The sequence below is a fragment of the Apteryx mantelli genome, chromosome 7 (genome assembly GCF_036417845.1).
Source record: "Apteryx mantelli isolate bAptMan1 chromosome 7, bAptMan1.hap1, whole genome shotgun sequence".
Classification (NCBI taxonomy): Eukaryota; Metazoa; Chordata; class Aves; order Apterygiformes; family Apterygidae; genus Apteryx; species Apteryx mantelli.
In genome coordinates this window covers 38,042,478-38,114,566 of record NC_089984.1, presented here as the reverse complement: position 1 = coordinate 38,114,566, position 72,089 = coordinate 38,042,478, and the positions used below count along the sequence as shown (strand labels likewise).

The 72,089-nt window shown below is 40.0% G+C and overlaps 1 protein-coding gene across 1 annotated transcript; it reads left to right on the top strand.

Moving 5' to 3' along the window:
• The first annotated feature begins 34,339 nt into the window (after nt 1–34,339).
• On the top strand, nt 34,340–52,968 carry PRLHR (prolactin releasing hormone receptor). Its single transcript, XM_013948682.2, has 2 exons — nt 34,340–34,486; nt 51,907–52,968. The coding sequence occupies exons 1-2, from the start codon at nt 34,340–34,342 to the stop codon at nt 52,966–52,968; spliced, it is 1,209 nt and encodes a 402-aa protein (XP_013804136.2).
• Nucleotides 52,969–72,089: the final 19,121 nt, after the last annotated feature.

Sequence of the window (72,089 nt, the reverse complement as noted above, 5' to 3'; positions counted from 1 at the left end):
ACCAGTGCACACCTTGGCTCTTGGGAGGAGAGGATTTATTCTCCTGTTTTTAAAAGGGATCCCTCAATAGAGGGATCTCAAGGTGACAAAAGAGGAAATGGTGGACTCTGGGAGAGGAGAGGAAGGAAAGTCATCATGTTTAATAGCAGTCTGCATTGTGTTTTCCTCTGAGGCATCTAGTATAAACTACAAGGGGAAAACAGATGGGCAATGACTCCGCCTCTGCCAGTTTCTCTCCCTCCTATCACCTAAGTTTGGCAGAGTGCCCAGACCATTCCAGTGAACTCTTGAGTAACTGCAAATCGTACACACAAATGAACTACCTGACAAACTTAGGGAGGAAACCAAGCACAAAGCAAAGGCCTAGACTTTTCATGAGCTTGCGCCTTGTATTTTAGAAGATAACCTACTCTGTTGTCCTCAAGATGAAAACATCAGTTTGAACCAAAAGAATGTCATACTTCAGCAATCAAAGAGCAGCCTAATAACAATATCAGATATTTGTGTACATGTCTGGCAAGGCCTGCCAAGAGAAAATAGAGGTCCCCCCCAAGATGTCAAATCCAAGTAGTGGCACTGCTGCTTTTCATGTGTGAGAGGATACATTTTCAAGGAGGGAGAACATTAGGTGCTGAGCTGTTCCCTGATTCTGAAATGACTGGCTGAATTCACAAGGTCTGAGAGAACATCTCGCTTAAAAGTTAAACACCTTACACAGATGTATGCCTGGATTCAATGTAAGCATTGAAAAAAACTAGCCTTATTTTAAAACAAACAAATAAAAACAAGCTAAAGCCTTTGACAATAAGGAATTTTTCAGTGTCTGAGTTTCGGGGAAAGTAGCAAGACAAACCTGCTATTTCTATAAATCCCACAAGGAGAGAAAATTGTGCAGGTTTATTCTTTTGTTCTGTGTCTCATTTTAGTCTCTCATTCTTTCTGTGTTTTCTGTAAAATGCACACTCGGGTGAAAAAACAACATCTGACCTGGTGTACCCCTTAAGCCACCTGAAAAGCGTCCATGGGGCTATCTGGACAGATCTTGCTCAGGGGCCATGTGGACTGAGGCTGCTAAATGCAGTTCGGTTGCTTGTCTACACTGTGTGCTCTCTTGTCTTGCTCACATATGCAAACTGAGAGATTTTGTATGCAAATACCTAGTATTTGTATGCAAATATCATTTGGTCCCACAGCCATGATAAGTCTGTGCAAATGAGATGTGCAATTGTACATAAATAGTTACCAAGGTTTTCCTTATAATGTGCAGGTGGACAATCTGAGACTGCCCCAGCACAGTGCTCATTTGTGGGTGTCGTCCCAGTGCCCATGTTGGGAGCGTCTGATGGTGGCACTGAGCTGTGGAGAGCTCAAGGGGGAATAGCTCCTCCCTGGGGCCCTGTGTTGTGGATGGGTAGTTGGGAGGGGGTGAACGGCTCTCCTCGTTCCTGCAGGGGCTCTTGGACAATCTCTCTCAATTGGTGTGAGCAGAGGAACCAGGCACCATGGGCATCCTCTCCTGCAAGAGAAAGGACCCAACAGCTTGGAGTGAGCTCCTCCTTTTGCCTGTAGCTGAAGGAACAATGTTCTGCTGCCTCTTCCTCCTGTGTCTTTTTATCTATTCGAAACAGACACCTCCTCCTTTCCTTGACTTGCAGAAGTGGCAGCATGGCATTGCATTGCCTTATGTGGCTAAAACCAACAGGCCACTTTTTTTTTGTTTAATTTGTACTTTTGTTCCCTGTCTTTCGGGTGGCTTTTGCAGGGAAGAGTGCAAGGCCTTTTCCTCTTGGCAGTGAGTACAGAGGCAAACTCAGTCTGACCCTTGCTGAAGCCTGAAGCTGCAGTTTCCTAAAAGGGAATGAACCACAGAAGAGGGAGTTTATGCAGTTCACTTGTGCCTGTGAGCTTATCCTTGTGGAATCAGAAAGAAACACAGCTTTGTGATAACAACAGCTCCTTGGTGCACAGAGTAAATCTTCCGCACACAGTATTTGCTTTAGCATTAGGTAGTTTCAGCTTTCCTCTCTTCAAAGGAGGAAGCCAGATGAATAACCTGAGGATGATAAATGGCCCACACTTTTTACATTCTGGCTATGACTGGCTTTTGTTTGGGAGGTAGAGAAGGCTTGTGATTTGGAAATAGCCAGGCATCTGAATGTTAGTAGAGAATGCTGATGAATAGCATAGCTTTCCAGATATTGTTTTGTTTCTAATTCTACATGGCTTTTGGATGGCACAGACAACTAGGGATCTTGTCTGAACTGGATTTATAAGGAATCTTGCCTCATGAAACAAGCTGAAAATCTCCAAACCCCAAACCAATGCAAATTCAGTGCAGAGTTTGCTTTAATATTTATATTAAGTCAATGCTATTTGTAAATGACCTTCTCTGACCTTGGGTTGTTGCAAGGACAAAATACATTTTTGCCAGGCATTTGGGTATGGAATCAATTTTCACAACAGCAGGAAACTAGCCAGGGCTTGTCTAGCTGCTGGAATCTCGCTTCACAGGGGAACAGAAGGGTGGGTATTTCTGGTCATCAGGCCTGAAGTGAGACGCAAACTAGTCCTTAGCTTGCTGTACAGCTGCATTTAGTTTGAGACCTGTATTTTGTCTTATTCTGGGCTGATGAGATGGTTGGGGAGGACAAGTTCATTTCCCCAAGGGGCCTCAGCTCTGCCTCTCTCCATTCTGGACTAAAAAGGCAATAAATTTCAGTACTAATCCATTTAGGCTGAGAATTTGTAAAGTACAGTCCTATTCCATGAGAGCTGTGCAGTGTATATTTCCCATACGTATTTGAAAAATCATTCCAATTGCATTCATTTATTTTTATGTGCACTTGTTGTTACATAAAGTATTGACAGCCAACAGTGTACCACTGCTAGACTATCTCTGTAGCAACCCTACAGGGCAGTAAGCTTTAATAGTCTGATTAATGGCTAGAAAAGACTCCACTGACTTCTTTTGGCTACAAAGAGCAGGAGTAGAGAAAAGCCTTTCTGTTCAGGAGGACAGATTGTGGCAGAGTTGGGGGTAGAGCCCGGGGGCACTTGTCTCTTTCTGCTGCCTTCAGTGCCCTCACTTCAGCTGCAAGGCAAGTCCCAGGTGATGTTCAGCCTAACCTGAGATAACGTTATTGGAAGAGAAAGAGGTGTCGCATTTTGGTAGATGTCTATAGCCATACTCATCTATTCCATTCAGTATGGATGATATTCAAGCAATGTCTTTTGCTAACTGGTGTAGGAAACTCTTTGAAAGTTGTTTTAACTAGATCTGGTTGAAGGGTTTTCAACAGATTGAATCGATCCAAAAAAATGGGTGAGAGCTGTGAATTTAGAGAAAGTTTAATGAATTGTTTCAGTCAAGAGAGAAAAATCATCAATTGCTTATTTGGAAGCACTGATTTTTTTTTTTTTTTAATTAGAAAGCTTGACTTTTTTTTCAAACAGTTTCCCTTATTTAAAATTTGACCCAATAACAAATGTTAATAACAGGATTTAAATGACCTTTTGAGACAAACAATTTTGTAGGCTGGCCCCAAGCAGAATGTTCTTGTTTGCTTGTCTCAGTGAAAACTTGAAAGAAAAGCCTCTAGTTTGATTCATTTGGAAACAAATAATTCTCCAAAGTTCATCTCAAAACCTGAAAAATGCATTATTTATCTAGTTTTAGTCATTATTTGGAAAACAACATTATTTTACTCTTGGCTAAAGCAAATTTATCAGAAGTGCGATTAAAAAAAGCAAGTGTTTTTTTACAACTAACCTTAAGTAACTTTTACATTTCAGACTAATATATAGTGATGTTTTGGTAATGACATGTAGTTTTGTCTGAGGTTACCTTACTGCATGCATTAACATTGGATCTATGTATTTTTTAGACTTGAATGCTAATTGATGAATTTGCCAACATCTTTCAATGACCTTTATGACTTGAAACTTTCCAGAACTTAATTAAAGATGAGATTGAATCAAAGTGAATTTTTAAAAAGTCTGGTTTATTATTCCCTATTAAAATTCTCCTGAATTACTCAGCTGTCGGAGATGGAATGGAATTTATCATTAAGTTATTCACTTAGATAATTAAATGAACCTTCAGCTTCATTTGAAATGAAGGGAAAAAAGGCAGTGGAGTGCTACATGTGACACATTCATTTCTTGGCAGACTTGTTGGGATTATTTAAATGTCCACCCATAGTTTGAGAAGGGGCCATTAAGTTGCTGCTTTTAATATTTTAGCTCTGTAATAGAGTCTGAAAATATGAAATCTTCCAGCAGTGTTCAGTTCAACTCTTATTTGTGTTGGGCTTGAATGGGTAGCCTTTATTGGCTTCAACTGAAATATCTATGGGTAAATTCTTCAATTAACAGGAGTATGGAATACAAGATCTAGCCCCTAATCCATTACGTATTCCAAGTATACACTAAAACATTCTTTCCTGCTCTCACCATAACATTGCAAACTAATTTCAGAAAAATGAAAGAATGGCTGGAAAGAACAGTGCTGTGTGATACAGAGTTTCATATGTGGGTACCTGCCTTGCTATGCACCAAAGAAGTTTTTGACAGGGTTATGTATTCAGATTTTCTGTTGCTGTGCTTCATAATAACTATGTTAGAGGAGGCCTTTCTATAGAGTGGATATGATCAACATTTGGCTGTTATGATGTGTGGTTGGGTGAAGGCCTATGCTATTCATAACTACTTTCACAACCCCTGCTAGATTATTATTAAGTATACTGAAATGTGAGGAAAGCCTAATTATAGTAAGTACTGACTAATGGGAGAAATATAGAAATGTGCAATGCTAAGCCTGGACCTAAGGTTATTTTTGTCTATTAGTGATTTAGCAAATTCTATAAGAAGAGGATGGAGATGGAATAACAAGGTAAGTGTTTGAGGGACCATAATGATGAAAGCATTTGTTAAAAACCCAAACATGCAACACTCTGTGCTTCCTAATCCAGTGAGCCTACTTGACTTGGTTTGTGTAGACACCAAGGGGAAGCATAATCCAGTAAGGGAAAATGATGACAACAAGGTTGAAGCAGGCCAAAGGCCACCAATGGAAAATCCCATGTAAGTTTTGAGCAGTGCATTGGTTCAGCAGAATACTTTCTGAGAAGCTAGATTTGAGCTTTATTTTTAAAAGGAAACATAATGCAATGCTAGCCCTACAACAAAGTAATATTTGAACTTGGAGCTAAGTCTCAATTTGCTCTCTGTTTTCCCCCCTTTTCTGCAGGAGGAAAGTAACTTCTTACTGGCCTGTTCTGGGAACTGACTACTTTCCTATGTGATCAGCTCCACTGGTTGATGTTTCCTGGTAAAGGGCAGGGCAGTGTTTTCTTCATTATTGGCCTTTATCCCTCTGTCCCAGAGAAGATGCAGCAGCCTGCAGAGATTGCTGGCCCCTTTGAACCATGACACAGACTGCAATGCTGTTTGACTTTTCAGCAGTGGATGAACAGTGGAGAAAGAAGATGTGTTATGTCACAGTTTTCATTTTAGCCACTCCCCAGAGTCAGAAAATTTGTAGTGCTTCAAAGCTGTTTTCACTGTGGCAGCTGTCTTGGGCTGGTCACCCATTCTCATTCCTGTGAAACTGACCATTTTTCTACTGAGTTTTCACATAATCTGCATTCTGTAGGTTATAAAAACAGCTTGATCAGGGTCCGTATGGTGTCACCATGTTGTGATATGGGGAAGTCTGTTGAGCAAAGTGGTAAAGTTGAATTCCCAAGTTATGTCTACACTGTGCGCAGAACTGTACAAAACACCTGCTATTTCAAGGCTTAAACTTGTCTTCTGGATGGAGGTGAGGGTACTGGAGATACAGGAGATGAGTAGTCCATAAATATAGAATGCCATGCTATGCAGAATATAACTATGAAGTGAAAACATTCCCTCTGGTCAGTGTTAAACTTCTACCATTTTGGCTTTTATATATGGCTGTAAAGTAGATAACATGTAATAAATCCTGATCTGTTTATCATAGAGCAATTTCCAAGTTATGTAAGCTTAATTTTAATTACCAGGACTCATGAAAACAGAAGCTCATAATTCAGTGCTCTCTCGGGGCTGTGGTGATTAAATGCTCTACCAGTGTCAAGCTTCAGTAGCTATTCTATTGCACACGGAAATTCTTAGTTATTGCTTTTCCGGGCTGACTGTTTTATTACTCTGTCAGTGAGTACTGTCTGTACCAACAGGGCATAAAAGGAAAGACTTTCTACTGCAGGCTGATGGATCCAATAGCCCATTCCTATCACTAGGACAACTCTGAACACAGGTTTAACATAAGTCCTGCTGGAACCTTTCCTAGCTACTTCTCCAAGTCTGGACTTCCTGAGCCCAAAAGCTAGCCTCCAGGTTTCTCCAAGGATTTCTATTCCCTCCTTCCACAAAAATTCCTTAGGTCTTAATGGAATGAAGATAAAAAGAGGATAATCTCTTGCACAGTGTTTACTGTCACAGACTCCATTCCTATGTGTCCCCATAACTACTGAACCAAGAAATGTTGATATGCTGGAAAGCAAAATGCACTTCTACCTCCTCTGCTGTCTTCTGTGAATAGACAAAGAACAGTTTTTCAAGGAGCTGAAGGTGAATACATTTCTTGCAGTCACACATCAGGTTTTGCTGATATTTTTGCAAAAAGCGGACAACCCCTGTAGAACAAGGGGTATGTTCCTAAGCAAGATCCAGCATAGTTTTATGGGTCTCATCATACTCTTTCTTAAAGGTTCCAGTAGAGGAAAAATGCAGAGAATGAAATGCATCATTCTAGCAATAACTTCTGCATGTATGCTCTCTAAATATGAACAAGAGTTTGATACTTGCTTTATTGGCTCTTGGACACTGGGACTGATGCATATTCATGAATGCATCATGCTCATGAATGTGCCATGAAGCCCTCTGGCAGTCACCTCTTGTGACTTGCTTGATGAAGGAAGATAGCTTTGCATTTCTAATTAGTGATAGAATGGTGGATGTGGTTGAAAGAGAAAAATGCTCTTTTAATTTATGTCATAAGCCTGCTTAGGTTTGCTTTTCATTTAGGCTTAAGTTCTGTTAAAAAAAATGCATGTTTACTAAAAAATATGTGATTGAGAAACTGATCTATCCACTTTAAAGCCTCCAGGGAAGTTAATCAAAAGCAGGCAGGAGAGTTGCATGCCTATGGGTGACAGTCTTCTTCAGAAATCCCCGACTGTATGTTAAACTCATTTATTACTATGCATAGTGGCATGTGGTTATTGATGCTATCTTAATTAATTTTCCATTATTAATATACATTATTTCTGTCTTAAATATTTTATTGAACAGTTTTACCATGAACCAAGGAAGCTAAGGAAGTTGTGGGAAGAGATTTACTTTAGCGTAATGTTTAAAATCAGCATAGGAATAGGACAGATTTAATAAATAACAGCAAAGGAAATGAATTAATAAAGAGCATGAATGTTTATGAAGGGTTAGTGAGCCCAAGAGCTCACAGAAAAAGGGAATGATACTGATGTATTTTTCTATAGCTTGCACTTGGAAAGAAAAATGCAAATCTGCATCTAGACAGCAGATGTCACAGGCTGTGGTCTCTAAAGAAAGATGGTTTTGTGCTTACAGCACTGGAGTAATATGGAGTATTTGTGTTCCCTTTTAACTCTTCTGCCTTGGCAAGGCAATTTGAATCAGGGCTGAAACCTGCCTGTTCTTCTGTTCTGTCTCTTTTACCTTACTGTGCCTGCTGAGCCCGATCTAAATGGGGAACATGCAGCAGTTCTGCAACATGAATCACTGATGCAGCAAGCCATGTACCGTCTTTCAAAAGGCCATGTCCCTTTCCCTTTTGTGCACAGCGAGGCTGGTATTTTCCAGAGAAGTCAAGTTCATATGCAAGTGCTGGGTAGTCTCAGCTTACATCCCTGACCCATGCTTTGACAGGGTTTGAGATGTGCTGGTGTGAGAGTGAACTGGCTGTGTTGCCACAGAGAGATTTAGTTAGCCCAAAGCTTGTCCCCTGGGGCCAGCAACAGAAATGCCACCACTTGAAAGCTGTAAGGCACATGAATGGCCTTTGAACTGTGTTCCTCTGGCAGGCTGTAGACTGAAAGCACCCTTACCTGCTCTGCCGTGGATCTGCCATGGCATTAGCCAGCAGTGCAGATCCCTCGGGTGTGCTACGATGGGTGCTTGCAGAGCAGGCTCACGGTTATTGGGGTCTTGTCTGCCATGGTCTGCAAGTAACCCAAAAAAATAGGGTTCAGTGTGCGTAGAACTGGAAGAACACCTAATCATACTTTCACGTGTATGAACATCCTTATATATTGATATATGAATACTATGTGTTCTGTTAGACAGTCTGAAGTCTTCATGACATGCTTATTACCTTGGCTTTAGGTGACACTATCTGCTATTTAATGATGTATGTCTGCATTTCTATATCATTCAGATTTGGCTTTGACAAATTTGGTGAACTCATTGTATACAAACTTCTTGAGGACTCTGGAGATTTCACAAAAAAAGAAAAATCTCAATTTTGCTCATTTTTCCCTCCCACTTATAAACTTGAGTTGTTTGTGAAGTGATTTTAAAAATAAGTGTTTCAAAATGGCAATCATTATATCGGTCATTTGAGTTAATTTCAGCCTCACTTAAAGGGATTGCAGACCTTAGTAGGTTTTTACCAAACTTGAGGAAAACAAAATAAAATCCAGAAATATATCACATGGCTTGAAATGTGTTTTGTGAGTATTATGTATATGATAGTGCCCTTGGAAAATGTAAAGTATCATATGTATGTAAATAGCCACATACGTCTATAGCCATCTCTTTGCTCTTTAGCATTCAGAACATAGTGGTTACTATGTGTTACTAGGCAAAACTGTATCCTGGTGGCTGTAAAAGGCTATGATTCATTTCTGTGAGGAAAACCACAGTAATGCAACATAATACAATGATTCCCATTGGTTATATCACAGAAGATTAGTCAAATTATAGATGTTTATGTACAAAATGTACATAACAAAATAATGCAAATAGCCAAATGTTTTACTGCCCTATCTGGAGAAAATAAGTGCCTGCATTAGCTTCCATTTGTTCTCAAAATAGTCAGTATGTGTTTTCATATAATACGCTGTGGCCTGCACGTACTCTACAGAAACTTCATGCTGATAAGCAAAAGACATTCTTTGGCATGTTTTTGAACTACTGCAGTGTTACAGGACTCCTAGATGCTCAAGTGCTATGAGAGTGGTGAAATTACTCTTCCTTCACTTGTGTCAGAAACACTAAGTAGTGAATTTCTCCTATAAAGTCACTGAAAAAGAACCCCAGGTCTTCAAATTGTTCCCCAGCATAAGTTCTTCAATCTGATTTACTTATGGGAACCCTGAGAAATCAGAAAATTTCACTAAAGTCTGGTGATGGTAACAGGAAATGTGCTTGCATAAACAAAGATCTGTTGGGATATGGCCTGAGAGGAATGAGGGTTGTGCTTACCCACAGTGTCCTATGGATGCAGCTGTGACAGCTGAAGACATTAGTGTCCTCAGCTGCTTGGCACACAGTTCCACCAGGGCAACCACCCCATCACATCTGCTAGTGTTGGATGCTGCATGAGCCAAACAAGCTTTTATGGCAAGACCGTCTAAGCTGGGTAAACTCTCCCAGCTCATTAGTGGCCTAGGGAGTATGATCAGCACAAGGGCATACCTGATAGGGCAGAAACAGCAGCTGGGGACTGGAGCCAGAAGAGGGTGAACAGCATGTTGTGGCTCAGCTGGTCCCAGAATCAATGAGCTGGCGGGGGACAGAACAGCATAAAATGGGGCAGTGGCCCCACTGAACTGTTATGCTACACCATTGCTCCTTGCCCAGTAGTGGAGAAGAGCCCAGACTTTATTTTTAAACAGTAATGAACAGCTTTGCTGTAAAAGTTAGGACTGAGTTTCCTCTTTGCTTCCCCTCTGCAAGGTTTTGCAAAGGAACTGGTCTGTTAGCTACTACATCAGTAGTGTGTGCATGTGTTTATTTTCAAAGTAACAAAGATATGTTGGGGTAGTTGTCCTTCATTGTCTGCAGCTAAAGAAGTTTGTTGCAAAACTATTATTCTTAGCAGTAATTGTTGATCTCTGCTGTTACCTTCTGAGACATTCTCTGAGTGTTGATTACTTCCCTCAGAAGTGTTCTTTGCCTGCTGGGGCACGGAAATGGAAGTGTGTTATGCCTACAACCTGCTAGGAATGCATGAACACCTGGAAGAAAAATGTTCAGTTTGATAAAAGGCATTCTGAAAAGACTCCAGTCCTCTTTGTGAACACCAAAAAAGCCAAGAATTCCTACTCGCATATAGTGAGTGATTAGTATACTAAGTTGGCTGTTTAATATTTATTCAAATTAATATCTCAGCACTTTGAAAAGCAGAAATGGCAATGCAAGCTGTTACCAGTCATTTAGGAAGATGGTGTGTTTAACAGCTGATGAGTTTTATGGTCCTTCCCCTGGTATGTGTGCCGGCATGACTTTTTTTTAAATAGGTGCAAACTGGATTTTGTGAATGATATGAGAATGCTCCGGGTCTTACAAACTGTGAAGTATGTTATAGAAGGTTGTGATTCAGCTAGTAAAAATTTGTGTAGTAGTTGTTATGATTTATTGCACCTGGTGATCTACAGATTTGGACCTATTGCCTTGGTCAGGAAAACTGTTGGAGTGTGGACTCAAACCATTATACTCTTCACAGCCTGGTTGCTAAACAGAACTTGTTGGAAACTGGATTTTCTATTTAATGGACAACTTCTTACAAATTGAATAAAATATGACAGTTTTCAGCAGAATTAAATTCTGAAAACAAATTTCACATCCAGGAAACATTTTGATATAATTGGAAGGTTCAGTTATTTTTTAATGCTGAAAAGATTCTTGGAAAATTCTGTATGAAAAATGTTTCAGAAAAAATGAATTAAAATGTTCTCTGAACATTGGCTGTTAGCAAATTGAATCGGTAAGAAAATTCTGTTTCTGAGGACAAGCTCTGGATCTTTGCACATGGAACATATGCAAAAACAATCTTTAAGCTATGCAACAGGCTTACCATCTTATTGAGGAAAGCATTCACATTTTCATGAGAATTGAGTTTCCTGCTGTGTTTTCTTTGACTTCTTTCTGTCAGGAAGAATAGAGCTCTTAATTGAAATGACAGTGTTAGACTAGGCAGATTTCTATTATCATATTTAAGGAGTACTTGTGAGAGCTTTAAACATGATATGGTTTGTGTTACTGACGTGATTTAACAGAAAAATACCTAAGTTACTAAATGGTTCCTTTAGGTGTTAGTGGTTTTTTAAGAGTATTTAATGGCCAATAGCTCTAGCACATCCCATTTACTGCTGAACCAAAGAATGTGCTTTGTTCTGCCATTTGTACAGCCCTTTGTATCCTGAGTATATGAAAATCAATTTTAATGCTTTTGAAATAATTAGTTGTTTCTTATCCTCTTTTAATTCCAGCCTCCCTTACCCTCCTCAGCTTGAAACATACTCCTAGAAAGTCAGAATACAGACTCTCAACAGAGACAATTCAATGAATCAGTGATATTTTGTTAGAAGATTTTTAAAGCGTCTAAGTTCATCCTGTCCATAGGCCTTTTTACATAATCACTTAAATTCTTTTGGGAGTCCTTCTCTATGTACCAGGTCCTGTTCGCACTACAAAGTGACAGATAGGGACAGGCAGATTGGCAGTCATCCTCCCAGACAGGCAGAGCAGGCAAAGTGAAGAGGATTGATGGTTCCACAAGTGCCTGTCACCTAAGCATCCCATCCTTGCTGCTGAGAGAGTGCTGGGGGGTGCTGGGATGGAGAAGGGGACAAATCTTCCTCAGGCAGGAACCTTCAATCAGGAGCGGCAGAAGCATTAGCAGGTTTTTCAGCAGGAGCAGCCTGAACCCTGGAGCTGGAAGAGTCTCTGCTTAGCCCCCTCTCACTTCCTGGCTGTCCCAGGGGGCTCAATCCAGCTGCTGCTTTTGCTGAGAGGGAAGTGGTGGTCGTTTGGGTGAGCAGAGGAGAGGAGGAGACAGCTGCTTCTTGTGGAGAGCTGTGGAGGTGGCAAGATCCTCTTTAATCTTGTTCTACAAGATACTAGGAAAATTTGCCTTCAAACCTCTCATTCCTTCAGCAGAGTGTCTGCCTGATTCAATAACCTCAGGAGAAAGCGGAGGGCTCTAGAGATATTGTTCGCTCCTGTGCTGGCCCTCAGTCACCTTATGTGTTTCAGGACTGCCTTTGTGGAACCACTCTGATGCGGATCTGTGGCACTACTGGGAGTCCTTCTCTGGGCAGGACTGGGTAGTGAGACCTGGCTTGTGTAAAAATCCCTCCAGCATTGCTGGTATCACCCTCTCACCAAAGGTCTTATAGTCACTTCAGAATCCATCAAATGCACCAGGCCTGATGTCTGAAGTTCATTTTGTTCTTTAGTTCTGCTGTGTTTTGCTCAATAGAGGGAGTCTAGCTTTTATCTCTGCTGCAGAAAATGATCAGAAAAGGCCGGGATGGAGGGAAATCTATCAATGGTATTGCAAGAATTCCTTCTGTAAAAGTATCCACTGATAAATCAAGCCTTTGTCCTAGTAAAAGGGAACAGTCACCAAATATATTTACCCTGAATGGGACAATTTCCAGAAAGTCTGTGAATGATGTCACTAAAAGGACAAGGTACTACTGAAGTGAGAGAAATGAGCTAAAATTACTAAACATTTGACACTGAGACAATTGTTAGTGTAAATGCCATTGCTGTTTCCCACTTTTCTTAAAGATCATGAGCTTCCTACATCAGGAAAAGGCTCCTGCCCTTGACAGTGTGCTTTTGGCATACATTATGATTTAATCTTGGCCAAAATTGCAGACGCAAATACAGTGCTTTTAATTTTTCATTAGTAAGTTGCTAATTTTCATTAGTAAGCTGCTGTTTTCATGATTGGAATGAGTAACAGTGGTTTTCTATGTTATGAAGGGAGGCAATAAAGGTAAATGCCGAAAGGTATTTCTCTACTGAAAATCATTGAAAAAAGTTTTAGCTGGCTGGTATCCTTATAAAGATTATGTATAGTTTTCAGTGTTACAGAGAGACAGGACCAGGGTGATATGGAGGTATGCAGAATGGAAAGGGTAAGAAGAGATCAATTAGCGTAAGTATGATTGCATTCCTGCTGTTTAAGGAAAACTGCAGAAAAGCAAATTTGTGGATTTAATCTTTATAGTGAGAGGAGGACCAGTGAGAGGAGGACCAGCAGGATGAGGTGAGTTGGTAATTAAATACTTGAGGAGTTAGTTAGTCTCTTTAGTGCTTCCCAAGCATCAGCAAACCCTGACCTTACCAGGCCAAAGAGGAAAATGAATCCCAGAGTGGAGAGAATCCCCTGGCAGGGCGTTCCCACCAGGACAAAACCTGCAGGGTGTCTAGTGGCTTCCAGCAGGCAAGGTGGTAAAGGGGAGGGATTCTCTAATCACAACTCACCCACAGCACTTTGGAGTGGGTGAGTACAGTCTGAATTGCACTGCAAAACATAGTGGGTGATTGATGCTTCTGTGCAGGAAATAAAATTATTTCCCAAGTCAATCCTAGGCTTTAACATTCTTGTTCTGCACTCCTTAATCCAAAGGCAAGACTACCACCTGCCAGGAGAAGCATGGATGTAGGAGAAAACTCTGCAGAAAGGGGGCTGATACAAGGTCTAGGACTTGAACTGGATGTGGGCTGGCAATAGAGTAAATGAGGATTTTGGAGATGAAAGAAAAGATGCTCTGCGTCTAACAGCTTGCTTTGTTATATCTTTGAGACAACAGGGTTTAAGTAAGGCACAACCTGGCTGCAGTCTGTGACTAAAGAAAATCTTCCATAGAACCAGGAGCAGAACTGGCCCTGGGCTTGTCACTTGGGAGTTTCAATTGCTTGGGGACTTGATTTCTGCAGCACCAATCCCTTAGTAAGCCTTCTTATCCCTTTGTTTGGATGTCTTCAAGTGAGCGCTAAAAGACATACCTTGAATAAAAGGTATAAAACTTACATGAAAGACAGTCCTTGAAATTGGACTATTCCTTGCTTCTGTTTATGTAAATCTAGAGTAATCTTTTTGCAAGTTCGAAGTGACTCTTTTAGTTTGTAGTATAACTAAAAGCAGAATACATTCACATTTATTACATGGGAGGTACAATTAACCTAAAAAGCTAGAGATTTACTTGGGAATTGACTTCAGCACCAATTAGTCTAGAGGAGGTAATAAAAATTGCTGCAGAAGAGCTAAATTACTGTTTTAACATGTTGTTGGAGTCCTAATAATTTTTTTCATTGTGAGGATCACTGAAGAACAGTTTTCAGCTGAACTTTCAAATATAGTGTGCTTATATAATTGCTATCATGGTTTTGAACTAGATTGTGACCAATATAATCTGTATGACCAGACATTAATGTCCATTTAGAGAGACCTATTTTAATTCTACTTTGGCAACCTTGCTCATACAGGTAATCAAGGAGGGTACAATGAAGCAACTAACATATTTTAACTTCACTTGTAGCAAAGTTTTGGGATAAGTTTAATTTTAATATTTCCATTTTACTGGTGTTGAAGCACCTTTAGGGAGAAAGAGCAGGAAGACACGTTTTGGATTCCTGCAGTAAGCAATGTGTTTGTTATGGTTACTAGCTTAGCTACATTGCTGTCCCATCTGAGTTCACCTCGAATCTTATCCCTGCAGATACTGGAGAACTTGGAGTTCCATACTAGAAGATGCACCTAGGCAAGTGGGCCCACCATTTGTCTTCATTTTAAAAATATGAAGGACCCACAATAATCTCTTTTGTCATGACTACTTCTGGGGCTCCATGTATGTCTGTGTTCCAAGTGTGTTACTGTTCTGACAGTTGATTGAAATGACTCAAAAATGATACTTTTTAGAACAAAGCACTATTTCTTAACAAATCCTAAAATACAGAATATGAAGGATAAAGATATAAACTGCAAATCCTACATAAATATCACCATAGCAAAATTCTCTCATTATTTCATTAAGAAGTTTAGTGCATTTCTGATCTGCACAGTTATTAGTACACAGCCTGTGTCTTGGAGAGCATATATATATGTTGTTTACATCGTTGTAATTTGTGTGTTCACAGGTTGAATGATTACAAATGGCAGCCTTGGGGACAAAAATACTTGAGCAAGAAAGATCCTCAGAGAAACATGTTTTTATAGCAAAAGGATCTTTTTTTAGTTTCAGCTAAGACTAAGAGAAACTGACTGCAGAAGAATGGCCTGGAGAAAAGCCACATGGAGACCAGGAGACCTTGGACTGTAATGTAAGTCTCAAAATTTTTGAAAGCAGTGAGAATTTTAGGCAGAAAAATGAATAGACAAGAAAAAGCAGTAGAAGTCATTTCTGTTACTTACCTAACTTATGAAAATCCTCCTCCTCTCTGTAGAATTGATCTTTCTGACAGATCAATGTCTTTTGATCTCTTTAAAGTAAGCCTTGTTAATACAGCCCTGCCACCCAAGATTGGATTGGGATTCTCTTCCTAGATGCATGTGTTTCCTTCTTATGCAGGTTATTTTATCTTTTGAGTTTTGTTTCTCCTCTCTATCAATTGCTTTGCCTGTGGTGATTTAACTCTGCCTCCAGACAAGTAGCGCTTCAGTGGTTTTGCTGGTTGACTGCTGCACAAATATTGAACACTCCAGACATTTTTCCAGTGCCCTGAATCACTAGACCCTGCAGTTTCTATGAGCCTCTTTGGTAGTTTCCTGAAGATGTTAAATGAAGTCTTTACTAATTTAGTCTGAAAATATGATCAGTATCTGTGATACAGATACAGATACAGTACAGTATCTGTCATAGCTGCCGTGACTTGAGGGATGAACTAGTTGTGTCAAAATAATGTATTGCAAATCAAGTAGAAATCAAAACGTTTCATTTGGTCATCTGTCTGTTGTAGTGTTCAGAGGATTCTGAGTTTATCCAGACTGATGTGAACATTTATTGCAAAGCTGATAGCAGAACAAGTTCTGTAAGAGGCCCAGTTCAAAGGCTTTCTTCCTAATATGCATGCTGGAGTTATTTACTAGAAATGGAAAGCTGGGATACAGGGATATTATTCCCAAGGAATAATATCCCTGGGGAAGGGATATTCCCAGGGAGGGGAAGGCTATCAAAATCCATAGTAGGAGGGAATCCAAGGACCAAAAATGTTCAGCTAAAAGGGCAAGCAAAGTGTAGTCAGCAAGATGCAAAGCACAGCTGAATGAAGGCAAGGAGCCAGTGCTTCAGCCCTTAGCTAAGAGGCTTCATCTCTTAGGAAGACAGAGAATGAGCAAACTGGTAAAAGGGGACATAGAAGATGGCAGAGACTTTGCTTTTTCAGCTTCTTACTCTTTTTCATGACCTGCCCTTCTAATATGGTGATGTCTCCATTACCAAATGGAAACTGAGTGGGGAAATGCTAACAGACTAAAGAGTAAATCTTGCAAGAAATTCTGTACTTCTATGGACTGTAGTGAAGCACATGGATGTTCAGCATATTGCACATCATGCCCTAGAGTGTCCAAAACATATATGTAGTCTCACAAACCTAAAGTCTGTGTTCCAAGGGGTGTCTAAACTGCAGAAATGGCAATGCAGATATTAATTAAATAATCTGGTTATATTATTCTATTCTAAGTAGACCAGTTTAGTTGGAACATTCTTGTTATAGAACAGTTAAGTCATTGCACCTGTATATGTGTGATTATTACAGCATATAAAACCACTAAAGATAGATATGTTTCAATGATTTTTCATGCTTTTGCAATGTAAAAGATTAAAATTATGCATAAAACTCCATGACTAGGATATCCTTTAGATACTGGCTTAACTTTAAGAATCTACTTAAGCCTTAGTGATTTCTCTTGTTGATTTAATTTTTGAACTCCTGTCAAATTGTGTTATATAATAGATCAGCATGATACCCATAAATCATATGTGTAAAGCAGTGATCCTGAAGTGTACTCAGTGCTGTGGGGGGTGGATTAACTGACTTGCTAAGCTTTACATGAACAACAAACAAGCTTCAAACCATGCATAAGACAGGCAAAGACTGGTAAGTGTGATATAAAGATAGAAATAGGTAAGTTATCCTGCTACTTCAAGTAAAAAATATAAAGTTTTACTGAATACTGGCTGATATTTAAAACAACCCTTCATCAAACAGATTTTAATTCCACCAGCTATACTCTGTGAATAGAGCAATTAATTACAAAATAAAATCTGCTAAAAGCTGGTGTCATCGGGAAAATGACTTTTTGTAACTCAAGTTTGGATGAGGGAGCTGGATGTATACATAAGTTTTTGATCCAACATGGAATCCCTAAGCATGGAAATTGCAATATGATGCACTTGCCATCAAAGCATGTTAAGTAAAGAATTTGGGAATCCATTGGACAAACACAGTAAATTCAAAATCTTGAAGCTGATATTAGAAAAGTTTTTTGTTGTGTAAGTTCCACTTCCTTCCCCCATCCCCCCAAATTTCGATTGATATATTGGAAGGAGTTGCTTTCTATATAAAGGAACTTCTCTAACTCTGGATGGTTTCTAACACTTTGTAACAGTCATGCTTGTGCTGTTTTTGTTAATGACTCATCTATATTCCCATTCCAAAGGCTATAATAGGCTAGCTATAAAATATCATAGTAAGTTGAAACTGCTGCGGATGTCAACTTTGAAACACGTTCCCAACACATAGGAGGAGCTGTCTGAATACCTGAGTTATGAATGTGTACCTAAACTGAAGGGCAAACTTTCTTTCTTGTTCTATCTGCATTGCAGGCTGCTGGGCTTTGACATGAGTTACTCCCTTGAGGGTATATCATTAGAGTTGACACTGAACATGGCAGGCACTGGGCCAAACACATAATGGTCTTGTGCTGTCTTCCTCAATGCATGGCAAACTCCTGGCATAAGCAAAGGCTAATCCCTTCCCCTCCCAAATAGGGGAGTATATGATTTTCTCAAATTGATTTTCTCAAAATCAATTGATTTTGGAAATAATTATTTATGGTCTTGGTGTTCTGAGGCTACAGAGTCTGTAGTGAGCTGTCAGACAATGCGAGAAGCTAGGCTTAGTTTAGGCAAACCAGAAGTTGATAAACTCTAACCTCAAGGAAGATTATTTTACAACCTCAAGGAGGATTATTTTACAGATTTATGGTATTCCCTTGGAAGTCTTGACCATTCAGATTGACTGAGCTGCCTGATCCACAAACATAGATTTAACATCTCTGGCAGCAGACGTAGACGTTAACAGCCTCAGTGCGCTGTGTCTGTTTCAAGGTGTGCTGGTGAGAGAACTCAAAGAAACAGATATTTCTTGTATGTAGCATGAGATTTTTTACCTTTTTGGTGCATAACTTGCAGAGGTGCCTTGATGTTTAATTAATCCAAGAGGCACAGCACATTGCAGGATGTACTGCCTGCTCTCAAAGTCATGGTTGTGGTCACGTACAGCTCAGCTATACCACTGAGTTAGGTTTCTGTGTATTTGTGACACAGGCAGAAGTAAAATTAGTAGTGAGGAAAGTTCTCATTGAACTTCTGTTCAATAACCTGTTTAACTGTGGAATTCTCCCTGCTTGACAGTGGCCAGTCTGTCATAGTTTTGAAGTCTTAACAATTTCAGCACTACCTCTTTGGTGTCCCAAACTCCTCAGAGATGTAGCTTCTCTCACCTCTTCAAGGAATTAGGATCTTCTGGCCCAGATACCCTTCACCTTCCGAACAAGGACTCTGCATGCAGACACCCTGGTATCTTAGGCACTCAGACACTCACTGTGTGTTCATAATGAATCTATGACAGAAGAAGCAGCAGAGCTTTTTGTGAAGTGTTCCCAATTCAACTCTTCCTGGTCTAGGCAAAACATTAAAATTAAGTGGTTTTTTTTTCTTGCTCAAGTTTTCTCATTGTTCTTTTTTGGCCACAAATCACAGTCCTCCAAGAAGTCAAAGATCATCCATCTTTTACATGACATCTCCTCACACTCCAGGTGTCCTCTTCCTTCTATGGTCAGCTTCTTCTTTCTTCAGCTGGTTCTACAGCAGAAATAATTCTTCCTTCTCCAAATTTCTGTTTTTCTCTGGGAGTCCCTCCCAAGTGGCAGTGATCTACACTTTCTAACAACTGAGCTTTTTCTGTACGTTGGGGGTAAAGTTTACTCTCATGGGAAAGAAATTAAAGAAAATTGAGTTTTATGAAAGCTGCATGTGGTTGTTCTCCCTGGCAGGATTCATTTAGCTGCTGGCATTCCTTGATGCTAGATCTAAACATGGGTAGAGAGATTCACGAGTTGTGTTTAGTTTCCTGAGTCATGGCAGCACATGCTAATTATAATGTGGGGATCCTGCAGGTTGGACTAGATTGCTCAGATAACTAGATATCTATATATTTAATCCATGTTCCATATTTAAAGTGAATACTTCAATTAAAAGTGAATTAGCATGTGTTTCACACAAAGTTGCTTATTCAAATATCTGGATTCAGCCTTTATTTTAAGGAGACAGCAGTTGCTTTGCAAACCAGGATATCTTTCGTTATCTCTGAAGTGAAACAAGAGAGAAAACCCCAAGGTTGTTGCCTCACTTGTATGACGAATAAATTGTGGCAGGGGAAATATAGCAGAAGAGGCAACTCCAGATGTGTGTTCAGCTGTAATTCACAGCAGGCTAATCTCTAGTGACACAATTCAGTTATTAGGACTTATTTGGAGTGCTTCAGCTCAAAAGTAATTTCTTTTGTGCTTTTTAACTTCAGATTTTTAAATGATTAGTGACAATATAGGCAAGGTAAAATGGCTGGGGTTCCATTAATGTCATTTTTTTTTCTGGTTTTCCATGTTTGGTTAGAGCATGGGGACCATCTTCCTTTAATTGTGGGTTGTTCCAGATCTAGCTGTTGCTTTTTCTAATGGGAGACTGAAACCATAAGGGAGCCAAGCTCCAACTCCTGTATAGCACAAAAGCAACATTTCTGAATTAAACTATTTCAGTTTTCTCTTGAAATAGTTGTTCAAAATAATCCTACTGCCTGAAGAACATTTTGATGAGTGTTTCAGTTTTCAGAGAAAAGAGAAGAGAAGATATTTTCCTGTTCTATGATTCCAGTTAGCTTTGAAATATGTCCAAGGAGAGCAAAGATAACAGAAAATTCTCTGGCTGTTTGAGGTCATGATCCAGAGATCATTTTTGTCTGGCTTTTCTCTCTCTGTGGTAATCACTTATCTTATCTTTTAGGTGTCTAGATACTTGATGAGTGGCTGCTGGCAGAAATATCACATGAATGGATGAACGCAAGAGAAATGAAAGGCTTTGATGTTGGGAATTTTGTAGAACGTAGGAATAGAATCTTATGTGTGAGTGGGCGTCTTTTGTCTCTAGACTTCAGAATTTGTTATGTATTTGACACTGTATCTTTTAAGACTCACAGTTTCCCATCTGTCATTCATGCCAGATGATTGTTCATTTCTTATATGGTTATTAGATGTTACAAAACTGAGCCATGGTAGCTGCAGATTTAAGAAGTGCAGGTTAGGAGGTAAATCAGTACTATGCAGAATGGTAGAAATTTGCAGGAGTCACTTTATTTTCAGTGCTGAATTTTATTAGAAAAGGATAATACTTTTTTTTTTCGTAATATATTTTGGACTTTTCAACTTCATTCATGTATATTTCCTATTTAATCTCTCAGTTGTTTAATGGGAGTTGCATTTATGATTCTTCTTATGATTCTTTTTTTTTTTTTCAAACTAAAAAGGTTAGTTTTCCTGTTCCTCTCAATCCAGCAATATGAAAATGTACCTTTCCTTCTGTGAATATACAAGTTTTGTTGGGTAAACCTGACAAGTGCTGACACTCTGGACAACATGTTTCTAGCAAGTGAACAGTTATCAGAATGACGAGAAAGTGAACAACATGCATACGCTGAAGCTGCTGAATATGAAACAGTTGAGAATCGTTTGGGTCAGCATTAATTGAATAATCACACCTAGTTTAGCAACCTAAAAGGCAGATGTCTAATCTCAGCTATTGGCCCAACATGGAGAGTGAGAAGAAGAGAGAAAACACCCCCATAAAGGGTGTCTACACTTTCAATAGCCAGGGTTGGACCACCAGCTTTCTTCCATCGATTATAGGAAACCTTGATAACTTACTAAGATTAGATAGCTGGAGTTAAAGAGGATGAATACCCCTCTCTGGCTGTTAAAACATATTTGACTCAGCCATCTTAGAATTTCTGTGAAACCCTATTGAAGAAAGGTAATAATATACTGCTCCCCTTTGGTGTCCAATGATACAGTCTTTAAAGCCATGAGACCATTTGATCTTCTCGTATGCCATGGGCCATTAAATTTCTGGAGCAATTGCTATGCTGGACCTAATAGCTTGGGCTCAAGTAAAGTACAGTTTGTGTTTTTGGCTAAAATGTATGTTTCAGAAAGGCACATTAAGGCTTGGTAATATGGTGGGAAAGAATGGAAACTCTCGAGCATTTTGGAAGGAATGGACACTGTCTTGAACATTTTGCATGAATGAGCTCTTTTTGTTTTCCTTTCTTCCTGGCATCAGTTTCTAGCCATAGGTCCCTTCACTGTTTGAAAAAAAGAACTTTCAGCATATATTTCATATCCATGAAAGAATTTGTTGGGCTTTTTTTAAGTTTGAGTTAGCTGTGTTTACCAAGTGATTCTGATTGCTTTGTGTGACTGGACTTACTCAATCAGTGGCTAATACTCCTTTCTGTTATTTTGTGCTTCTAGGTTACTCATAAAAGTGCTGACTCTAAATGATTTTCCTGTAGATAACAGAGATTTTTAGATCTCTCGTATGGCAGGTTCTTCTACTTTTTATGTCAATAAGGTTTTGATTCAGTTGCCTAAATATGAGCATCTATTACCCTTTTGTATAAGTTTCTTGGCATCTTACTGTGGCTCCAAGAGGCCACTGATCTTTCCTCAGTTCTGTGTCCTATCTGCCAGCCCCATGTAGATGCCTTAAATACTCTAGGGTGTCTCAAACGCAGTTAGGTGCCTATGTTTAGACAGCTGAATTGATCCCTTGCTATCATATAGCAATAACTTTTAAATCCTTATATGATACAACATGTAGGTATGATCATGTGATCACAGTGACTACATTAGCCAGTTTTGAGACGCAACCATCTGTCAGCCTGCAATGCACTAAATGATTATATGCATGCCACTAGCTCAGCTGCACAGGGGTAGAGATGAGCTTAAACCACCTCATGCTGACCTTCTGTTAGGAAGTTATCTGCAATCTTTAGAAACAAATGATTTTATTTTAGTGCCCAAGATCTCTGATGTAAAACCAGAAAGTTTTCTGTTACCAGACTGGCAGTTGCACTTTGCACATAATAGGGAAGCATGATGAAGGAATAGTACTTATTCTCCAGTTTAATTCAGTGGGCAGTAATACCACCCACCAGGGCTGTCCTGGCTCTCCTTCTCCCTCACTCTCTCCCATGGTCTAGTCAAAAAAAAAAAAAAAAAAAAAGTGTGGGAAGGAAAGACTTTTGGCCACAGATACAGCAGACTGCTAACCACCTTTAGGAGATGTGTGCTCTGCTTCAACTGTCCTTCCCAATAGCTGGTTGTCACCATCACCATCCCCACACTGGTTTAGTCAGAATTTAGGAGAAGAGAAGAGAAAAGAAGCCATATCTCAGCCATTTAGGGTTCACCTTTTCAGAGGAGGAAAGGCAATGTGCATCACTTTCTTACAGCATCCTCAAAAACACAGTGTCTACCAAGGCAAGAAGGTTCAGTGTCTCTGCCTGACATATGCCATAACATATTCATGCAGACCAAGCCATGATTATGATTTTAATAGATTTTTTTAAAAACCTTTCCTTTCAGGGGAGTTCCAAAGCAAAGCACATTTATTGTTTTAGCTATGGCTTTATGTGGCTTGGAAAAGGTGTGTTTATCATTAGTGACATTTATCTGTTTGATACATAATGTGCTGACTGTTTTGCATTTTACAATGTGAAGCTAGATATCGATCAAGAGGATTTTTATTTCTTTTACTCTGGCTCGTTTGATACTTCCAGACACTGAAGATGGCAGAAAATTTAATTGGTGTGGGTTGACATTTCCTGGGAGTAAGTGTGAGTGTACAGAGCACCTGAAGCAGAAGAGGCAATATCCAGTTGAAATAATTTTCCGTGCCACACTGATATTCCAGCAATGAATTCTAATGATCATAGAAAGAGAAACTATTTTTTTTTTAATTCCTTTTTGGCCTATGGTTTAGCATGAGCATAAAATAAAGAGAGTGCCAGAGAAGGAATCCTAGCTCTACCATTGTAAATACATAGTAACCCAAATCCGAACATACAATCCATTGTAGCCCAAAAAGGATTCACACATTAATAGTTTACTTCAGTCACAGTTTTTTATCCCTTTCGGAGGATAATGAAAACAGCTGGAGTTAAATTATTATAACTCAAAGACATTCACTGACGTGTTCCTCTCTCTGTATGCTCACTGCTCTGTCTTGTGGAAATGAGTCATACGTTGTTGTGAAGAGCAAAAGCAGTTGTGTAGCAATGCTCCTGAAGTTTGAGACGGAAAATTCCTAACCTCCTCAGGTCGCTCAGTTCATGTCCAAACCAGTGTAAGGTGCACCCTATTTGGCAGGGTATTTAGAGTGATCAAATCATAAAAATTTCTGTTAAAATCCCCTGTTCACTGTTACAATAAAAATTTAAGCAGTCAGCAGATTGACAGGAATTCTGCTCTTCAATAATCAGTCTAATAAGCATGCAAAAGCTACAGTAACTTGAAATCCTTGACAGCTTGTTGTCCAGTGGATTCAGTGACAGCAGCGGTTGAATGGCAACATGTGAGACCACCAACAAATCTGGTTTATGGTTTGTAATTGCTGCAAAAGACACACTTATAAAATACTTTGGGGATTTGGACTCCTGGTGTGTTAAATCTTGTCTTAGTGTCTCAGGTAGCAGTGTTTTGAGGCTCATATGGTATATAACAGTCAGTCTTCTCCCAAAAGTTTTCTGTGCCCACCCTTTTTAATTATATGTTTATATTCTCACAGTTGTCCGAGTTCCATAGCAAACTGACTTTACTATTCACTGTCATGATGTTTGTCTGCTGAAGACAGGATAATAAAAACATTTGTAATTTATGTTGTAATGAGACTGAAAAAGAGGAAGAATTGGGAGAAATACTATGATTTTATATCTCTCTAGACATTTACTTTTATCTTTTAATTTCATCCTATAGAATAGATTTAGAACAATGCTCTGTTTTTAATCTGCAGTCAAGTATTGCATAAATTATAGTTGCTCCTTATTGATGAGTTGTTTAATCATGTAAAATGAATATTAGTCCTTCTTCCTCAGAGTGAAATATTAGTAAGTACATGAGAAGGAAAAAGAGTATAGCCTGAAGCCATACCGCTATGGCAGCCTACTCCCAGTTCTGTGGACTCACATGTCTCAGTACTGTCTTTTGCAATCCAGCTTTAACACTTGTATTTGAACCTTTGGCTACTTTGCTCTGTGGCAAACTTCAGTGATCTCAGGAGAGCTGCTTTGAGGTAAGCTACTATCCAAAATTAAAAAAAGTGATTTGTCTCCAAACAAAAGGTGACCTCTACCAAGGATTAGAGACTGGCTATGCCTAGATGGGGAAAGGCACTGACAGCATCCTGAACTCCTCTGCAGAAGTTCCACTTTTTCATTTCTGGTGTTCTCTCTGCATCAGGTCAGCTTCTTAACATGCTAGAGGAGGTTAAGTGCTACATGACCTCAATTTGAATTGCTTGGGGGGACTATAACCCCTAAAGTAACCTTGCAGGAGTGATCAAATCTTACACTATTTTATTTTCTATAGAAAAAAAAAAAACAATACAATGCAATAAATAGATGCCAGAAATAGATGGGCACAATAGATGTATGATAAAACGTGAAGCTGTTTAGATATAATTCACCACAAATTTTAACTTTCAGAAGTTATTTCTTCTCCTAGTTGGATAAGAACATTCACCCTTTGTACATACAAAATCCTGTGACTTAAAGGTCTTGAAATACAGTTTTTGATCCACACTTCTCAGTTCACATAGTTACAAAACTAAGCATATTCCTGCTGAGGTCGTGAATGTTAGTTCTTCTGCAGACTGCATTCATTCCACAGGGTTTTCCTTAAGTCCTGTCAATCCCCTTCATGCTTTTTCCACAGGGACATTTCTCTCTGATGTCCTTGCTGTACTTGTTTTTCTTCCCTGCTGTGAAATGTCCTTGAATGCGAGCCTGTATATTTAAGCATTTAGTTTCCAAAGTAGGGTTTTCATTTCTCTTTTCTACATGATCACTCAATATTTCTTCTCTCAAGCGTCCTCAGATTGGTAATTTCATTTCAGGAACTACCTGATTCTCTCTCTCTCTGTTTGCCTTTGTAATCAGAGACGGCTATTCTACAGTTGTGCGTTACTCACTTCTCCAATGTCTCCTGCATGTGCAAGAGACAGCCCTCCCCTCTGCCGGTTCTGTCCTGGGGGGGGGAGCTGAGATCTGGTGAGTAAAGTGGGATTGTGGAGATGAATAGCTGGCTCATCTCCCACCCGAGGTTAGAGCATACTGGTGGCCATTTCAAGACTCTTACACCACAGTTTGTTGGACTGCAGCTTCTGTGCTCTGATCAAACATCCTTTTATCTGCTACTTCAAACCATGTTCCACTACACAGTTCTTCATCTGATTATTCACACTGGTTATGGATTCATATTTTATTCCTAGCTCAAGGGAGTCAGGAGAGATACCTTTTATTTTATTTTATTTTATTTTTATTTTTTTAATTTGCAGCCTGCTTTTACCCTTCCAAGAACAAGAAAAAATGCTGGATTATGGTACCAGCCCAGTCTGGCAGTTCCAGGCACAAATTGAAGTTCCTCCACAACTGGAGTGCAAAGTGTAAAATAAATTTCCCAACATTATGTATGATCCTGTAAGTTACTATGCACCAACTTTATGGTGATGAGTATCTCAGTCTACCATTGGAATTAATGGAACATTTGACTGCAGGATAGAGCACTCAAATCATTTTAAATGGTCTGTAGGTTTGTTTTAACCAAACCCTATGATATCTCCACCCTGCTTTCCTCAGTGTGTGCAATATAATAGAGAATCTGTACAAAATCCTTAGCTTCATGCTCAGTACTCAAATAACCTCTAAGCTGTAAGATGTTTTTCTCTTGGTAAGGAAACCAAAGGTCTGAAAATTTCTTAGATTACCTGATGAATTGTTGAAAGTGTAGGGGGTGGAAGGGAAAGGAAGGGAAAGCTAAGAAATGAAAAGATTTACCAACTCTGATCCATGATAATAAAAGCATGCTTTCAACTTTTGATTGTACGCAAACAACAGCATGCTGGAATAACAGATAAAAAAGTGAAAATGGATCAGTTGAAAATAAGAAAGATAAAGGCAAACATAATTCATTTAGATCCGAATTGTTTCCTGAAATGTGCTCTTCACTGATAGATTAGTTTTGGAAATAGCAAGATCCTTAAAAAGAAGAAAGGCATGAGATTTGAAGTGTACACCATTAAGGATGAATAATGACTTTCCTCCCTTAAAGTGCAGGTTCTCATGTGTAGGCAATGTGACACCTGGAGGGAGTCAGTTAGCAACACCCTGCTTTCTAGTGATCTGAGGTAGTAACACTTGTCTTGGTGATCACAAAGCAGGTGGTGAGAACTGATAGAGATGTCCCTTACCACTGGGGAGGCCAAAAGCTAATTGACATGGGAGTGCACATTAGATTTTTGCTTCCTCTGGCTGAACCTCTAATCCACATAAACAGCTGATTTCACAAGACTTTCCAGATGCTTTCTACTGCATGGGATAATAGTGGCAAGGACAACTGTGTCCTTTGCATAATTCTTCTAAGGATGTTTTCAGTCAAAATACCGAGGCTTGATATTGAGAGAGGAAGCATTCCTGTAGGCACTGGGATCCATGTAAAGTAAGGAATGAGTTATCTGGAGGCTGCCTATTTTCTGGATGTTTTTCCTCTAGTTGGCTGTTGAAGGGGACTGTTTCTATGATCTCTGCAGTTCTAGACTCCATGTCCCTGCAGCTGACTATTCCTGCCCAAACATAGTGCTTCATACTTGTTCTTTTTGAATCAAATGTTATTTTTCTCAGACCATTTCTCTAGTTTGACTAGATCCTTTGGTATACTAACCTTCTCCTCGAACATGCCTGAAGCCTGTCCCATCTGGCTGTTGTATGGATTTTTTTAGGCATCTTTTCTAGTCCATCATCCAGGTGCATGCTGAAAGTACTGAATGGGGCAAGATCCTTCTCCTCCAAATGGTACTATATAGGAGAAGTGTATTTGAGAGAGAGCACTGCTGGTTGTGCCTGAATGGGATTTTGCACCCATCCCATACTATTTTACCTAGAGAGGTCGTGTTTGTTAGTTTACTCGTATAAGAGCCAGAAGTCCTACTGAAAATCAGCATGAGTCATATTTATTGCTCCTCCTCTTTAAGGCTTGTTATGCAGTCAGACAAGGACATTAAATTGGTTTGCTCTGATTGATTCTTAGTAAATCCTTTGGCTTTACTTCTCTAGAGGTTTAACTCTAGATCTTTACAAATAGTTTGAAGTTATGCTGATGGGTATAATTCTTTTGCTCCTTTTCCAGTCCCCAAGCATAGCTGCAGCCATTCTCTAGTGTAATGAAAAAAGTTTCCTGTTAGCATGTGTCTGTGTACAGAGCACAGTAAATAAGGCATCTAATTAAAATCCTGTTTGAACTTTTATCTTCTGCTTTCTCTCTCTTACCAGTAGTGAATTTTTTAAAAGATGTTTTTTACCAGTACTTTACAACACAATTAATGTTTTTTTGACCCAACTCTCGTGTACCAGTATCACCTCTCACCTTCAGTCAAGCAGAGAATTGCTGTCTGCACCGAGAATTCAGGAATCTGGAGAAGCTCATTGTGTACTGCATACATCACAAGGGTTGCCTTTACTTTTGTTCTTAATGCAGTGCAATCTTTATTCTGTCTGACCTTTTCCCTATTATTTTCTACCTTCCTCAGTTTGTTTACCGACTTTTCAGCCTCCTCATTAAACTTGAAGAATTGTGCCACTCCTGAGAAAAGGCTATGAATATTGACATATGCTTGAAACAACAGATCTGCTTCAAAGTGAAATTTCAGCCAGCTTACAGGCTCTGAGACTAGTGTGGGTTGTGAGTGAACATCCTATTCTCACTTTAGGCTGTCATGTCAAATTCCCAAGCAGTGAAATCTCATCACAAGGTGGTGGCTTAGAAAACATCATGCAAGCTTTTCTCTAGTCAAAGAGGAGATGTTTTCTGCTTTTTGTGGCTTTTTGTTCTTTCCCTTGAGAGATATAAAAGTACATATTGTAAGACTATATATGAAATGAGCATCTGTGAATCGACTTAAAAGAAATCATGAAAAGGAACAGAAATAACAAAGCCTATAAAAAAAAAAGGGAGAAATTAGAACGAAGCAAGTAAAACAAAAGGAGGTGTTAAACACAAGAATCTCACTTTCTGCTTAAGTTCCAGGGAACATTCTTACTAGACATGACTAGAAATGAGGTAAAATAGCCACAAGAAAAATACCATCTGCAAAAAAAGACAGAGGGTTTTGGAATGGCAGGTTGGCCGAAGATGTATTGTGATATTAGGGTGTCAAAATACATTACAGCTATCACAAAGAGAAGCACAAACAATACACATGTGACTATTTGGTAACAAATAGCCAAAATCCACAAAGAACATGAAGATTAATACTGTATGGGGAATTATAAAGAGGAAAGAAATGTGAAGGAGAGAAAAAAAAGGCTTATTTAATATGCTGGCTGTATGATTGAGGAGCTGCCCTATACATGCTGACTTCTATGCTAAGGATCTGTACAGGGTACTCAAATATTTATTAAAAAATTAAATCGAGCATGAGGAACCTAAAGTCTGTGAGCTGGATATGGCCTGTGGTGCCGCTTCAAGTGGCTTGCAATAACACTATTATTAGCAATATGCAATAATACTACAAATATGTGTGTCAATAAATACTTTACTAAATGCATTTGAGAAAACTATTTAGGCTTCAAGGAAAAACTTTACTGCACGTAAATCAATGTACCAGAAAAAGGACAGAGAGGCCAGCTAAAGTACCACTTGACAGGAATGATATGATGAACGGTTTAAAAGCCTCTGAATGGTTCTTTGAACTGGGAGATCTAGGCAACAAAGACATAGAAAGTCCATAAATATTTTATTTCAGGACACAATGTTCTTCCATTGACAGTAATAAATATACAGAAAATAAACTCATTAAAGGTTAGGTGGAAAACTATTCTGACAAGGTGTGCTTTGCAAATGTCTAGCTTTACAGCATTTTCAATTTGGGCATAATGCTTTTGTGTCCTTTTGGCAATAGCATAAAAATACAGATGATTCATGTACTAAGATTTATTAAAGAGGAATGCATTTTAGATTGAAAAAGTTATTTTGATTACTTGTAATTAATGGGCAAATAAGTTAAAATGGATCCAATCTGAAGTCAACATCCAAAGGATTGAAGTCTGGATTTAAATTTTGTGGCTTTGCTTGAAAATAAGACCTCATCTGATCAAAGTGTGAAAAGCTCACAGATGTTGCCAAAATTAAACTATGAAATGGTCAATTTCTAGCAATTTATGGAAATTATTATACTTTATTGCTTGACTTTTCTCTCCCTTTTTTCGTCTCTTGATTCATTTAAAGGAAACCTATTTGAAAATGGCACATAGAAATCAGCTGATTAAATCTGATTGTCCTTTTTGTTTCACTGCTTGCCAGTGGACACAAATGTATTTGAAAAGTGCTTCATCTTCTTCTTTCCAGTCTATCTGGCAAAGGCCAACAGAGTTGTTATACATTCAAAGGTGAAATAGATCCAGCTGTTAGTATTTTTCTGATAAACAGCTTTTCCATCACACTTCTTTCTGTCATAATCTTGGAAAACTCCAGGCTGTTCTAGCCAGCTTTTAAATTACGTTGGGGATACATTTTGTAACTGTAACGCAAGAAATCCAGGTGATGCGGTGGACCCAGGAGCCTATTTACAAATGGTTTATGGAATTGAACTGTAATTGAAGCAATGAATGATTATTCACTTTTCATGACTAGGACATGTGCTTTTCCTTTGAAAACTTGGCATACTAGCCAAATGTTAAAAAAACAACACTCTTCCTAAATTCAGTATATTCTTTGTCAACCTTGTTTTAAAATCAGGCTCATCCTTTAAATCATGGATTTTCTGCCATTATGAATGGTATTCAGCACAAGACAGACTTGATTTTAGTTGGCTTTCTATGTAACCCTGTGGTCAGTTATCAGAACAGAAGATTAGCAAGTTTGAGAAATGGAAGAGGAACAGGAGAATGACCAGTAAGCCAATCTACTCTTGCCTAACATGGTGTTTATGTAATGCCACTGACTTCCCTTTGTTTGACTAATGTAAGGACAGGATAAACAGAATCTACCAGTCCAAGTCTACCCGTTATTTCAGGTTCCATTGCTGAGCCTTCCCCACTGTCTGCTGGATGGCAGGATTATGTTATCAAACTGTCACTGGGCCAGATTTAATGGCAAGTTGAAGAGGCTTGTGTTGCAGCAGCTGGATTTGGATGAGGCCCTCAGGAGGAGGTACATGGACAGAAGACTTAAATGTTCTTACTAATTAGCTCAATCTGTTTATTAAAAGGATTATATAATTTAGGGTGGCTCTGCCTGCTGGAGACAATGCCTTAGGATATCTCTTCAAGTCCAGCTTTCTAAATTTAAATTTCCAGGCAGTAGCGTGACAGGATATCCTGTCTTTTGGTCAGAATAGAAACTTTCATGGACTACAGACACTACATATAATAATAATCGTTTAGGTGAAAGCTTAGATTTTTGATAAAATTATTTTGAAGAAAAATTTTGACAAGCTCTTTTCATTTATCTAGCAGTCTAAACCTTTGTCAAAGAACACTCAACTCCTTGCTGTGTCAAACTCAGATGGACTTGGATGTGATTTATATTTAGTGTCTTTTTTATGAAACAGATCTATCAGACAAAGATTAGCGGATAGTTGTGCTTTGCTACTTGAGCGTGCCACTTTGCATTGAACACAGTAAGTCCCCAGATAGCCTAGCAACTGTTGTAGTTATGCAGTGTGATAGAGGTCTGGGCAGTACTGTCACTGTGCTTCTGAGAATAGCAGCAGCAGCCTTGGCAGGTTTAATTTAATTCCAGGGCTTATTGTGCTTGTTGAATGAAAAGACCAATATTTATGCATGTTGCTATATGGCATTTCTTGTTCTTTCCTGGCATTGCTTGTGTCATTTACTTGTTCCCTTCAAAGGCTTGTAGTGACCTGTTTGAACTGAGAGTTCGCAGCAGGAGGAATCTGCTTCCTGGCAAGGCATGTGGCAGCTGTCTGAGGGCACAGCCTGCATAAATTTCAGGCACAGATTGAAGCTGGAACTAGGAGAGGGGCTCCTTATATCGGGTGAATCACCAGAGTTCTGCTGATGTCAATGGAGCTTTGTTGGGTTGCTTTACCCAGTGACTAGCTAGAGGTTTAGTTATAAATGTGTTGGAGGTGATGCTCCTTAGAGGAAGAGACATTTTTGGAATGATGCCTTGGCTTTGTATGCATGACACCACCAGGAATATTTAAAGTTAATTGATGAACATGAACTCCAAGCACTGAACTCAGTGTCCTAACTCTTATATAAGTATGCTTTGGTCCATATGTCCATATCTACATATTCATACCTATATGGGTAGGCATAGAGTATGCCTTGCAAATGAGAGGTGTCAGTTTAAAAGCAGAGGTTCCTAGGCAGAGGTTGGGCAGGTGTAGCTGTGAGGGCAAATTTTTTTTTATCTTCAAAGATGGTGCAAGCAAGGACACCCAGAAGAACATGTCCAAGTTCTGGTCTGTAGCAGTTACTTACCTCCAGGAAGCCTTTCCTGATGTTAGGGATGTCCTTTCTTTTATAACACTGAAGAGACTGTAGGGAGAAAGAGATCAGGAAAAGACAAGGGTGCTCCACCTTTACCCCTTGTTCCCTGAGACCATCTAACCAAACACTGTTGGAAACCCCTGTCTGAGAGCAGTTCAAACACCATCAGAAGAATACCCAGGCCATAAGCTGGACTACCTCAGTGGTGAAGAGATTCTAGTCCTTCCTGTTGATGCTATTTCAGCTTTGAACAGTAGTAACTCCTATGCATTTTAAATGTGTCCAAGTAGGAATACTGAAAGCCACAGTTAGATGAGATTCAGATAGTTAAATCCACTGTGGATTGAACTCAGTGTGATCACAGCCACAAATTGCAACTTGGAAGGTTCAGGCTGGGCATTAGAAAAAATGTTTGCATGAAGAGCAGCCTGAAACTCAGGAAAGCTGGAAATTTTGGGCCATTAATACCTTCTCTTCTGAAAGGTTTAACAGTTCTGGGATGGGCTGAGAGTGTGGGGAAGAGGAGTGGGGTGGGGAGAGGTATTGGGGAACTGCCTCCAGGGTACCAGGGAAGAGAACTACCTGCAGTAGGGATGGGCCTGGGCCAAGAGGGATAGAGGGACTGCTGGATATTTGAGTGCCTTTAGCAGTGGCTTGGTGGGTGATTTTTATGAATAACAAGCTCATCACAAAATTAGAGGGTTTCTTCAGAGGGTGGAAGGGCAGAAATTATTTGTGAATTTGAATACAACTTTGGAAGTAGAGTCTGCTGGTGGGAAAAAAGGAGGGAGAAAGAATTTTGAAAACACATCCCTCTTCAGCATATTAGAAAAGCTTCACCCCAGAATTGCCCAAATATTTTATTTCCATGTTGTTGTTTTTATCCCCAAAAGAAACTTTGACTTTTCATATTGACATGGTATATTTTGGTGATGGGGTAAGAGGGGAAGTAACCCCAAACGGCCAAAACATTGCCCAAAATGAAATTTATTATGTGTTTTTTTTTTTATTCTAGTCAATCTCCATTTTTCTTATGGTTATCCTAAACCAAGGTTTTAGAATTTTGTTTTATTTCTTTCTTCAAACTGGAAATTCTATTATTCATCCAGTGAGGAGAAATGGTTGTGCTACCTGGCAGTGTATTATGCTGCAACTACATTAATATGAAGTGCAAAGAGGCAGCTGCTAATTGGCAAAGCAGAAATGTTAAGGGCTGTGCCTGCAGGATAAGAGGGGATGGATTTGAATAGATGGTTCAGAGAACCAGCTTTATGGACTCAAAGAGTTTTAGTTCTCTGGTACCTTGGGGCTGTTCCTTACACCTGCCAAAGGGATGCATTGAAAATAGCTTGAAATTATGTCAGGAATATCCCCTTGTGTGAGAAGCTGGTTCCATTTGAGATACAAGTTTCTTGGTGCCCAGTTTCTTCTGCTTGAAGGATGATGCCCAAAGTTACCCACCTAGTAAACCTTAGTGATGAGATTTTTGTGTCAATCATCTCCCAAAAGCATGACCTGTGCAAGTGGTGGATTGCTAACTGTGCATCTGCCTTCCCTGTGGTTGTTGGTATGTAACGTGAAGGTAACATACAGGGGAATTTGCTACAGCATATCGTGAGAGACTCTTACTGTCGCGTGAAGGGAGGAAAAGGGGTAATCAACCTTGCCTGCCAGAGCCCTCCTCAAAAGGGCTTTCACTGAGTCAGGTTCACAAAGTTGAACAATAATCTGGTAATCACTTCGCCTGCCAGAGCCCTCCTCAAAAGGACTTTCTCTGGATCAGTTTTGCAAAGTTGATCAAAATAAACAGTTTATTAAAGCGACAGATCAACAGGTTCAGGATTGCTGGTGATAAATGCACTTACTGCAATGAATTCTACTTTTTCTGAGCTCAAACTGATAATTAAGCGTTTTCAACAATGGCATTTTTCCCGAGGTAATGTCCAACGTTGTCGGAGGCACAAACCTTACCAAAAGGGCGACCCTGTTTTGGAGAGGAGAGAGGTCCAGGCCTGTTGACCCGTCCATAGGTTGGTGTTCTCGTCCTCCAAATGGAGGACTGTTTATGCACTGAATTTATACTCTTGGTGAGGTGGGACTGAGTCAAACACTGTGGGATGTTTGGTCCTTGTCGAGCTCAGCAGCGGGTGTCAATGGCTGCTGGCCTTTTCTTGCCCCTATCAACAACACCAGGCTGTGAGACTCCCGCCTCGCCCCAGGTGTCATTTTGGGTGGAGCAATGTCGAGTGGCGAGACCTCCGCCTTGCTCTGGGCGTTGTCTCACCCCTCACCGGCATGGGCATCAGGCCGCAAATCACCCTTTGTATCCACTGTTTACCCCACAGCAGGGAGGATCACAGATAAAGATGGTGAAGTGCCAGATATTGTAAGCTATGGTCTCCTGTGTTGCTCTGTGCCTTCAGCAGTACTAAAGACATTTTTTTATGTTGCTTGTTCTATAGAATAAATAAAGTCAGGCAGTCAGATACCATACTGTCATGTATTTAGTGTAGCAAACAAACTATGTGATGGAACTTGAGGAAGCAGAAACCAGGAAGGAACACATCAGGCAATAGGCTTAAAAACCAGAGCTGAATAATTAAAATGTGCATTTTTTTGGCAGAAGGTGTTTTGGATATGTGACGAACGTAGGTCAGAAAGCAATTAGACAAGTTTGTGTAAGAAAAGCCCATGGAATATTCCTATCTGGATTTAACTTCTGGCTTACAAGAACCTAAAATTTTATTTATTGGGAGGCTATCACAGGGAATGAGCCACTATATTCTGTTTCCCTTACCCTTTTCCTTCTCGCAAGAGGCGCTGTCAGAGATAGGCTGGTGGATTAGATACATCTTTGGCCAACCTAGTGCTGCCATTCTCCTGTTATGTAATTTAAATTCATTTAATCATGGACTTAGACTGTGACTCAAAAAGTTACAGATTACAAGTGTCCTTGTTCAAGGACAAGTAGCAGAAAGATTTGGCCAGTGTTGCCTTGTAGTTGCTTTTTCTCACGTTATTCTATAGGCACAGGAGACATCATAGTCATAATTTGCTGCATTCAACTCCTGTTATGGGACTATTTCTCCTGTCATTCCATATTTAGACTTTTCAAGTCTCATCTGTACCCCTAGATCGTATTCCTAGCCAGGCATGAGGTCAAACTCTAGGAAAGGCCTTTCTGGAGATGCATATAATTCATGTATATTAACATATATTTTGTTAACTACATGATTCTTCATGTTTCTTCTGAAATATCTTTATAATACCCTTTCTTCACACATCACTGTGCTTAGTTGCCACCCAAAATCATCCCTGTATCTTATTTCCTGAGACACTTGTCTTTTTTCCTTTTTAAAATATATGGATGTAACATCTCTTTAAAATAATTAGACGTTATAATGTTAGGCAGAAAGCCCAAGCTTTCAACACCAAACTTCTGTTTAGCTGTAAAACTTAATGGCTGTGATAGCATGGTACATGTGTGTAAGTGTGTGTAGGAGGGGGTTCGTGACAGATTACATTGTTTTTGGATTAAAAAGACTGAGAAGCATCTGCTTAAAAAATGAGTCCTGCAATAGAGTTAGTTCTTCCACTTCTTTTTATCCCTAGCATTAACATTAACTTTACTACTAACTATTCCTGGTGCCAGTTCTCATCAGTTGGTGGCTATAATGAGTAGCTGAGAATACTGCAGTGAATACATCATGGTGGGCATGAGCATGTGACAGCTCTTGTGTCATGTATGTGTCATATAGGAAATGTAAGGTATACAGCTATATGAATCCACGCTTTTGTAGTTCTGCTTTTCTTGGAACAACTTGTTAGATCTCTGGGATAGTGAGAACTCTATGTTGTTCACATGGTAGTCAGTGGCAAAATGTCTGTTGACTTAAGAGGAGGACTCCAAATGCCTCATCATGTGTGGGGACTGTGTAGACAAACCGTTTTCCCCACCCAGTTTCAGTAACATCCTACAGGTAGTCTGAGTATCTCCATATGAGTCTTAGAGAAGGATGAGACTAAATTTATCATCTACACCAACAGTGTGTCTTTCTTTCTTGTTCTTTGTGTCTCTTCGAACTGATCCCTTTTCCTTCTCCTGCTGGAGTTAATGATGTCCTATGTTTCCTGCTTAGTAACTTCAGGCTCTCCAATTGGAAAGTCTAACATACACGTGTCTTAACAAGCATTTAGGCCCCAGGAGCCACAGAGCTACACCCATTTGTGGTAGCTGACTTGAGCCATTTCCAGCCATGTTGTCGAGGGGGAAGGTGGAAGTATAGCAGCAAGGCTGTGGCTGTGTTACATGACTTTGAAGGCACTGTCAGGTTGGTATGGCAAACTGGAGGGGAATCTGTGTGGCTTCTTTTACTCTTGCCTTTGCACCAAATGTGCACCTCTAGCTGAGCCTTCTAGATCTGCTTCATTGGTTTATGAACATCATGTCTCATCCTGGATAAATTGATGCATACAAATTGCTCCAACAGCTTAAATGTGTCTTTTCCTGTGATAAAGATCTGAAGATACCCAAGTCTTTGCAAATTCATGCTCTCAGAGCTTTAACTCTGATTCACCTTTGACAAATGAGCAAATGCTTGTAATTGTTTCCTCTAATCCCCACCAACATGGAGCATGTTTTCTACCCAGTCACAATCTCTGTGATGTTTGCTATCTTTTTCCTTCCTCACTGTTTCTGCAGCGTTTTGTAACCTTCAAGCAGTGTTTAATTTCACTCATGTGAAATAAGTCTGTGTATAGCAACCAATCAGCTAGACTGGATGTAGGCAACTCCTGCTGTACATGGCAGAAAATAGAGTAGCTTTAAGTACGATAAGAATTTCAAGTGGTTTAAAATTTGCTTCATTATGAATTGTAGGCTACTTTTGCTGCCCTGATAAGGGAAACACCATCTATTGTGATTCATTGTAGACTAGCAGCATTAATTTCAGAGAGAAATGGGACAAAAGGGAAACAGCTCCCTTGGTAATGGGATATTTTGTGTAGGCAAGCACTGTAGCTATACTAAATTATTTTACTCTTCTCATTCAGATCCATCCTTCTAGCCCCCTTTGATGTTGAAGTTATAAATTATATAGCTAAAAGTAAGTTAGAGTGTCTGAGTAATCAAGGCAAGGACTAACAGGTGTTAATCATAGAATATAATCCTGACTTACATGTTAACAACTCTTAAACTGATGGTGCACCAGAACTAGCAGAAAAATCTCATGTTTTCACAAATGGGGATTAAGGCTTTCAAAAGTGTGAGACAAAAGGTATACTCCATGGCAGCTATTTTTATAAGGGCCTGGTAAATTTGGGTGCCCAGCCCTGATGCAAATTAAAGAGCTTTTTCAGAAAATGCCGAGATCTAACCACTGCCAACTTGAACAGTTTGGATTGCCAGGTTAAGACACTTCAAAATTGCTAGCCACTCATTAGAAAATCTTGGCCCTGAAGTACTTATTTGGGTACTAAATGTGTTTCCTGGTGTTAAAAAATACCAAGGACAAAATTTCATAGTGAGGTCCAGGGGAACGATGTCTTGATAAGTGCTTTGGAAAACCAGTCTCTGAAATAATAACTTTGGAACCTCTCGATCTTACTTTTTAACCCACTGGAAAACAGAAATGCCTGTAGGCACAGAGTGGACCTAGAGTTTTGAAAACTATGTCCTTATCTTTTTTAGTAGAGAAGGATGCTCTTATGGTGCTGTGGTTTGAACCAGAAGAATGGGGACTCAGGTGATATCCACAAGGCTAACACCCCTTGGCTCATTAGCAAAGAGTGGGAGTGGGGAGGAGAAAGAGACAGGGAGAAGAAAACAGAGATTTCTATGGACAGTGATTCAGGAGACTGACTTAGCTGCTTTAATTACCCTCTCTCAGTCTCTCATTCCATCGACCACACAGGAAGCCCAAGGAAATGAATCTCAGTAGGCTAAATTTAGTCTCTGTGAATACCCATCTCTGCCACAGACTGTTGTACCATATTAATTGAGAATCTATTTTAGCAGGAAATTCTCTCTTTATGAAACATGAATGCTGAGAGAGCATTACAGATTATCATTTGATCTTGAAAGTGTGTGTATTCAAATTCAATCAGATCAGTATGCCACATGGTGCCACTGAATTTAAATTGAGTTAATCAATAGAGTACATTAGCCACATTATTTTAACGTTGTGTTGATAAAATCCATTGCCCTGAAGACATTAAGGACAAAACTCTTGGACATGGTGTTGAGATGACATGATGACACTAGTTCTTCTGCAAAATTAATGCAGCAGAATAAACTGCTTTTTTCATCCCTTGTCATTCTTCAACTCTAAAATTTTGAACCACTGACATTTGGACAAGCATCCCCCAAGTTCTGTTTTCATTTACAGAGCAAGGATCTTCCAGTGGTTAGTAATGTGACCATTGCTCAAGGCACTCTTTCCTGAGACATACATGTTCCTGTGAAAGTTAATCGATAAGTAATAATGATGGATGATGAGGACAGACTTGGGCTCAGGGAGGGCAATTCTAGCCTAGCTAGAGCTGGAGTTTACCATTTATTAGTAAATAAATGGGCAGAACTTTGCCTAGTGAATTGGACAAGTATTTTGAAGGAACTGGACAGCCACAAAGGATTTTGGGGGAACTAAATTCAGCTTTACTTACCCATATGAGTTAATTTCAGCCATGGAGAGGGCTCTGTGTTGAAGGATTTAGACCTCCCGTGATCTATTATTTAAAAGGTCTGTAGGGTCTATTATAGGGTCCATTATATTATCTTATAATTTCCATTCTGCCTCAGGTCAAATGCAGATTTCTATAATACTCAGAGAACTAACAGTGGTAAAGATTTGTTTCCAGATTGATCAGAGGTGGTCCCACACTGGAGACTGTCATATTTTGTATATGTAAAAATAAGTCAGTAAAATTTTTGTTTTCATTTTCCCTTCTCAGTCGGCTTTAGTTATTTATGATTTTGTGACTGAAATTTTGCTACACCCTTGTAACTCATAGAATCAATATTTCAGGAACTACTTTTGTTGCTGGGTAAAAACATTCATAACTGGAAGGCTTTCTTAACCTAATTATATCTGAACTTTCTTTGCAAGCCCTTTTTACAATTTTGACTTCATTATGGCAGAGCATGCTGCATAGTCTGGCAGTATAAACCCATAGGGTCGTGGCTGGGCATTATGTTAATACAACATATATATTAATGGGTAGGTTTTTTTAATATGCTTTCGGAGATAAAAGAAAACTTCTCTGAATGTAAATTTGTCTCCACTGACTAGTCATTTAAAAAGGGTGACTGGATAGTGACATGTGTACCCTTTTTAACTTGTATAACATTGAGTGCCTTAGAAATTTTAGCATCATTCATGTTAATGCATCAAAGTATTGCTGGCTGAACTAAAATCTCTCTGAAATGCTAATCTGCACCCTTAACTGTAGTGGAATGAATATACAGATGGTTCTTCTAATTACTTGGGCAAAGAAAGGGGGATGATTTCCTTTAATGATTTCCCCTTCTTTCCAGACTGAAAGCACTTTCAGCTCTTCCCTCCAGCTAATTTGATGATTAAAAGATGGCTTTGTCTGGCTCTCAGCTATTGAGATTCCACTGCAATTTGTTAAACTTCTCATTATGAAGTGAGGTGTGAACCCAGGGCTATGTAAGTTTGGTTCAGAGGTCATGTCAAGGGGTGTTATAATCTTGAGTATTTAAAACCAGTGTCGGAGGATATGTCTGTCATCCTGTGTTGCTCCACAGATAGCAATGGTGAGCCTTTAGGGGTAAGATGGGAGCTTGAGTGTTAGTTGCAGAATGTCATCAATGAGGGAATAGACCCCAGGTGTTTAGGTTTCAGATTCACAGTAGGTCCATTTTCCCAAGTATACCACTGAAGAGATATGAATTGTTTTACAACCTATTGCTCGACTGCTTTACCCAGACATCACTGCTCTTTAATATTCAGTGTGAGCTCTTTTTAATGGGAGATAGCTAGCAGAGCCTTAAGCAGTGCATGGCAGTGAAGCTGGGGTACAGGGCAATTGAATACACCACTGTCAGTTCACTGGGCTCTCGCTGTGGCCCACAGATAAAGATTAAGGGCCATCGCTGAGTCAGAATGACACAAGAATAGTTTGTGAGGGATTATTCCTCTTCAACAGAAAATGTTGCTGAGGCTGTTGACTTCACTACTACCTTGTGAGGTAACATGAGTCAGAGGCACTAGAGGGAAAATGGTCTTAGAATAATTTGAAACCTTTTAATTTTTCACTGTGCATCAGAACAAAGGTTGAGACTTTACAAACTCTATCCTGAAAAATGACATCTGTGCAGTTTAGAAACTGGTGGCCTGATCACTGGTCTATTGGCCCGTTTCATCTCTCTGCCTCTGGATCACAGTGATGCAGTTGCATAGGAATATGTTTTCATTGACAGGGATGGTCTCCAGCCAGGTGGGCTCACGCCAGCTGTTCAAAGACATGAAGGACAAACCTCCTGCTGTCAGTGTTCACATAGTGCTGCCTGAGGAGAGAGAAGGTCTCCATACTGCTTGGGAGCGCTGTTGAGTGGACAGGAATGGCTGGAAGGGAGGCAGGAGTCATGAGGACCCACGTCACACTGTTTACGGGCTCTGCTTGTCTTTAGTCAGCACAGTCCAGTTTAAAGTCTGCTGCCTTCTTTCAGAGCCCTGCATCTTGCAGGCTAATGCTAGTTGGTATAAACCAGAACAAGACTGGGGGAGCATAAAGAAACTGACTGACTGAAGTATTTCACTTCATTCAACAGGACATCAAGCTGCTACCATTATTTTTAATACTATTGGATAAATTACCATTTAATAAGGCATTTTCCTGAATATTGTGGAGGATCTCATAGGTATTTTTTGATTAAAATACTTAGTGGGAACTTCCATTAAAAAGAAAATAGCTTTAATATGTATAGCTATTCCATTTCCTCTGAACTCCTGAGTACACATCTTAATCATTCCAAATCAACAGCGTTTTCTGTTCCATTTACAAGGCACTCCACTTCTCTCCCAGCTACTGAAGAGAAGAGGATTTGGATTCATGACTGTGAAAAGACTATTCCAGTGCTCAAAGAGACTAATTATGAGGTCAGAATTCAGTGCATTTTTCCTCTTCAGTTTTTATTAAACAGAATGTTGGTGGGGGGGTTTGTTTTGTTTTGGGTTTGTTTGTTTGGGGTTTTTTTGCTAAGTAAAAGTCTATCCAGGCTTAAAAGCTTTTTTGCCTATGAAAACCATAAATAGGAACCAATAGTGCTATAGGACAGTCTTGGATTTTTTGAAAATAGAGTTGTGTGGACATCTTCATAAAAGCTTTGGAAGGGGTTGTTGCCTAGGGCTGTGTATTTTGATTTTTGTCTGCTTGAAACTAGGGTTTTGCAATGGTGGAAAAGGAATGGGAAGGGTGAAGAAAATGGTTAATTAGAAATTCTTGCCTTATCTTCTTTTCCTCTGAAATGACAACACCTCATATAGTAACAGGTAAAGGTGATTTGCATAGAGGGAATATCAGCAGACCTACATTCCCTTGTCTGTTCCACCACCAATATCCATGCTGCTTCAGTGTAAAAATTATCCTTGTACTGCTCCAGTGTAAAAATTATCCTCAGCTTCATTCTCTCTAGTAAGGAGATGACACTAATCTTTGGTTGGAGTCAGAAAAGCATGTTCATTATTGTGTTCAAAATGCTGTGATATTTTTGGCTTGTTTAGTTTGCAAGCATGAAGCTGTCTTTGGTTTGGGCAGATCTTACCTGCTCAAGACATAATGCTGATTGCAAGTCTCTCTGAACACCCAGAGTACTACTAGAGTAATAGGATTAGATGATACACAAGTCCAATGTAGCATATATCAGCTGACTTTTATGGAGCTTTGTCATTTTATTCTAATGAGGATATGGCCCTCATGATCCACTACTGCTGGGAATGAAAAATTTGAAAACATAATACTTCTCTTTCTTGATAGGAGAGAATTGTTTTATTGAAATGATGAAGTAAAATATATGCAAACCAAGGTAAGAAATGTAAACATCTGGGACAGGCTGGACCTAACAGATTTCAGCCAAGGTCTGTTCACATATAATATAATATCAGAAAGGACTGCACTCGAGCCATCAGTTGTTCTGAAATTGCAGTGATCTACTGCAAGGTTTTGCCAAAGAGAGCACAAATTAAAATTCCAGGATAAGGCCCCCACATACTTTGGTTATTGAATGTGAAATCGATACTCATAAAGTAGTGGAGTTCACTCATTTAGTGAAGCAGTAGGGACTGGTTTGGTGTCAGACTTGGCATCCTGTACTGGTAGTAGACTTTCCTCCTGGAAAGGAGGAAAGGATCTGCTCTGACAAAAAAAGTCTGGCCATTTTTCCCTGCCTCAAGTAGCATATCTTAGAGCAGAGCACTCAGAACAAAGGAGCAGTTTTGGGAACCCCATTTGCTATCATTCACCATCAGATGGTGGTTGCATCCAGTCCTGAAACTAGTGACTATGGACAATAGATATTTAGAAATAGATGGTGATTTGTTCTGTAGAAGAAAAATGTCTGTGGAAGAAGGGATAAATTCTAAGCTAATTATTTATTGCAAACATAGCACGTTCGTATCTTCTAATCGATGGCAGTTTGGATTCAGTTGAAACCCAGAGCATTCATAAATTTAGATCTAAACAGTGACTTTTGTTGTTGTTCATGTATTAGAAAAAGTTCATAAAAACAATTGCCTGATCACAAATGCCCATAGAAAATGAACAAAACACTTCTTATGGTGGAACATTAGAGAAAAGGTACTTGGAGACTAAACTGTTAATGTAATGGCAGTCAGCCAATGGAATTGATAGTATCCACAAGCAATAGTAGGCTTAGCATAGGCTGAGGAACTTTACAGATGGAGCTTAATTTCTCTTTGGTAAGCTTCATCAAACAGTGGAAGAGTATTCAAAGAAAAGGCTGGAAGAGGTGGGCTGGAAGAAGACACAGTAAAGGAAGTCTGATGGTCTCTTATTTCAGACTTCTTGTATTAGAAAGATGGGGAAAAGGTAACAAAACTGTAGAGAAGTATCCTAAAGGAAACATGGTAAAGAAAAGGGGAGGGGTGAATCTGGGCAGTATTGAAATCTGCAGCAAAATTCACATTGATTTTAGTGAGGACAGAATCTCAAGCAAGGAGTATTGCCATTTATAAGTGTATATATTCCAGAACAACATGAAGAAATAACCGGTAGAAGTGAGGGTATGGGTAGGGGGGGAAGTCATGGCAATTGCAGTCATTCTGAGATGAACTTTCCACTTCTGCATTCCTCTGATTTCCTCCACATTAATTCATTTCTGCTTCATAGTTTGCTCATCTAATTATGTATACCTTGGATGACTGTGGTCAGTAACACTGTGCAGCATGGGAAAATAGCCAAATTCTGCAATGGAAGAAAAATGGAGATGAAGAAGGAGAGCAGATCAAAGATCTTGAAGCATATCTAAAATGGGTATCATGGACACGCACACAGAGTGAAAGAATAGTCCTGGTAGCAAATATAGATCTGTACCTTTGGAAGGGGGAGGAGAAAATAAACCAGTCTGACTTTTTTTTAAATATTGCTTCCTAACTCTAAATGGGACTGATGCTGAAAACATTCAGAGACTCTCATTAGAAGTGTTAGCTTTTTTTCTCCTGATGATGTGGGTTATTAAAGGCCAATCTTTCTTTTCCCTCTTTTCATATTTGAGTTTGCATGACAGAGCAGACCAATACATTTCCAAATAGTGTTCTTATCTTTATATCTCTAGTGTTATTATGCAAACTATAATCAAACTTGATGACAATCTTCCAGACAAACCTTTAGTATTAAGAGCTTTCAAAGCTCCAGGGCAGACTGTTGCTAGTGGGACAGTTAATTAAGTGGGAGCTATTATTACTTTATATAAACAACTAAGAACAGCTGGAATGGTGTTGGTGCTCTGGGGTTTTTCTCTTTCTTATTGACAAATATTAATTGAACTCATTACCATGTGAAAATAGCAAGTTTATTTATCGCAATATGAACACTACAGAACATCGGGTAACAGCTGTTCTCTTTTGATTCTGCCCTTTGCCCATCATCAGGGTAGTTGCGCACCTTGTGATAACCCAGGAAGCATCAAATGTTTTTTCCTTTTTCTTGCTCTTAGGGAGCGATCCTCTTTGGATATAGGGTTCAGTATAAATGTTGGTTTGCCTGATTTTCATGGACTGCACACTAAACATTTTTCATTGGCAAGTAAATTTTGCACATGACATGAGAACTCCTAGGTGTAAGGGGAGTTGTGAGAGTCCCTCCATTGCCTTTCAGCCACACTCTGGCCTGGTCTGCCTTGTCACACCTGGAGGATGGAAGTTCTTCTTGTGTGAAGCCATGCCCCTTCAGCTAGGTGGGACAGCAACGGGTGTGGGTGATGTCCAGGGGGCTGCTCTGTGGTGGTCCCTGAGCTCTGGGCTCCTTCGGCTCATGGGGCAGGGTGATGCTGTGAGGGGCCCTGCACCACAGAGTGGTATGGTGCCATATGGGGCTGTGCGATGCAGGGCCCTGGAGTGGTGCAGTGCTATCTGGGGTGACGCTATACAATGTGGTGTGGTGCGAGGTCCCAGGGCAGTGTGGTGCAGTGCCGTACAGGACGGTAGGGTGCTATATGGGAATGGGTCAGTAGGGTGCTATACAGGGCGGTGCTATATGGGGTGAGGCAGTGGGATGCTATATGGGGTGGAACAATGCTATACGGGGTGGTGGGAAGCTACATGGTGAGATGCTCTATGGGGTGGTGGGGTGCTATACAGTGCAGTGTTATGCGGTGCGGTGCAGTGCTATACAGGGTAGTGGGGTGCTGTGTGGGGTGGTGGGGTGCTATATGGTGCAGTGCTGTACAGGGCAGTGGTGTGCTGTACGGTGCAGTGCTGTACAGGGCAGTGGGGTGGGGTGCGTGGCGGGGGTCCGACGCTGTCCGTGGTGCTGAAGGCGCAGCGCGCAGCTCCGCGGCGGTCCTGAGCTCCGGGCCTCCCTGGCTGCCTGGGCGTCCGGGTCCCGAGCAAGGCGCCCGGCGGGCCACCTCTCTGCAGGTAGGGAGAGCCCGGACGGAGGCATACTTTTCAGTCTGTCAGGTGATGCCTGCCTACACGGAGCACTGCTTCCCTGCAGGGTTTTCAGGCACCAGCAGCAGAGGAGGGCAGAGGAACACTATTTCTCCATAGTGCTGTAAAAGAAGTGTCAAGTGGTGTCACTGGTTAGGCAGCATTTTGCCCTGTTGCTGCAAAGGTTCAGCTTTTCTGGGCAACTCTTTTCTCTCCCAGGGCTGAACAGCATACATGTCCCTAGGGGTATGTGTGATCTTGACTCCTAGCTGTTTACATCTGCAGGGAACATTTCTAATGCTGAGTTTCTCCAGGGCTCAGCATTCAATCTACAGGTGTTTCTGGGAACTAATCGAGGCATGTATTGTTATTGCAGTCTACATCACTCCAGGGCTCATGAACAAAGGAGAATTGCCGGTTTTTCTGGGGGTGTACGAATTTTTGGATCTGATTTTTCTCCATATGGTTTCAGTGTAATCCTTCCTTGTAAGGGAGACCTTTCAGCCTTTAGATCTAAGATGTTCACATGCCTCTTCCCAGATTAGTCCTCACTTAGTCATAAATAAAATATAAACACGTTTTACCACAACACATCAGCACTATTACCTCAAATAATAGTTAAAAATGAAGGAAAATGAATAGTTTAGATCTGATATTTCTCAAAGTTTTGCCCTGCTTTTCTAATGTTTCATGGGCTGTCTATGTGAACTCTTAAAACTGCAACTATCTCTTACTGTAGTAAGGATGCTAACAGGATAAAGCTTTATTTCAGTGAGGGTTTTACAGAGAGATCTGTAATACAGATCTTAAATTCTAATGATCTCAGTCCAGACAACTGGGAGATGGTCAGACTTGCTCACCCAGTCCTTATTTTTCAGCAAAATTTTGCCTTAAAATGGTCGATCAACCAATTCAACATGAATACCTCTCAAATCATCATAGCATTAACCCACTTCCCCTGTGCTGGGGGTGGGGGGTGGGGGGAAGAATCAGGTTATCTTCTTTCCTGATCATTAATTCCTGTGTGGATTTGGCTGGCAAAGAAAAACTTAAGGGTGAAGTGGCTAGGGGAGTGAAACCTGCTTGTGCCAAATCTCTGTGTAGCAATCTGCAGTGAAAAGCAGGAATAGAGAAAGAAGTATCAGTGATTGTACTGATTCAAGTGTCTTGGCTGAAGTGTTTTTAAAGAGTGTTTTTATGACCTTGCCTGTCTCCCCACTTTGTAAATCAGCTGCTCTGAGCAGGTGCCAAGATCAGCAACAATGAAAGGTCATCTGGCAAACATTCAGGATCTGCTCTATTTGAACTGAACAGGCACTAACCGCAAATCTTCCCATCGAAGAACCTATTAGGAACATATTAGGACTGAGAGTCCTTTCTCAGTGGTGCCCATGTGTGTGGGTGTGCATGTGTAAAATTTTTAATTATATCTTTTGAATATTATCAATGGGAATACTGTTGAAAAGGATGATAGTGGTGTTACTTTCAAGTAGGAGTGGGTGAAGTCCAAAGTCTAAATTTGTATTTGTGTAAGGTGGAAAGGTACATCCTGAAGTCCAAGCCTGATGCAAGTAATCATGAGTCATGCATGTGATAAATGGATCAAGCTTTCGCTTAAAAGGAGGTGTTTTAGCCCCCGTACTACATTGATTGCTCCAAAAGTCAGCAATTCAGAGGGGCAATTTGTTGCCCTCCTGCTTAGAAGTGTTCTACTTTCCATCCTAAATTTTGCCATAGTGAGTTTGTGCTTTCATTAGTATTGTCCCTTAGCTTAATTACCTCTTTATCCACCCTGGAGTTTACTGTCCTCCCCTACAGTGTAATTCTGCTCCGGTAAATAGACACTTACAGCAGGAAAGTTTTCCAGAGATTTAACTTTGTCCTAACAGTAACAAACTAGTGGCAAATTCAGCCTTGGATCAATCACAGCCAAAGTTGTCAGTCACAGTCAAAACCGTATATTTTCTTTTACTTGCACTTTCAAATGCACTGTCTGCTCCATTGTACAGATGTGCAACAGAATTCACTCCATCCTAAGCCATAGGGAAAATTCTTATTATCAGCTGACCTTGGTTCTGTATTTTTTGACAAGTCTTTGCTCTGTAATGCTATCAAACTTCTTCACTCCTTTCCCTCTGTCTGAGGTTATCCAAGTTTTTCTGTGTAATAGTGCAGTCATCCTCCATATTGCCTCTATTTCCAAATGCAGTGGTGCTAGCAAACTCAGTTGACCTAGTCCTGCTTTTTGTGCTAACATAATAAAAATGAAAAGAGCTACCAAGGCTGGTTAAACCCAAGCAAGATTTTTGAAGAGCAATTTCTTCATATTATGTGTTGCTTGCTTTGCCTACCTTACAGTTCTTAGGATAGTTGTAATTTCTTCCTGTAAAACTAACAGTTTCTCAAATGCTACTACATCATATGTGTTATTGAAGCCCAAACTGACAGAGCTACTACATTTCTTAGGTCTTGAAAATCAGTTTAATAACACGAAAACATGGAAGGCTAGTTTGACAAAAGTTTCTTTTGATAAATGAAGCTGTGCTGTAGTCTCTTTCCTCTCTCTCTCTCTCTCTCTCTCTCTCTGCCTGTCTCCTCCTTTCCCTTTTCCTTAAATCCAGTCTTAAGCCTTCTGTAATACTGCAGTCAGACTAAAGGGCCTGCACTTTCCCATCACCTTTCTCCTCCCTCTCCATTCTTAAGGACAGATGGTCCATTTGCTTTTCTCCAAACACAGGGTTGTATTTCCATGCCATAAAGATGTGAGAAGCATTTACTTCTGAACCAGCAGTTTCATCTGCCAGTTCTTTCAGAACTCTGTAATGGGGATTAACTGGCTGCTGACAATCTGAGTTTATTCACTTTTACACTTGGCTTTTACCTTGCTATGGTAATTGTGATTCAATACCTTCAGTCCCCCTTGCTTTTTCCTCCATTTTTTACATACTCATCTTTATTTTAGTGCAAAACTTTTGCCATCTAAAAACAAGCTTGCTTTGCTCAGTTTACTTTGCTCAGCAGACTAAGAATTCTTAGTCATCTAGTGAAGAGTAGAGCCCTTTTTCTTTATGTAACTTGCAACTTCAGGCACATTTCACTTCACATTTTGTCTTAAATTCAAAGCTTAAATTCAAGTTGTTGAGCTCTTTGGCTGAACACAAAAAACTTTTAAGAATAGTTCTGTGATGCAAAAACATTGTCTTTTATAGGAAAAGATGCACATCAAATGAACAAGAACATAGAAAACTGACACCTGAAACTTCAAAAACTTTAATGAGAGAAGAAACATTTTGAAGTCTGTAAAGCCTTAGCAATAGAAGAGAGGGTTCACTAACTTAAGAAGTAGTGTTGAACTTTGCAAGAGTAGCCACTAGGATCTGGTCTGGTTCGTGGATCATGATGTTTTAGTTAAGAACTACAGGCATGATCAGACATGCATGTAAAAAAACAGCATTAGTGTTTTTAAAAGTTTACCACTTTCTGAAAGTCACAAAGCAGCTACTCCAGGTGTATAGAGCTGGACAGGTTAGCATAAGTGACCATGAAAACTCAGCTGTAAAATGTTTCTGTGACATGTTGGTCCAAGTATAGATATCACATTTTTCTTTGATTTAAGGAAGACCTGGGTTTCACATTAGCCACCAGCCAGCATTCCTATGCATGACACCCTTATATATTTGGAATGTCCAAACAATTCTATTATGATAGTAATGCAGTTTTTGTGACCTTTTCTTTTTTAATGAGAAAATGCTGTGTGTGAAATAGACTTATACTCAGTCCATGAAGGATTTGTCATCTAATCTGAGAAATTCTAGGCAAGACTAATATTTGCAATTTTAAAAGGAGAAAAGAGGATTTCTTTGGGGTAAAATGCTGAAATACTTTTTCTATTATATCCCCCAATAAATATTATCCTTCCAGGTCTTGGTTCTAGAATACAGCTGAGCTGAAGAAGCTTTCTGCCTGAAGCCAAAACAAACTGAACATCACTAACAGAAAGAAGGTGGGAGCCTTTAAACAGAAGAGTACCAGTTATTGGTTTCAGAGGTGAAGAAAGCACATTTAAAAATAAAAGCAAATGCAGAAAAAATTGCTTGGTACAGCTTGAAATGAAAGAACCTCTAAGGTTACTGATAGGTTTCTGTGACCTGAGCATTAAGGTGACCTTGAGGGCTACTTAGATGATATTCTGTTTGATTTTTTATTCTCAGGTAGCAAAGTATAAACCTTTTTCTTATAAAATTACATTGAGATTTACTCTGCAACTATTGGGAAAGAAAGAGAGAAAAATTACTGTGTTAAAAATGTGATTTTCAATTATTATGTGTGCACTGACACTGTTGTGATGCTTCTTTCTTAGAATAAGTGATAAAATTCCAGTAGGATGTGGGCAATATGAAGGCCATTTAAAAATGTTCTCGGTTCATTTTCATATGCCTTTTGGCTCATGCTAGCTTCCAAATCCAAATCCTGCTAAAATCAGTTGAGAGATTCACTTTGACTTCAGTAGGATTTAGACCAGACCTTAGTTTTCTCCCAGACTAAGTGAAACAATTGTTTTTATGGGTGTTAGGAAATAATTATGCAGAACACTGCTTATGACCAAGGAGTGTGAGCACACTGGGAGGTGAAAGGAGTAGGAGTCCCCTGTTTCATCATCTTTGTTCAACCTCCACCCTTGGGTCCCTCTAATATTCTAGATTTATGTGTGTAGAGATAAATAGGCACTATACTCTCCCGCACCCCGTCTGGCCCAGATAGGTGAGGCTGGACAATGAAATGGGATATAAGATCCTATTTTTCATATGGGAAGCAGGTAGGTTATTACATCCAGAAATGGAGGGGTGGCACTTCTGAGCACTGCAGTTACACGCTCGCTCTTCCTTCAGGTTGGAACTACAGCCACAGTCCAATCTATAGCATATTCTAACTATAAACGCATGGCACAGAGTCAGCACTGATGAGGTTTGAAATGCCCATCCATCATGTATAGTTGTGGGAGAGTCTGAACAAAGGCTCCACAAGATTAGCTTCTGCTTTCAGATTAGGGAAAGGATTATGAACCATCTGAAATCTACGTAAATCTTTGGTTTGTGTCAGTCACTCCTCCCATCAAGTCAAAAGAAGGAAGTGGGTCTGTCCGCTGCCTCATAGAAAATAATGGGTTAATATTTCTTTGGAGTAGTCTAGGAAATTAGGACATAAACTGTCCATTGAAGTGTCTAAATCCCCCGTGTTCCTTGAAAAAAAGAGCGATCTTCTCTGCTCTGAAGTACTTATAAGTTGTTAGGCTGTTAGGGTTTTTTTTTTTTTTTTTTTAAGTGATCTTAGCTGGTATAAATGGATGCAGTAGAATTGGACTGATTTTTCACCAGCAGAAGTCCTGGTCCCAGAAGTGGCTGAAATGGAGGAGAGTTGAGGGAGAGTTAGGGCAATACTTAAGAGCTTGAGGGTGAAGTTTGCTTTAATGTGTACTCACTAAGCAGCTATCCTGATCCCTTTACACTGCTTTACAGAATGGATAGTGTTTGTTGCATGGTATAGAAAATGTTATTAACTACAAACCTACTGTAGGAATGAAGAAACACCCCAAATACTTTTGGACAGCTGTAGCATTAGAAATAGTTTGTCGTAGTTCACTGCAGATGAACTCTTACAGCTAAGCTATTTGGATGTTCATCTTTCTTTTCTGATACTTAAATTATTATATGTTTTTACATAAAGGCGTGTAAACCCCACTGAAAAGATTGGCAACAGGTGAGCAAACATTGTACTACCACTAGAAAATAAATTTAAGTAGAATGAGCTTCTTTTTGCTACGTGCTCAATGTGCATTTCTAATCATAACTTCATTCACTGGGTAAGCAGCTGAGTCCCTCTAGTGGCATAAACATTTATTTTGCTTCATCATTTTATTAAAATTCCCTTTTACAGTCACATTATAACAGCAAATTCACAGGTAGCCTTTTCACACACTGAAAAGGACTGTGGCAAAGTGAATCTTGGATTAGATACAGTGCAGGGTCACGTTAATGAATATAAATTGATTTATAGCTGAGTGGGGCAATTACAGATGCACTGCAAGGAGAAGGGAATTCTTGAAAGGATATTTGAGAACTAATTGCTTTCAGTAAGAAACACGCAAAGAGCAACGTAATACCCAGGACAACCAATAGGGATAAAAGCTTATACACAAATCTGTCATGACCTAGTAGTGAAGACTGTTTAAAAACACTGATCTCCACTTAGCTTGTATATGCGCATCAGCTTCTTTTTCACTCGTACATTGTCTCTCTCTCTGTCTCTCTCTCTCTCCCACACACACAGAGAGGCTCCTGGATTTGCAGAAGACAGACATCCAAGGCACTTCTTGTCATCCAAAGGAAAAAATCATATGGGATTAAAAAAACACAGCAGTAAGTACTCACTGCATTAAATGTTTATTAAATGGCATGCTGTCAAAGCCTAGATTTAATAGTAAATACAAAAGGACTTGGCTGTATTTGATTTTTCTCAAGAATTGCTGAAAGCTGCCTCTTGAGGATTACAACTTCACCTTTTGCTTTTACAGATGCTTGTTTATTATCCATGTGGTAACCTCTGGACATCCAGTAATCCATTCATTACCCACACTGATCGAGTGCAAGAATAGTGCAGTGATAGCTCCTACACTCAGCTGAGGACAGACTACGAAAAGAGGGAAATCATGAATTCGGACAATTTAACCTCCCAAAGCTTCTTCTCTGCTATTCATAGCAATACCAGCAATTTATTCTCAGGGCTCCAGTTCGTTCAGTCTTTCAAGCCACTCATTATCCCCTGCTATTCCCTAGTGGTTTTTGTTGGCATCGTTGGGAATTATCTACTCATCTATGTTATCTGCAAGACAAAAAAAATGCACAATGTCACCAACTTTCTAGTAGGCAATCTGGCTTTCTCAGACATGCTCATGTGTGCAACCTGTGTGCCCCTTACCCTTGCATATGCCTTTGAGCCCAGAGGATGGGTGTATGGGCGTTTCATGTGTTACTTTGTTTTCCTGATGCAACCTGTCACTGTGTTTGTCTCTGTCTTTACCTTGACTGTCATAGCTGTGGATAGGTATTATGCCATGGTGTACCCTTTTCGAAGAAGGCTCACAATCCCTATTTGTGCTTATATCCTTGCTGCTATTTGGCTGCTGAGTTGTACCTTGGCTGCCCCAGCCTTGGTCCACACTTACCATGCAGAATTCCCAGAACTGGACTTCTCCATCTGCGAGGAGTTTTGGTTCCACATGAAACGAGATCGCTTAGCTTATGCCTACAGCACTCTCATTATCACATATGTACTGCCTTTGGCTGTCATCTCTCTGTCCTACCTGAGAATCTCAGTCAAGCTGAAAAACCGAGTGGTCCCAGGCAACGTCACCCAGGGCCAAGCTGAGTGGGACCGAGCAAGGAGGAGAAAGACTTTTCGCTTGCTAGTCTTAGTGGTGGCAGCCTTCGGAGTCTGTTGGCTGCCTTTGCATATCTTCAACATGATAAAGGACATAGATATCAGCCTGATTGACAAGCAATACTTCAACTTCATCCAGCTGCTATGTCACTGGTTTGCAATGATGTCTGCTTGTACAAATGCCTTCCTGTATGCCTGGCTCCATGACAGCTTCAGGGGGGAGCTGAAGAAAATGTTTGCCTGGAAAAAGAAGAAAATCAAACCCACTACAAACTGCATTATGGCCAATGTAATGCTGTGAACATGAGAACTGGTGGGAGTGCACTTCCTCCATGTGGTAACACTGTAAGTCATTTCCACTTTTAAAAATGATCAGGGCTTGTTCCAGACATCTGTCCTGAGGGCTCAGGCATACCAAACAGAGTCCCATGCATAGCTTCCCCAGAAGCTCCATCCCTACTGGGGAAGGAATGGCAGAGGTCACATCCCAGAAATGTCTTTGCCTCTTTGACAAAAGTTAGAGGCCAAGGAGATCTTAGGACAATCAGATCCCCTTACATATACTACAGGGATCCTTCCCATCTGTTTTGGATGCTGCTGGCAGCATAGACATGGGGACAGGGAGGAGCAAGGATGAATGTAACACCCAGATGCCTCATTGAGGAAATGCTTTCGATTGGTTAGAAATGAAATCTGTGCATCTACCCAGAGCCCAGTCCTTACTACAAGATCCACGGTAGAGAACTAACAGTGTTCTTGTGGTCCTCTTTTGTTAGGGCCATGCTGTAAGAATAACCTAAGGCTCTCTTAAATGCACTTCCTGAGGAGCTGTGCCAGCTGTGGGCAGGAAGCAAGGCTGGCAGGAGCTGCTTCAAGCCTGCTCCTGCTAGCTGAACTGTGCTGGCAGCAACAGTGTGCAGAGGTCCCCATTCCTGATTGTGTGAGTGTTGTGCAGGGCAATGGCATCAGGTCACTCACACTCCCTCTAAGCACCTCTCTACAAGGTGACTGGCGCAGTTGCCAGGGGTCACGCTCTGAGGCCGCTGGTGGGGGGTGCTATGCCCACACTGTATGGTCTCCTTCCTTACTACTGTTTTCTCCTTGCAGTTGGCCGAGCAGTTGGAACAGTAGCGTTTACAGCAGGGCCACTCATTTGCCCTCTGCGGCCAGCAGTGTTAGGCAGAAATATTTGCTTCATACTTTCTGAGCCCAGCATTGTCATGTGACCCCAAACCTGCTGTGTCTCACAACCCTGCAACACAGTGTGTAGCAAAATGAGCTGCAGTATTGAGAGAGGAGAGTTAAAGCTGGGGTGAAGTTATGTGAAATATAATTGTGATGCAGAGTGATTGACTGCCTGTTTACAAACTCACCTGGTGGACTTGCTGATGCTGCCAGCAAGGAAGCACAGACAGGAAACAATATGTGGTGGAAACTCGTCCAAAAGGAGAACATCAAGACATACCACCATTTTAGAGATGGCCATTAACACTGACACAGAATCATGTTCTTGTCACTGTCTTGTGTAAACCCAATTTGCTGACTCTACTGCAAGGTGGCTGTGTTCCCAGCCAGTGGAGTGGAGTTTGTTGTAGCCTTGTCAACGTCAAGATACTTTCTGCTCATTCCTCGAGGAGCTGATTTTGATGTGTGGCAATGCTCCCCTCAGTTTTGATCTCTAAGAACACCCAGAAACTTTGTTACTGTTCAGTCTCCTGGAGCACTTCTGGATGTGTCTGTTAAGAGATAGCAGGTGGAAGGGGCTGTTGACATTGACTTGTGTATGAGCACTGCGTGACGAATAAAAGAAAGGCCTGTCAAATAGAGGGGAGTGGCAAGTGCTCTCTTTTGGAAGAGTCTGTTGGGAAGAAACAATTTCCTTGGACATTCACCTTTCAATAGAATGAGGGAGTTAAAAGTTATAATCAACCTAATAGTTTCTAGATTCTTCCCCCTTCTGTCTGAGCTGAAAATATCTGAGATAATAGACCAGTGTAAGTGAAAAAGCTCTGAAAATAGACATTTTTTCTGAAGAGGCTTCTTGTAGCCTGCTCATTCAGGATCTTTAATGACCCAAAGAACTATTAGATGTTAAACTGAGATTAGCCAGAGAAGCAGCACGATCAAGGGGCACTTTCAGCCTTGATCTGCAAGGGCAGCTATCCTACTGTAACTATACATGGCCAGAAATGTATGTGCTTCTGGGCAATTCAAATAGAAAAATGGGAAAGAGGAAAGAAAGAGACTGAAGTTACTTTATCTTGTAAATCTACTCCTACTGTGAAACTGTGAATGTTGTTTAGCTCATCAACATTCAGTAAGCTGATCTGGTTAAAAAAATACACATATGCATATGCATACACTGGGGAAAGCCTTGTGAAAACATTTGAAGTCCCTTTCCACAAATTTGCTTAGAGTTTCAAGCTGTAATTTCTGTTGCTTGTAATGAGGAACTGAATATTAGAAGCTGATTATAAAGACACTGAATTAAGAAAGTCCTTTTAAAGTGCACATTGCTTACGTTTTCACTGTAATTGAATGTACCTAACTGCCTTGCTTATCTTGGTTTAAAGATTTCAATGACTTATTAAAAGATGTTTTGCTTTTGTTGAATTTTAGGAACTCTAACATTTATTTTTCCTTCAAGCCCAACATAGTAAGTTATTGGAATAATAGGAGATTTCAAAAAGGCAAAAAAACCCTCCAAACAAATGAATCAAATTTTAGAAACTTTTCAACTACAGTTTCAGGACTTTTTTGAACAGAACAGAGAGTAGAACATCAAGAGAAAGCACTGAACCTATACTGCAAAAAGTAGCTTTAAATAACACAACAAAATCCTGATTTTTAAAGATTTTTCTTCTATGGAATCATGTTACTTCAAGGCTGTTAATTTGTCCGTTTGTAAAGGCTAATTAGCACAGAGATTACTCTGAGATGTCATAATGTTTACAACCTCAAGTATGAAATACAGACAGCACCTTAATACAAAGTGATCCAAAGTCCAGTGAAGCAACTAGAAAGACTGTTAACCACAGCAGGCCTTGGGTCATTTCCTTCTTATACATCATGTTTCTACCCTCATTTGCAGGCACTACAGTTTGGTTTATTAATGTTCTCTTGATTGTTAGTGACTGCAGATGGCTGCTGTGAAGAGCTGTATAAAGCAAATGAGTTTAGATTTATTTTTTCTTTCATGACAGAAATGAACAGTTTTTCAGTGCATATATTGTCCCTGGGTACTGGAGTACCTCACTCAGGAACTCACTAGGAACATCTGGCTATGGACAGCCTCTAGAACTGCAGTTGCAGCAGTGCCGAGCGCTGTAATCACCAACAGGAGATAGTCAGGAACGTCCAACAGTGCAGGCACCATGGGTGTTCCCAGCACCCTTATTTAAGTGCTGGTTAAACATGCACATGCCTTGAATCTGTCAGGACTTGAGCTTCCACTAAGGGCCTTGCTCTTAACATGCATTTTGAACTAGAAAGCTCAGAGTCTGCGCCTTGCCTCAGGGCCTTCTCAGTCACTTGTGGGTCCCGGTTTCATAGATACACCCTGAAAATGTCTGTATGCCACCTCCATGAAGTCCTGAAGCTCCCTCTTTTTCCTCAGCAGTCCCATTGGCCAGGATCAGTGACTGCTGCCTCAGTGGTGGGGTCTTGCAATGACCTTTTTTGCAGGCTTTCCCTGCACGCTGCACAAAAGAGGTCTGGCCACAAGCACAAGGGCTGCAGGCCCATGAGGTGGCAAAGTGCCAAGGGCTGAGGCACTGCTACATTCACTCAGCCCTGCTCCTGAATCTAGCCCCAAGAACCTCTGTTAAATGTAATTACTGTTTTTGCTGATATCCAGAGTAATAAACAATAATAGGATTTAGAAGCACGTTGGTGCACTTCTTTGATCCAGTTATGCAAATAATTGTATTAAAAGCCTTCATGTGAAATGTGTTTGCTGCCTCCACCCTTCTCTGGGGAACAACTGTAGTTCTCTGAGGGCCTAGGGCTCATCAGTATAGTATTTTTGGTGATATAATTTTTAATTACAATTTAAGAAATCATTACATGCTTTGATTTTATAAAGTGGCACAGCTCTGAAGTTGGTGAACCTATTAACTTTCCCAGTAAGGGTTTTAATTGTTGTTTCTTGCATACATTCAAATCCAAGGACTCTTGCACTGCCAGGCAGCTGCTTTGCAGAGATGGAGTGGGGTTTGCATCTGAGCTGAGGTATGGCAGAATGTTTTATCTTCCTTGTCTGCTAGGATTTCATTCCAGTTGTTCACAGGTACTGAGAGACTTTCAGTAGGTAGGTGAAAGACCCAGGTGTTCTGCATTTTACAGCAGTAATGCTATTTATGAAGGCTCCTAAGACTATTCCTAAATGCCGGTCTCTTGTAAACACTCCTAGACGTACTGTGGAGTTTGTATCCTTATTCTGTGATGTTTCTTTCAAGTAGATATCAAATGTGCTAGCCAGCAAGTGGGTTATCAGAGGATAGTGAGTCTTGGACTTTGGAAATGGAGGGCCCGTTTGGGACCACACTTACTCAGTATTAAAATCAACTGGGAGATTTCACTGGGGCCAGGCCTCTACTGCTCAGAAAGTTTTTCATATCTTAAAAGTGGAGATTAACAGAGATAGGAAAGGAGGTGATGGAGAGAGGCAGGAAAAGGTGAGATGTCTTTAGAGTGAAGAACACAGATTTTGCTAGGAGGAATCACAGCTTCACTTTATGAAGCTATTTCACATAGCTGTTGGAAGGACTCATAGGGCATCAATCTAGCAAATACACTGTATTTCCAAAGTTTATAGATGCAAAGATGCTTAATGAGATTTAAGCTACTCCCTATGGACAAAAATAGGGTGATATTAAAAGGCAATGTAGTTATGAACAATGTGAAACTGTAAATCAGAATTTGAGCAGAAACGAAAAACCAGGTTTTCAGAACAAAATCTGCTAAATTTTAAATCAGGCAATTAAAAAAAACCAGCATTTAATCTAAACTCAGTTAGGGTCAGGTGTCTCTCCCAGACCTTGAAAATGACAACTCACAACATTCACTAAAGACTACATTGTGTGATGCATTGCTTTAAATAAGTTCGCTCCTTGTACGTTGAAGAGGAAAAGCAAGTGCTTTGAAGAGGAAAAGTAAGTGCTGCATTTGTATCAAATGAAGAAACTATATTTGGGGAATGGCAGATTATCTGGGATGGGTGAGGGCGGATCCTGGTGTAAGGCACAGGCGTTACTTACAGGAACACAGTGAGTGCTTCCCAGCTGATAAACTGGGGAAAGCTGGAATTTTTTATACCAGCTGAACAACAGATGCTTTATAGTTTTAACTGAGCAAATCTTGCTTATTGAGGTAGCAATAGAGTTATAATTAGCTGAGATATAAGCTGAAAACTCTACACCTGCAGCTGAAAAAAATGCCAAATTGGACAGAACTGTACAGTGCTTCCATCAGTCTGCCCACCAGATGAGAAGAGCGCAGAGAAAGAAACAGCACACTGGTAACGAAGCCTAGGAAATTGCTGTCTCTGCCACTTCTGCATAAAGAAATCTAATTAGAATTTTTGCCTCCAACTCTCCCACTGCCCACCACTTTTTCCTTTCTCACACACACAAAAAAAAGTTGTATTCCCACCTCTTCCCCTGGAGAAAAAGTTGCTCAAGGGTCAAAGCAGACATTTCTACCTCAGAAAAAAACACAGAAATCGGTGAGCCTTTTCAAAGTGGAGATCAGTCTCTCCTCCCTTAAACTTCTTTCTGCCAGAAAAAATATCAAGTTTTATGTTGGCCTGATATACAAAGTTTTCTAGTAAACTCCACCTGCTGCATTGAAACTTTTTGCAAAACTGATCTGCAGCTGGTGGGAGCAAACCGGGCCTGTTTGCCACTTGGAGCACTGGCTTTTGTGGTTGTATCAAGCAAATATCCCTCTCCATACTCAGCAACCTCATTATGCACCAAGAACATTGCTAACTCCCTCTATGGATCTTGTCCCTTGAACCTAATTTCCCTCTAAATCAACAGAGTTGGGCCTCTGCATTACTGAAAGTCCCAGGGAGCAGCCACAGACACATCAAAGGTACCCTGCCCGCTTTAATGATACCTTTTCTTCGAAAACCATTATCACACTCCCTGTTTCAAGAGCAGGTTACAAATGAGCACATTCCTACTGTGTACTGATAAAATCAATTGGAAGGCTTTTCCCAGGCTTATTTCCATCATATTTTGTATATGTTTCTCTGCTCCCTGCTCTCCCAACCCCCTCAGTCTTTTGAAACTATTGATCAATTAAAAAAAAAATCAGTAGAGGCAGTAGGCTAAAAGATGTTGAAATCCTAGAAGTTGTGTGAAATTAGGAAGAATACTAGCATCTTCTTGGTGTTCATCAGGGGAGGAAAGACATCCAAGTGCTCTCTTATTTAGGTATATTGTAATCCCCCAAGGATTACACAGGGAATGGTGTAAACTGCTTAGAACTAGTTGTGAAATGACCAGGCTGCCTCCCTACAGGCACTGTTGAATTATCCAAAGAAATCAAGGGTTAAAGGCATGAAGCTCAAAAAAAATCTCATTGGGAGTTATGCCTCTTTGGGATCTAAAACCTAATCTCTTCACCAAAAAGCTGATAGGCTTGACTTTCTTGTCTGTTTTTGTTTGCTTTCCCATTCTACAGCCAGGTTTGTCAAACTAAGTTAATTAAGCTAGTAATTGATATAAATAATAATACATGCACTCAGGAGTTCCCTGCTTTGTGTCTCTAGCCTGTTGGAAATCAATTTGAGATCACTGCTGTTTGTGGCTGACTGGACTTTGCATTCTTTGCATCTTGTTTATATCAATTAACACCATTAAGTTGTAATTTCCTTGACTTTTCTCTGCAGGTAACATATGAATGAGGGGAGGAGACGGTTTTAATTCCTACATCTCTGTCAGGCACTTGGAGACATTGCTATTAGTCCTTCAGCAGCTAGCACGGAGGCAGAGAGACAGTCATTTCAGGAAGCCTGATATTTTCCAGAATAGCAAGGAGATTTCCTTTTCCTACTGAGTGCAGTTACTTGGCTTCCAGATAACATGATAGAAACACAGCCTGTGGCTCACAACAGCAGAAGTGTTACCAAACGAAGGGTAAACTGTTTTAACTCTGTGGACTTTGACAGTCCGATGACACACGTCATGCCAAGGACCATTCCTACGTGGCTCCCATATTCCCTGGTGCTGAGAAAGCTTAACTGAAGGAAGCTGGTGCTCTTCTGAGGCTGGACACTTGTGTAAAGCAGCATGAGAGGTTCTCAGCTAGCTGAGATGTCATCGCTCTGTCTAAGGTTTCTCAGCCATAGAGAGTTGTGTTCATTTACCCCATCTCACCTGATACCCACAACAAGACAGGTGAACTCTCTAGTGAAAATGCAACAGGGAAACAAAATGGTAGTAGTGAAGAACTACCGCAGGTTATAATTAGTCACATCTGTAACCAATTACATATGGGAACATGAAGAAGAGGCAATGCACTGTAATTATAAAAACAGCCCTCGCGTATAGAGTGAGCATTGTCCCTCACTTGCAGTGTGTCAGTTCAATTTAGGGGATTTATTGCCCTGTTCATCCCTCCACTCACCCCCCTCATCCCTTTCCTCCTATCCCTTAGCAATACAGTGAACTTGAATAGGGGCAAACCAAGCATATACATGACACTACAAGCATTAGCGCATGGTACAGGGATAGATGAGTTGTCGGGGATGCACTGGTGAAAGGATCTTTTATGAAAGTCATTGAAAAAGGTAGGAGCCAAAACATGGAGCTGAACACCAGGGCTGAAGTTCTGAGGCAAGTGTTCAACCAACCTACCTCTCAGCAATGGCATTTGTGGGAAGTGCATGCTGCTCCGGAGGAACTGAGATGAAAATAATCCAAATGCCATGTGCAAGAGTTATTCATGAGCTACATTACCAATTAGAAATTAATTTTTGTGTCACTACATATGAAGTATTTCAAAACACAAAGAAAAACCTTCAGCATTCAGCTTTAGAATGTTTTTCCCTTAATTACTGGATGTTTTAAATTCAACATCTACTGTTAATGTGCATAACTTAAACAGGTCTGCCATATGCTGTGTCTACTGCTTCAGAAGGTTTCAAATTGATTTTTAATATTATTGACTATGTTAAGATTAAAAAATTATCATTATGAATCAGTTTTCCATTAAAACATGAATTCATGTCTGTTCTATGAAATAATGTTTATTTGTAAAAGCTTTTGTACCACCCATCCCACAGTTGTCAGTCACAGCAAATTCTAGATGGTTTTGATAGTGCATCCTCTTGGAAACTGCCAAAGACTTGGGATGGATGAAACACAAGCCATCAGCAGTCAAACTAAGTTCTAGCCACATCACCAGGAAAGGACAAGGAAGCTTTTGAAGAGCAATGTTTTGCTGTAATTAGCAAGGGATGGATTTTTTTTTTTTTTTTGAGTCTGCCAAAGAAAGCATTGTTTTAAACCCTTTTCACCTTGAAAAGTTGTATGCAGTGTCTAACAGCATTATTATGTTTTCATAGTTCATGAAGTTGTTCCTTTGTTGTTAAATGAAGAAACACATTTTCACATGAAACAGTTTAAAATGGCATTAACCACCTGTAAACATTGGTGATTAGAGATAAGGCAAGAACATGAAAGACAGAGGTCAAACCTCAAGTGGGGATTGAAAGACCCTCCACATCCTAAAGCCATTGAATTATTGAATGCAGCTTCTTATTGCAAAGTTGTATTTCAGTGGTTCACCAAGAAGAGGACTTACCTTCTCCTCCCGTATGTTTTAAGGTAAGGTATCTGAATTTCAGGCTATTCATTGTCATTCAGAGACATGTCCCTGAAGGCCAGTTTGAGGCACCCAATCCCAGAGGTGCAGGGTTTAAATCATATTTTCACTTCACATCCTCAGTGGTAGCTGTCAGCTACTTTAGGTGAGAGAGCAACTTATTTTGCAAGCTGGCATGCCCTGTTTTGTGCATCATCTTCCCCAGTGCATTGTACAGATAGCCTGCCTGGGATGCTGTGAATACTCCAACATATTTACTCTTATAGTCTTATGAGGTTAAAATCCCTGGAAAGCACAGCTGGGCTAAACTCACAAATAAGATTTAAACATAAGTGGTAAAGTAACTTGCAGCCCTAGGTTAAATACCTTTTCTATACTTGCAAAAATTTGTAACATGGTAAAAACCCACTTAAGCAAACAGATCAACATAGAAAATAAGTTTTTTAATTGTTTTAATTCCTGGGGATTTGGTTTCTTTTTAGAGGAGTAGAAGATATTTTAATGTTTGCCCACCATAGAAGATACATGCAAGTGTATATGCAAGTTAAATATTTGGTGACTTTCTAGATCATTATGGATTTGCTGAGTGATCAGAGGAGCAAAGAAGATTTGAAGAGAAGGAGAAATGCACAGGATTTTTAGTGCTAAAGTGAATTAGCTGGACCAGCTGAACCTTGAAAATCATGTTCAACAAACACAGTCTAATTTACATTGCTAGCTATGCTGGGAACAGAGATGATTAAGCAAGCACTTTTACTTCCAGTTCTAACCTGAGGGATTTGAAAACAGAGAAGGAAGGTGGGTTGGGGGAAAGCTGAACTGGGACAAGAATAGTCTTAAAATTCATAACAATAGAGAATAGAGACTAACTGGAGAGTGGCAGTACAGTTTTCTAGATCTGAAGCTAGCCACATCCAAAGAATGAGAATGGACGACATGGATAAGAGTGATCTAGAGCTACATTAAGCTTTGTAATTTACCTATTCAAAAACCTATAAAGCCCCGCAGATTACCTCAAATTAAAAGTATTTGAAACATGAATCTGCAGCTTGATTTCACCTTTTATTGAATAAAACCTAAGCTCTTCAAGACAAGGACTTTTGAGCATACACTGTTGTGTGTGTATTGTTTCTTCTCAGATGGAGCTGAGAGACTTAGCTGAGCCTCTATGCTTTTCTGCTGTAGACAGTAGTCCCAAAATGAGATTTGAGGCATCTATCCAAAGTTTTTAATTTAACTTTCACAACATAACCAGAGGATAGAAAACAGCAGCAAGTCATGTAAGTAGAAACTCTTGCTAATGCCCCATTTACATTGACTAAACATTTTTAAAACCAAAAGATATGACAGAGAACTATTGCAAGCTTAAAGTGCTCTTTAATCTTTGCATAGCTGGAGGTGTTTCCTGTGAAACTACAGCTCTTGTGACCTGGGATTTTTGTCTTCTGCATTTGGTATCTGCAACCCTGGAGCACCAATGTTTCCAGAGAGAGCAAAATTCTTTTAGAAAGTATTCTATCCTTGCAAGCCAAGCACTGCCACTTTTAATCACCATGACTAGCAGCCATGTTGAAACGCAGCAAGGAAGACATTACTCGCCACAAAATATGTCAGAGTCTGGCTATGCAAAAGTATGCCAATTTCTTTTATTAATGGAGCAGAATCCAACAGATACCTATTATCCACTGACTCTCAACCCCACATGTATACTTCCCAGTAAGTACTAATTAGCCATTTGAGAATCCACCAGAGAATAACAGTTTCATTTAGTTCAGAATAAGCAGCCCTGTGGGATAAATTGTCATGAAAAGCTATATTGTATTTGAAAAGCAGAGAAGCCTAATAGGAAACAGAGAAACCTAACAGGAACCTGTAACCCCTCTATAATTCAGAGCACTTAAGCACTGTGGTATGGCAGGTTTTGAACATCTTTTTTTTTTCCGGAAGTACATTTGGACAAATCTTCTGAGCAGCAGAAGAACAAATACAAGTTATGTCTCAATGGTTACCCAGGGCACCACTAGCTGCAGTCACATTTAGGGCTGCTCCGAGGTGCCTGAAAAGTTTGATCCCTACTCTATTGCTGTCAGCAGTAGCCTGATGCCAGATTCAAGAGAACAGGAGTTTTACAAGCAGTCCCTGCCTTTCGCTTCTCCTGCTCTGTGCTAGTAGAAGGGAAATACAACACAAAACAACTGAGCTTCCACCCTGTTAGTTTCCTGTTCTGGAACTGATCTTCTACAGAAACCCTCAGGATACAGCAACATAGGATTCCCCTGCATACACATTGTTCAGGTTCCAAAAAATGGAAGAGCCCAAGATCTGAGACCCTTATCTCCTCCTGACAGCTCTGACAGCAGCACAGTAGAATGTATAATTGTCATCCTAACCCAGAGCTGAAGCAAGAAACCTAATTCATAAGTAGGTAGTATATCCCATTCAAGCTCTTTGCAAGAAACTAGTATCAGCTTCTTTTTAATATGTCTGTATTCAGCATTTCTATATTTAATAAAATAGCTAGATCTTTATTTATTGAAGTATCTTCATAAATCATTCTTCATTTCTCTGGAACCAACTAGTCTGTTGTTTTCCTCACTAATTCTTTCTAAATGAAAAACATGATATATTTCTCCTAACTCAGCAAATCTTACACCTTCTTTCTTTAGGGAGAACTCACACTCTTGTAGAGCATGGTGCCCTTCTTCCCCCACCATCACCTGACCCTCAGGCAGCTGCCCCAGCTTGGTAAGCAGAGCCTTAAGTAGAGCACAGAGACCCTGCCTCCCCCCTACCCCCATAAAATGCTGGCAGTATTGCTAGAGGCTGGGCTGGATTGGGCTGTCTTATAGGTTGTTTACTAAATAACAAGTTTTACATGATTGCATTATTTGTAGATACTATAACATGAAGTCAGATAGAATCTACATGCACAAGTGGGTGATTAGAATAGCAAGCTAATACTAACAGAGAAGGCTATTAAAATAGAAAAAAAAAACTCCTAATGTCTTAAAAAAAAACCTGAACAGAATAATGAATGAAAAATTATTAAAAAAAGGTAGGGGGGCATGAAGGAATTGATGTTGCACTTAATCTTAGATTTCCTAGTTCTTTTGAAATAGTGGAATGATGTCCCTAAGTTGTCATATTTTTTTCTAGAAGCTTAATCTTCTAGTTAGAATTGCTGTCTCTTCTTACAGGAGATACTAATCATTGATCTTCCAGGTGCCTGCTGGTCTTGGGGCTGGCTGGGGGAAGGGAGAAGGATCAATTAGTACAAAACCAGACTCATTCCTACCTGAAACTGGCTTTTGCTCTAGGGTTTGTGCTTGCAATTAGTAGGAACTTGGTTTAATGGTAGAGTTGTTCCTTGTGCTTCCTTTTCATTCAGTACAGTAAGTGTCAGAACAATGACCTTGTTGTGATGAGCAATAGTAGGACAGAGCTGCCATCAGTGAAAAGCCAGAGACTACTGGCCTCTCTTTATTTACAATCTATGTTCTGCTACACTGTGAAACAGTTGCAGATCATCCATGCAGGGTTTCTATGTACCACCTGCAGTAAGGAGGCTTTGGCATATGTGCCTGACCGTACAGCTATTCTCACCATTATTCAGGCAACTGCACATCTAGCTAACTCAGGTAAATGTCAAGTATCCTGTTTTGCTAGCTACTGAAGCCCATTGGCCTGACCTGAGCGGCATTCTCAGCTCCTCAGCTGTTATCTTTTTGCCCAAGAACTGTGTGAGTCATTTCACTTACTTTCATTTCCAGTCAGGTAGGGTTGAACCTCCAACATTGGAAACCAGACTTACCCTATAGAGGCCTGTTACCACCATACGTGCTCTCTCTCCTCCCAGCAACATCACACAGCTGACACCAGGTGAAACTAGTTATTCCAGAAGTGGTAGGATAGCACCAGCTGCCAGAGCAGTTTGGGTTTGTAGATGCCTGGCCATTCAAGGTCTTTTAACATGGTACTAGAGAAGGTCTCTAAGAAGAGGGAGAAGTGACAAGCATCAGTCAGGGCTGTTGAGATAAGTGAGTGCACACAGTCACTTACGAATATATAGAAAGACTTTTCTGTGAGATTTCCTTTACCTTGGGGATGTTCCAGATGTTATCCTGTGCACCGAGATTTTGTGATGGTCATATTATAGACCAGGCCCACAAGTCAGGGCTGTTACAGTGTTGATTTCTGTTTTTTAGTCTTGCATCTGTACAAGACTTCACCATGTGAGTTTATAGAGACATCTTGCTCTGGAATCCTGAGCTGGGGCCTGAGTTTTTTCATAAACTTCAAATTTAATCCTCACCATTTCATTAAATCTCTTTTTGTTCCAAATATGTCTCTTACTCCTACTGATATTATCTCATCTGTTTCTTCTTTCCCTAGCCATTTAAGATGGGTCATCTGAAGATCACCTTCACTTCAGATTACATAGTATGTCTTCTGTTTGCAAACCTTTTCAACCTGTGTAAAAAGCTGCAGAAAAACAGGCTCTGGATGGTGTACAAGCTGGCAGACAGCCTTCTATCCATATGCTTGTGAACTATCTGAGCAAGAAGACAAATCAATACTAACTAATGGTCCCCTGGAAAGTAAACAGTTTGTTCACAGTGGGTAATGTAGCAAGGAATCCTGTAGGCTATTTTTGCCTTTACTTTTTTGCACCATATAAACAAGAGTTTATACACGTAGCGAACATAAGACCTGTTGCTTATAAAGGTCACAACATTGGCTGAGATGAAAGGAACCTACAGATTCAGGAGAAAAGCTGAGGTGGGGATGTTACTTCCATTGATGATGCAGGTAAAGTGACCATTTCAGCTACCTAGTTGCTAATATACAGCAGTTCCTGAAGACTGGAACATACCTAAAAATGTTCAAGAGCTCAAAGTATTCAGCCTCATAGAGTAACCAGATCTATCTCCCATTTCCTGCAGGAGGGATACTGTTTTCATATTTGGTCTTTCAGTCTAGCAGACAGAGCTAGGGTGAGATCTGATGGCTGGTAGTTGCCTGTAGATATATTCATACTCGCAAGACCACAGATGTTTTCAACAGGGAGGGTTGTTAGCTATTGGAATAATTTCCTAATAGCAGCTGTGGATTCTTTATCATTGGTAATTTTCAAATCAAAGATGTATTTCTACCTAAATTAGATATTGTTTTTCAAACAAGAATAAACAGGGAGATCTTGTGGTTTGTCTTACATTAGAGGCTAGACTAAAGCCTCTACTAATTGTGATGTTCTCTTCTGCTCCCACTGAATCTATATTTTGGGGAGTTTTTTGAATAAATCATTTCATATTTTCTTGCTAGAACATGAGTTCATGAGAACATCAAAATATGACAGAAAATTCAGAATAGGAGAAAGCAAATACTAAAAAATGGGAAAAGTTGGCTGATGAAGGTTGTCTCACAAGCTATGTTAGAAAGTTCCAATTTCTTATGCCTATGCTGAAGGGTTTACAAAAGTGCCAAATCAGTTGATATTGCATTAACTTCATGTGAAGCTCAGAGGAAAGGTTCAGTAGTTGGCCAAATGTAGGAAAAGGGTTTTTTATATGTATCAGACCTTTTATTCACAGGTTGTCACTAAGCAATTTCAGCTTTTGGGAAATGAATTAGTATCATTAGGGGAGGTGAGTTCTTCCTTTATTGCAGTCCCTTCCAGCAAGGTTTGTTCTCACAGAACATGAACAATTTTGCTTAATTGCTCTGTGGAAGTACATGATGTTATAAAATGGACCACTGTACACTGACTCAAATATGTGTTTGAGTGTTATGCTGAATGAATATCACTCATAAGCCTATAACATTGGCTTATGTTCTGTTCATGATTTCCTACAACTTTGAATCCCAGAGTTTCTGTGTGTTTTCCATCTCCTATGCAGTTAATCACTCCTGCCAAATGAACATCCTTCTACAACATTTCATCCAGTTTTTTTTCATTTAACTTCTCTGATTTGTCTAGCTCATTTGAGTTTTCTGGTTTTGTCCTTTACATACTATCACCTCATCCCAGCTTAGTGTTGTCTAGTGTTATACTGCTTTAACAGTAAAACTCTCTATTGCACCCTCCAGGTCATCAATAAAAGCATTTTGAATAGAGCCGGCTCCATGACAGTTGCCTGGGGAGCCCATTAGTTACATTCTTTTATTTTGGCCATGAACCACTGATAACAGATACATTTTGCTTAGCTCAGCGTGTTTATTCAACCATTTTGGCCTGTGCCATATCAGAGTTTCATTTAGAACGTATTTCTTCTTAATGAGAGGGTCATTAGAGAAGGTATCAAAGTCCATTCTGCAATTCTTAGATGACATTTATTGCTTTGTCTCTACCCAGACCTGGGTAGTTCATAGAAAGAAATCAGTTTGCTCTGAGAGGATTTGCAATTGACAAATCCATTTTGACTCTCACTTATTTCCTTGTTTTCCTTCATGTGCTCACAAAGATCTTACTCATTCCAGGGTTTTTTCTGACATGTGAAGGCAAGCTAACTGATACACAAATCCCTGATTAGTCTTTTCCTCTCATTTTTAGAAACAGAGTACATTTGCCCTTTTGTAGTCTTCTGGTGCTTATTTACTCTCCATGACTTCTCTTAGATAACCACAGATGGTTCTGACTTTACTTCTGCCATTTTTTTTCAGTTTCCTAGGATAAAATACATCACACTCAGGCAGTGTGAAAATGTCTAAGTTCTTTAAGTATGCTGATGTCTCCTGTATTTCTGTGAAGCAATCCTGCCACTCTTTTGCTGGTACTATTTACATTAACCTTTGCTTGCACTTGATCTTTTCTCTCACAAATGCAAAATAAGACACTGAACCTTTGGCCTTCTTGGCATTTTCTGCTGATGACTTCCCTTTTTCATTTGGTACTGGATCAATATTTTACTTGGCTTATCTCTCTCTCTTTCTCTCTTAATGTATATTTAGAATTGTTTCTTGCCACTCCTGACATTTCTTGTTAATTCCCATTCTTTCCCTTTTTGATTTTTTTCTCTGCACACTTATGATAATCTTTGATACTTGTCTCAGTAATCTGATCTAGTCTCTATTTTCTGTAGGCTTCTTTTCTGTATTTAAGTTGAATGAAAAGCTTGTGACTTTTCCCACATTTCCAAACCTTCTTCCACATCTCTGGTTGGCTCACCAAATTGCTCTTTTAATCCTGTTGAGAAGATGTTAACATCACTGCCTTGCTCCACAAAAAGAGATTAAACCTGATTCAGAGTTCTGCCCTGCTACCCACGATTCACTTGCCTATTAAAAATCTTTTACCTTCTTTACTGCATCTTTCATAAAAAGTTTAAAAAAGTAAAACATTTGAATCAAAGGTATTTAGAAGTTTTTCATGGTAATTATTCCTTTTTTTTTCTTTCTGTTAAAGGGAATTTTTGGAAAGAAACCTCCATTTGACCAACACTGTACAGAAAGGGAACAGCAACAACAAAAATCCTTCAAAAATATGAAATATGGAGGATTTTTATTGTTTCTTTTGTGTATGGTTTGATTCTGCCTTCTTTAGTAGAAAATATGACAAACACAACAGGGGACAGGAAAGAACAGCCCAGATGATAGTTGCATTTCTGTCTCTGGTGCTGGCTTTTACTTGTAACCTTGTTGCAGGAGAAACACAAGCACAGTATGTGGTTTGATCAGTCACTCCATGACCTGACAAATATGTACAAACACCAGCTGTCTAAAGTGCTGCTTCTAGCTGCCTTTCTGGCCTTGGTCTCACAGCAGTGTTGTGAAAGAAGCTGTCTTGGTGAAATCAGGTTCGTCTAAAAGAGAAGGTGAAGAGAGAAAGAAATAGGATGTAGCAATGGAAAGGACACAGGGGGAAAGAGAGGAAGAAATTTCATTCCTCGCACTTTTTACTCATGCTCAGGATGTCATGAGAGGACACAGCTACTTTGACCCTGGCTGCCAGGTGGTGAGATGGTAGATATAGACTCTACCCATCATATACCTTCCCCAGTTCTCTTAGTTCAGGGCGCCGAAGTGGGGCACTTTGAAGTGTCTTGCCCCGGTAAGACAGCACATTCCATCTTTTTTCTTCGGATTATGTTTAGCCCATCAACTTCACTCCAATTTCTTTATCTCATTCTTAGTTTACTGCCATATAGGTTTAAAGTACTTCCTCCCATTTCCCTGAGAAATACTGGCAAACTTTCCTGTGGGCCTAGTTCTGTCTTTCCATTTTTGTGTCTTAAATTCCCCATTGCCTGTATTTGTGACTGGATCTGAATCACCCCCACCTCTTTTAACCCTTAGCCTTCTCCTGGGGCAGGCCTATGGTTCTTCCAGTTGCACCAAGGGTCTAGGTCCCTTGCTGGAAGGCTGTCCATGCTGTGAGCCCTCATTGTGGAGGTCTTCTGTGGGCCAGAATAGTCACTGACTTGAGTCCTGGGATGTCCAGCGAGTTGAGTTATGTTTCATTTCAGAAAAGAAATGTGGTGTGAAGTTCTTCTGTTTTTTTCCCTTTTGCAGCAAGGTTTTACAAAGCTTGCTTTGCCTTCCGATTCTAAACAAATCCCTTTCACACAAACAGAGAAAGGGAAGTACGGAAGCCACACAGCCTTACCAGCCCTGAGCTGAACATGGGCAGCTCCTGGAGCAGTGGAGGGACAGCCCAGGTAGGTCCGTGAGAAGGAAGCACAGGCTAGCAGGGAAACACCTGAAGGGGTACAGGAAGGTCAGTCCATGCTGACATTAATATAGCATGGCAGTAAATGGTTCCTAGAGAGATGATTTACTTTTTCAAGCAAGACGTTGCTAATTTTTTCTTTCTCTAGACCCCAAAATGCAAAACAGATGAATGAGCAATGTGCCAGTTCCATTTTAAGGGATTATAAACAGATGCGGGCAGGTCCTTCCACATGCAGCAGCTTGCATGTCTGTAGTATTAGTCATGATAACATAGTTTAAACTAATGTTAAACTGACTTTGACCAAAAAAATCTTCATTCCCTCTGGCAGGTTCTTCTGGGTTTGCCCAAGAATAAGGGCAATGAGAAGGTGGGGCACAGGCTCATTAAAAAGCATGGACTTAAAAATGTAATGTTGCTCTAATTCTGAGACGTTTTCTTGTAGTGAGGCTCTTTTATGTTTTTAAGCAGTTGAAGTGGGCCTGATATTCAAATATTTGAGCCTAGTAATTATATAATTAAAGCTGTCTTGAAATCCAGTATTTTGCAATAAGACTTCAGGAAGAGCTTTTCTCCTCCTAGTTTAAAAATGAACTAGTAGGTTTATTAATCATAGTACCTTTTTGCAGTTTGGGTATCATATATAGAAGATACCTCCTAAAACACCCTAAACTACAGCTGCCTGCTATCCTGTCATGTAAAACATACCTTGCTTCTGTCACTGAGGTGGCTAAATGCCACCTTGTCGCCTCACAGACAGGCACGTAGCGTTTGTCAAGCAATGGGTGCTCCTCCACTGCCACCTTCTGGTCACGCCTAGTGGGACTTCATTTAAACTCAATTACCGAGTGAGTTTAGCCTGACATTAGCAAGGTGGTAATGGAAGGATTAAATGAACCTGAAAATCTAATAAAACAGAAGATTCAACTGTCCTTTAATTTCTGCCAGCAATAAACACACTTTAACGTCCCCTGCTGACCAGATCTCAAAGCGTAATTATCAATTTTGTATACACAAAACAGACCTTTTTTTCCCATAATAAAGATTAGCCATTTTAGCATTTTACTTTTAGCCATTTTAGAAAATACTTGCGGGGAGGGAAAAGTGTATAGAGATGTGGTGTTTTTAGCACTCTGAGGCTTTAGTTAAAAACTGATGTTGAGATAGACACCATGACCTAATCACGGACAAGGCATTTTTAGTTATACAGAGCTCATGTCTGTCCAAGTTGTTATAGTCAAACTTACAAACTATGATGTTAATTTGAAATTGAAGGGAAGTCCATCAGTGGCTGGCTTTGTTTCACATCTAAGTAGATTGGGGCGTGTTACACCGAAACAAATGACCTGTTGTTAAAATCTTGATACATTTTTTAGTTTTCAAAATTTAGGACTGTGCCTCTATTTAAGGTATCTTTTTTCTCAGTCACAATAATCTAGATTTGAAATTATTCCCTGTGAAACGCATCAGCACACCATCATTTGGTCGAATGTTAAGTGTTGCACTGTGCTGTGTTCTGCACCGGGTGTTTCTGCTGTGGAGTGCTGGGGTGCTCTTCAGAAAACTGTTGCCTATTTTGCAGTATGCAATCTGAGTGGGGCAGTGGACAGCAGGATATGTACAGCTGTCTAGCTGGACATCTGCTGGTTAGGATAGGGCATGCTCTGACCTTTAGAAATTCTTCATACTCACCCTTCTCTAGAGTATCCTTTGCTTATTATATGGCCAAGGGATTGTTTGCTGTCTTCCATTTTCCTGGTGGATCCATACAGCAAGGCCTTCTGCACATGGAAGAGCCACTTCATAGCAATAATGTAACCAAATGTCCATAGCTCCAGAGTTTACTGTCACCATTAACAACAGTCAATTCATTAAATGCCTGAAATACTTAGACATTTGTTGTGATGACAGAATGGCACAGT

Coding starts and splice junctions, on each gene's coding strand:
- PRLHR (XM_013948682.2), top strand. CDS start 34,340: ATGTCGAGTGGCGAGACCTCCGCCTTGCTCTGGGCGTTGTCTCACCCC. Junction 34,487..51,906: donor ATGGTGAAGTGCCAGATATT/GTAAGCTATGGT, acceptor TCCTACACTCAG/CTGAGGACAGACTACGAAAA.